Source organism: Abramis brama (assembly GCF_963993115.1).
Source record: "Abramis brama genome assembly, chromosome: 7".
In the NCBI taxonomy this organism is placed as follows: Eukaryota; Metazoa; Chordata; class Actinopteri; order Cypriniformes; family Leuciscidae; genus Abramis; species Abramis brama.
Genome location: NC_139969.1, coordinates 45243637 through 45315725, shown reverse-complemented (window position 1 = coordinate 45315725; position 72089 = coordinate 45243637). Strand labels below are relative to the sequence as shown.

The following is a 72089-nucleotide window of genomic DNA, read 5'->3' as shown; positions in this document are numbered from 1 at the left end:
TAATTTAGAAGTTTTTCATTTTAAATAGTTATTGCTATTTGGGCCAGTTGGTGTCGCCAAAACACATACTCTTCTAAAAGAGTGCGTACGCACGGTCAAGAGCATCCTTACGGTGCGCACTTATCTACGCCTAGTTTATTTTTTATAAATCCCGATATGTGCGTGGAAAAATGCGTACGCATATTTCTATGCCCATTTTGTGCGTACGCAACGTTTATACATCAGGCCCCAGGTGTAAATGCCCTCCGAAACGCATTCGAGACGGATTTGAATCCGATCGCTCAAACCACTTCAGGAGGTGTTCTGAGACGCATTCCAGACGAAACTGGATAAGTGTAAATGCATCTGGTTGTTGAAACCACATATGTAAATTTTACTCCTCCCAAAAATGCTAAAATATAAACGTGTGAGAGCGTGCTATAGGCTATATGTCATGTTATAGCCAGATATGACGACGCTACTGGAACACGCATCACCGCAGATGAGAAGCTGAGCATCTATTCATTAAGCCAACATACAAACTAACGCAAATCAAAGTGAAAGTAAGTCGCAGACGCTTAACACGCTTAATCATTAAAAGTAAAGAAACGAAATGATCTTCCAGGGCTGTTACTGCTCTCTCTTATTGCGGTCTTTGATTTTGAAATTTTAGCTGATGATCAATAAAATGCAGCTCATATCTGTTGCTTTCGTGACGTGCACTCCATTAAATCTGCATATAGCGCGGGAATTGAAGATCGGATTTAAATCCGTTTCGCGAAAACACATTTATGTGACCAGGTGTAAATGGAATCATTTTGATAAATCAGATAGCTATCCGATCTGAGAAAACGCATGAAGTGGCCAGGTGTAAACAGCCCCTTTTAAACAAGTTAACAGATTTGCATGGAGTGTATATTTCAAATTGTTTAAATGTATTTAAATTATCAGCTTATGCTGACGATGTTGTTATTTTAATTAATTGTCAGAAAGATGTGGATTTGTTGATCAAAATATTAAAAGATTTTAAAATGTGTTCTTCTGCGAAGGTAAACTGGTCTAAAAGCGAAGCCATACTGGTTTGGAGCTGGTTAAGTGGAGAACCAAACCTCCCAGATGGTTTAACCTGGATTAAGGAAGGTTTTAAATACCTTAGAGTGTTTTTAGGAAGTGAAATTATGGTACAAAAAAACTTTGAAGGAGTTGACATTGACTTAATTTATTGAGTGCAGATGTTTAAACTGAACTGCAGGCGGTCTGTGAATGAGACGCAGGCTTTTGCATTGAAACACAGCAGGCAAACGCTGCACTACTGTCTCGAGAGTGTTCGTCCCGGCTGTGTGTCGAACTCTGATGTGTGTCAGTTCTACAACAGCAGCGAACAGACTTCATTAACCCTCCAACATCAGGCCTCAAGAACATGTACAATACACAGTCAGCCAGTGGGTTCAGAAACACAAGATAAGTAGACAAAAACCAAAATATATGAAACGATGTAAAACTGTCGTAACCGTAAAAAATATCTATAATAAGAATCAGGATTATGCTCGGGAGAATGAGAAAAGTGTAAGTTAGAAGCACCAGGAACAAACTGCCCAAAATTTTCTTGCGCTTTAGAGAAGTAAGTGATATTGCGTGTGAAAGACCGCGACAAGTGCCAACAAAACACAGAATGATTATCGGGTAGGGGATTAAACAGCCGATCGATAGGGACAGAGGGGTAAATATGCCTGTAAAGATCAGAGGAACAAACCAGATGATCACAGAAACGCCACAGCAGACTTTTAGTGAATGATGAAATCTGTACCAGATAGGATGAGAAACCAGAAGATATCGTTCAAAAGCAACACATGCCATAAAATACAGACCCACAATCAAACTGTACTCATATGCAAAAAACGCCACCCATGACCCTGTGAATGTCATCATTAATCTACTAATGATCTGAATGAGATCTGAAAGAATCAAAAGAATAACAAACACTGGAGTGGAGCGATGAGATTTGATAAGAGCACACAACGCAAACAGAGTTAAGATCATGATTAGAATCTCAATGGCTGAAATTATACTGATAATTAATGGGTCTGTAGACTCAAGAAATTCCCTCCTCTGACGGATCCTTTCATCTTCATAATCTACTCCACTTGATCCGTTGCTGCTGGCGTTGATATAATAATAATCTTCACTTGATCCGTTGCTGCTGGCGTTGATATAATAATCTTCACTTGATCTGTTGCTGCTGGCGTTTTGTTCTGCCATTGTTTCATGAAATCTTGACAGGCAACACTAAATAACAAACCAGTCATTAGTTTAAAAACATGCATTCATTTACTATTTACTACTATATTAAAAACATTAGGGGAAATATATGACATAACTTGTTTTCTGTGTGATTGTTGAAATAAAGTTTCCTCAGTTTGCTTTACATGTTCTTTAGAGGAGATGTGTGTAATGTTAGAAAGCTTGAAATACGTGAAATGTAAGATTAAAGTTTGGAAATCCTCCATTTGAACAATATCACAGAAGCAAGAATGCTGTTGTTCTGAATATTCAGTCCAGCACAGCTGCAAGTGTACAATGGTTTATTAAACTAGGAATAAATCTTGAAGAACTTACGTTACTGACAGGTGGATGTGAGAGAGAGGACCCAAAAGCGATATGCAGCAATATACAGTCTTTAATGTAATCAGGAAGCTGTCCACAGGTAAATTAGTAAAGAACAGAAATCTTCAGATAATAAGAAATGTTGAACAGAAACTGCCAGCAGACTGGACTTGTATTAATGAAACGTAAATCCTCCTCTTGGACAGTGTAACGCAGGGAGCGGCCGGAGGTCCCGGGAAGAGAACTGCTGGCTTCGGTTCTCACGGGAGATCAGAGGATAGAGGAAGGCTGGATACTGGTGCTGGTCTGGATCTCTGCAACAGGTTTAGCTGGATAGAGTTCAGAGTGCGAGCAACAGCATTCACAGAGAAATACCTGCAGCTGATTAACATCCAGCAAGATCACAGACAAGACAGGACAGGAACGAGAGGTAAGTGTGTGCGTAAAGAGTGGTGAGTGGGTGTGTGCGTGGGTGATCAAAAGGGGGAGACAGAGAAACGAGGAAGATGCCAGAATCATGACATGTTACTGACAGGATTGTGTGTTTCGTCTGCAGGTCAAAGCAGAAGTTTGTGGAGCAACACACAGACTGACAGATGTTTCACAAGTTTCCACTGCCGTGTTTAAAGAGCTCTTCATTCACTGCACACACTGTAAAACACACATCTTAAAGCTTGTGGATCTAATGTAGGAAATGCCTGAGATTACAGACAAACTATTTGATAAATTCAATTCAATTAAAATTTATTGGGCGTTAGAGTCGTCTCTTCACGGGCTTCGAGTCGTCTCTTCACGGGCTTCGAGTCGTCTCTTCACGGGCTTCGAGTCGTCTCTTCACTGGCGTCGAGTCGTCTCTTCACTGGCGTCGAGTCGTCTCTTCACGGGCTTCGAGTCGTCTCTTCACGGGCTTCGAGTCGTCTCTTCACGGGCGTCGAGTCGTCTCTTCACTGGCGTCGAGTCGTCTCTTCACGGGCGTCGAGTCGTCTCTTCACTGGCGTCGAGTCGTCTCTTCACGGGCTTCGAGTCGTCTCTTCACGGGCTTCGAGTCGTCTCTTCACGGGCGTCGAGTCGTCTCTTCACTGGCGTCGAGTCGTCTCTTCACGGGCTTCGAGTCGTCTCTTCACGGGCTTCGAGTCGTCTCTTCACGGGCTTCGAGTCGTCTCTTCACGGGCTTCGAGTCGTCTCTTCACGGGCTTCGAGTCGTCTCTTCACGGGCTTCGAGTCGTCTCTTCACGGGCGTCGAGTCGTCTCTTCACTGGCGTCGAGTCGTCTCTTCACGGGCTTCGAGTCGTCTCTTCACGGGCTTCGAGTCGTCTCTTCACTGGCGTCGAGTCGTCTCCACGGGCTTCGAGTCGTCTCTTCACGGGCTTCGAGTCGTCTCTTCACGGGCGTCGAGTCGTCTCTTCACTGGCGTCGAGTCGTCTCTTCACGGGCGTCGAGTCGTCTCTTCACGGGCGTCGAGTCGTCTCTTCACGGGCTTCGAGTCGTCTCTTCACGGGCGTCGAGTCGTCTCTTCACTGGCGTCGAGTCGTCTCTTCACGGGCGTCGAGTCGTCTCTTCACGGGCGTCGAGTCGTCTCTTCACGGGCGTCGAGTCGTCTCTTCACGGGCGTCGAGTCGTCTCTTCACGGGCTTCGAGTCGTCTCTTCACGGGCGTCGAGTCGTCTCTTCACGGGCGTCGAGTCGTCTCTTCACGGGCTTCGAGTCGTCTCTACACCTCGAGTCGTCTCTTCACTGGCGTCGAGTCGTCTCTACACCTCGAGTCGTCTCTTCACTGGCGTCGAGTCGTCTCTTCACGGGCGTCGAGTCGTCTCTTCACGGGCGTCGAGTCGTCTCTTCACGGGCTTCGAGTCGTCTCTACACCTCGAGTCGTCTCTTCACGGGCGTCGAGTCGTCTCTACACCTCGAGTCGTCTCTTCACTGGCGTCGAGTCGTCTCTTCACGGGCGTCGAGTCGTCTCTTCACCTCGAGTCGTCTCTTCACTGGCGTCGAGTCGTCTCTTCACGGGCTTCGAGTCGTCTCTTCACGGGCTTCGAGTCGTCTCTTCACGGGCTTCGAGTCGTCTCTTCACGGGCGTCGAGTCGTCTCTTCACGGGCTTCGAGTCGTCTCTTCACGGGCGTCGAGTCGTCTCTTCACGGGCGTCGAGTCGTCTCTTCACTGGCGTCGAGTCGTCTCTTCACGGGCTTCGAGTCGTCTCTTCACGGGCTTCGAGTCGTCTCTTCACGGGCTTCGAGTCGTCTCTTCACTGGCGTCGAGTCGTCTCTTCACGGGCTTCGAGTCGTCTCTTCACGGGCGTCGAGTCGTCTCTTCACGGGCTTCGAGTCGTCTCTTCACTGGCGTCGAGTCGTCTCTTCACGGGCTTCGAGTCGTCTCTTCACGGGCTTCGAGTCGTCTCTTCACGGGCTTCGAGTCGTCTCTTCACGGGCTTCGAGTCGTCTCTTCACGGGCGTCGAGTCGTCTCTTCACTGGCGTCGAGTCGTCTCTTCACTGGCGTCGAGTCGTCTCTTCACGGGCTTCGAGTCGTCTCTTCACTGGCGTCGAGTCGTCTCTTCACTGGCGTCGAGTCGTCTCTTCACGGGCTTCGAGTCGTCTCTTCACGGGCTTCGAGTCGTCTCTTCACTGGCGTCGAGTCGTCTCCACGGGCTTCGAGTCGTCTCTTCACGGGCTTCGAGTCGTCTCTTCACGGGCGTCGAGTCGTCTCTTCACTGGCGTCGAGTCGTCTCTTCACGGGCGTCGAGTCGTCTCTTCACGGGCGTCGAGTCGTCTCTTCACGGGCGTCTCGTCTCTTCACGGGCGTCTTCACGGGCGTCGAGTCGTCTCTTCACGGGCGTCGAGTCGTCTCTTCACGGGCTTCGAGTCGTCTCTTCACGGGCGTCGAGTCGTCTCTTCACGGGCGTCGAGTCGTCTCTTCACGGGCTTCGAGTCGTCTCTTCACGGGCGTCGAGTCGTCTCTTCACGGGCTTCGAGTCGTCTCTTCACGGGCGTCGAGTCGTCTCTTCACGGGCGTCGAGTCGTCTCTTCACGGGCGTCGAGTCGTCTCTTCACGGGCGTCGAGTCGTCTCTTCACGGGCGTCGAGTCGTCTCTTCACGGGCGTCGAGTCGTCTCTTCACGGGCTTCGAGTCGTCTCTTCACGGGCGTCGAGTCGTCTCTTCACGGGCTTCGAGTCGTCTCTTCACGGGCGTCGAGTCGTCTCTTCACTGGCGTCGAGTCGTCTCTTCACTGGCGTCGAGTCGTCTCTTCACGGGCTTCGAGTCGTCTCTTCACTGGCGTCGAGTCGTCTCTTCACTGGCGTCGAGTCGTCTCTTCACGGGCTTCGAGTCGTCTCTTCACGGGCTTCGAGTCGTCTCTTCACTGGCGTCGAGTCGTCTCCACGGGCTTCGAGTCGTCTCTTCACGGGCTTCGAGTCGTCTCTTCACGGGCGTCGAGTCGTCTCTTCACTGGCGTCGAGTCGTCTCTTCACGGGCGTCGAGTCGTCTCTTCACGGGCGTCGAGTCGTCTCTTCACGGGCTTCGAGTCGTCTCTTCACGGGCGTCGAGTCGTCTCTTCACGGGCGTCGAGTCGTCTCTTCACGGGCTTCGAGTCGTCTCTTCACGGGCGTCGAGTCGTCTCTTCACGGGCGTCGAGTCGTCTCTTCACGGGCGTCGAGTCGTCTCTTCACGGGCGTCGAGTCGTCTCTTCACGGGCTTCGAGTCGTCTCTTCACGGGCGTCGAGTCGTCTCTTCACGGGCGTCGAGTCGTCTCTTCACGGGCTTCGAGTCGTCTCTTCACGGGCGTCGAGTCGTCTCTTCACGGGCGTCGAGTCGTCTCTTCACGGGCTTCGAGTCGTCTCTACACCTCGAGTCGTCTCTTCACTGGCGTCGAGTCGTCTCTACACCTCGAGTCGTCTCTTCACGGGCGTCGAGTCGTCTCTTCACGGGCGTCGAGTCGTCTCTTCACGGGCGTCGAGTCGTCTCTTCACGGGCTTCGAGTCGTCTCTACACCTCGAGTCGTCTCTTCACGGGCGTCGAGTCGTCTCTACACCTCGAGTCGTCTCTTCACTGGCGTCGAGTCGTCTCTTCACGGGCGTCGAGTCGTCTCTTCACCTCGAGTCGTCTCTTCACTGGCGTCGAGTCGTCTCTTCACGGGCTTCGAGTCGTCTCTTCACGGGCTTCGAGTCGTCTCTTCACGGGCTTCGAGTCGTCTCTTCACGGGCGTCGAGTCGTCTCTTCACGGGCTTCGAGTCGTCTCTTCACGGGCTTCGAGTCGTCTCTTCACGGGCGTCGAGTCGTCTCTTCACGGGCGTCGAGTCGTCTCTTCACTGGCGTCGAGTCGTCTCTTCACGGGCTTCGAGTCGTCTCTTCACGGGCTTCGAGTCGTCTCTTCACGGGCTTCGAGTCGTCTCTTCACTGGCGTCGAGTCGTCTCTTCACGGGCTTCGAGTCGTCTCTTCACGGGCGTCGAGTCGTCTCTTCACGGGCTTCGAGTCGTCTCTTCACGGGCTTCGAGTCGTCTCTTCACGGGCGTCGAGTCGTCTCTTCACGGGCTTCGAGTCGTCTCTTCACGGGCGTCGAGTCGTCTCTTCACGGGCGTCGAGTCGTCTCTTCACGGGCTTCGAGTCGTCTCTTCACGGGCGTCGAGTCGTCTCTTCACTGGCGTCGAGTCGTCTCTTCACGGGCTTCGAGTCGTCTCTTCACGGGCTTCGAGTCGTCTCTTCACGGGCTTCGAGTCGTCTCTTCACTGGCGTCGAGTCGTCTCCACGGGCTTCGAGTCGTCTCTTCACGGGCTTCGAGTCGTCTCTTCACGGGCGTCGAGTCGTCTCTTCACTGGCGTCGAGTCGTCTCTTCACGGGCGTCGAGTCGTCTCTTCACGGGCGTCGAGTCGTCTCTTCACGGGCTTCGAGTCGTCTCTTCACGGGCTTCGAGTCGTCTCTTCACGGGCGTCGAGTCGTCTCTTCACGGGCGTCGAGTCGTCTCTTCACGGGCTTCGAGTCGTCTCTTCACGGGCGTCGAGTCGTCTCTTCACGGGCGTCGAGTCGTCTCTTCACGGGCTTCGAGTCGTCTCTTCACGGGCGTCGAGTCGTCTCTACACCTCGAGTCGTCTCTTCACTGGCGTCGAGTCGTCTCTTCACGGGCGTCGAGTCGTCTCTTCACCTCGAGTCGTCTCTTCACTGGCGTCGAGTCGTCTCTTCACAGGCTTCGAGTCGTCTCTTCACGGGCTTCGAGTCGTCTCTTCACGGGCTTCGAGTCGTCTCTTCACTGGCGTCGAGTCGTCTCTTCACGGGCGTCGAGTCGTCTCTTCACGGGCTTCGAGTCGTCTCTTCACGGGCTTCGAGTCGTCTCTTCACGGGCTTCGAGTCGTCTCTTCACGGGCTTCGAGTCGTCTCTTCACGGGCTTCGAGTCGTCTCTTCACGGGCGTCGAGTCGTCTCTTCACGGGCTTCGAGTCGTCTCTTCACGGGCTTCGAGTCGTCTCTTCACGGGCTTCGAGTCGTCTCTTCACGGGCTTCGAGTCGTCTCTTCACGGGCTTCGAGTCGTCTCTTCACGGGCGTCGAGTCGTCTCTTCACTGGCGTCGAGTCGTCTCTTCACGGGCTTCGAGTCTTTTTCGACTTTTTTTTATCCGATTATTTTATACCTTCAGGATGAAATGGTTCTCTCTCTCACACTCACATTCTCACATGATATAGAGGACTGAATGAATATTTTCAATGCTTTTATTGGCATTTATGTTGTTTCTATTGTTGTGAGGGTGTATACCTTCTCGATGTAATGGCGCTCTCTCTCTCTCTCTCTCATTAAATTTTTTTATTTTTATTAAAAAAGTCAGAATCCATGTCTTATTCTAAATTAGGATGTTATGGTATCAATCTGAATGGGAAAACCATCGAATTGTACTCAATGGCCTTTGTGCCCTGTCATATGGCCTTGGTGCCCCTAAAAAAAAAGAAAAGGTGGAGGCCAAATGGCCTTGCCCCTAAAATTACATAATTCCCACCCTGCTTCACGGGTGTTGGGGCATCTGAAGGTTCCATGGGAGGCTGGATACAAACTGGAGCTGACGAACTCTATTTACTAGCATCCCGAGATAACAACAGAAAAGCAGATGGGAAATAATTAGCATAGTTGCTGTTCATAATATTAATGCATTCAATCTGATTCAACTGTAGTATAAAACAGACCTGCAAACTCCTCAGACTAAAAAAGGTGACAGTGGGGGGGGGGCATGCAGACTAACTTTTTTTTTTGCTACATGCCATGGGATTAATCAGTGCATACTGATGAATAGTGGTCTTAATGCATACCCTAGTTCTGCACTGATGTAAAAAGACTGACAGTGACACAATAATACCTCATGTTAGCAAAATGTTTTAATCTTTTAACTCAAAAAAAAAAAAAAAACTATTAAAAAAACATGTATGTTCTTTAATGTTTGATTATAATTTTACTGTCTTCACATAGGGATGGGAATTGATAAGATTTTATCAATAATAATGCCACTGACGATTCTGATTATCGATCCGATTCTTTAACGATTCTCTTATCGATTCTTGATAACACTGTGTGGAAAAATGTAGTCATATGCTTTTAAAAAAAAAACAAGTGGTTTTATTTATTTTAAAGTTTAAAGGAGAACTCCGGTCAATTTTAACATTGAGCTCATTTTTTTTTAAATTTGGAGTGCTGTCAATACAGAGAACAACGACAAAAATCGGTGTTGCCTACACCGTGTTATCCTCTTTTTAAAATTTGCACCCTATTGACTTCAGTGGGGCATATTTTAAACCTGCTTTTAGCCTCTTAACATCCTTGATGTGTCATTACAAGTGCACAGGTCATGTGAGTGATTCCTTTAGAGTTAACACGGGTGAATCTGACTGCAGTAGATGTGAAAGATATGAATAAAAATGAAGTTAATTCAGCCAGCGCACATACCTGTATTTACATCCTGTTTTCGGTCGAAGTCCAAAGTAGTCGATTGTCGAGTTCACGCGCATATGTTTAGTTACCTATGATCACGCGCGTGAACTCGACAATCGACTACTTTGGACTTCAACCGAAAACAGGATGTAAATACAGGTATGAGCGCTGGCTGAATTAACTTCATTTTTTAGATGTGAAAGATATGAATAAAAATGAAGTTAATTCAGCCAGCGGAATAGCTAATAGCTAATTCCCTATTATGCAGGAAAATTCATGCGTGAGTTTCCATTAGACTCGGACGGTAGCCAGGCGTCTCATCCAATGGCGAGCCGAGCTCAGTTGACACTGTGTGCTTCAAGATTCTGACGCAAGTGCTAAGATTCCAATTGGCCCAGAGAAAAAGTGCTAAGATTCCGATTGGCCCAGAGAAATGTCAATTATAAGAATTATTCAATAATGTTTCGCAATTCTAACCTGCATGGCAGTTACTGTGAGTAACAATACCCCCCCCACTATCTTCCACTCTTTTGAAAGGTGTGCTCAGCTTGTTTCTAGCATAAAGTATCAGGGAGATATGGCTCACGATTCATGAATATAATTAAACCTTTTTAGCATGTTTGGGTGATTCCGGGGAGTTAACCCCCTGGGGTCGGCTATCGCGCCGGCGATGATGTTGTGTAATATTCAGTTACTGTAAGAGACTGCTCCAGCGGCTGGAGTTTACCGGTATTACTCATCACCTGTGTAGCCTATAGCCTACTCCATTAACTGGAACTGAATACTACATCCACATATTGTTATGTAATCACTCAGCATATTGCTCTGTAACTTAAAGGACCAGTTTGGTATTTTACACTTAAAGCCCTGTTTACAGATCGTTTCTGATGAAATAGAACGGTTAAGATTAAAATTTGGACACATGCTGCTGTCCCGAGAATTTTAGGTTTATTTCGCTTTCCCCAAAACCTCTAGAATGGGTGTATAGGTGCACTGGAACAATCCTTCATAAAACGCATTAAACTTTCGTTTACAAAGACGTGAAACTCACCGAGTGGTCAGGGGTGTTCACTGATATGCTCACACATAAATCGCTGCAAAAGATGCTTTCCAACAGGTGTTTTACCATTAAAGTACAAAATGCATATATATGCTTAATCTGTGCATTTAGTTTATTAGTTAACATTTCATTTATATGCATATTTATTTTTTTATTAATTTTTGATAAATAATGTTTGAGATATGGCACAACATGTGAAAACTCTGGTGGCGGACAACACCAAAACACAGATAATGTACCACAAAACACCAATAAAATGTGTTAAAATCATTAGTAAGAGCAGCCATAAAAAAAGTCTAGGCTTGGTTTTGCTTATACTAATTAGTGGTGCTAAAATGTATTAGATTTAATTAGTTTTTAATAGAAATAGGCCAGAATTCTGGGAAATACCCATTTATTTCTGTCAAGGTCAGGCTGAGATGTCAAATGTATTCCCATGAATGAGTGATGCGCTTTCCGTTTTTAAAGTTTTATAAAATAAGTAGCCTAAGAATAAGATAAGCATTCGCAAGAACAAAAGCACATCATTTAATGTAACGCCATGCAGCCAAAGGATGACAGAAAAAAACGGATGCTGCGTTAATAGCGTTAAATATTTACTTAACACGGAGTCTTTTCCCACTTCTACCAGTGACGCTTATTCAACTTCCCGGCGCATCTACTTCCTGCGCAGATGTTGACGGCACAGCTGGGTTGTAGGTTGCCAGGTTGAGCTCAAATGGGTTGACATTTGTTTGATGTGTTGATTGCGCGAGTAGGATGGGTTTCATACAAGATCTGGCAAATGGACAACCTTGGAATAATATATTGATGTGAATATTCATATAACGACGTTTGGACAATACAAATAACGGGAGTTTCACGGGAGAAATAACAAAACCGGAGGGGGGCGGGAGATGGGTGTGAAATACGGGAGACTCCCGGGGAAAACAGGAGTGTTGACAGGTATGCAAATGTGCGATCTAAAAAGCAAAAACCTTGCAATTAAAGTTGAAATGTTGTAATGTTCAAGTTTTTGATCTAAAAAAAGAAAGATGCACAAAGAAAATGACTCTAATATGACCATATTGATTGAAGAGTTGTTACAAACAATGTACAATCTGTAAAACACAAACCTCAAAATTAAAGTTGAAATGCTATACTGTTGAAAAGTTTTTGGCCTTGAGAAAAAGCTTTAAGTATATACCAACAATTTTTATGTTTATTATTTAATTAATTATTTTGGTACATTTTTGTGAAGTAGGGGAGAGCCGGGACAGTTGAAACACTTTTCAGATTAACGTCGTTTTCTAAGATAAGGTTACAAATCCGTTTACAATTAATTTTCTTACATTTCTTCCTCGAGTCATATTAAGTGTTTGCTAGTTGAATAGCCTGTTATTATGAAGAAACGAGGTCAACCAGAAGACCATAAATGAAATTTATTGAAGATTGAAGATTGGACAATTGATGATTATTAAAGAGATAACATGTGTTGCGTAATTGGAAATGAATTTGCATTAAAAGAAACACAAGTCTAGAAACAGTATATTGATCTGTGAACAGTAGGCTATGACCAGGTGTAACGTGCAGGACGCGCTGTCGGGACGGTTTAATTACTTGTTTCAATCGTCCCGACAGCGCCTCCTGTCAGTTAAAAAACTCTGATATTGCCCACTTAAGGGTGTGTTGCAGTACTAATACACCTGCTGTATTATCATTACAATGGCACATGAAACAATAAATACAACTTGTCAGTCAAAAAAAAGTACCGCACGAAAGAATTCACTTACTCAAAAACAGCTTTGAGGCTTTAACTCCAAAACAGCATAACGTAAAGAATAAATGTTTTCGCGGGTATGGTAGGCATTGCGTGCTGTACGTGCTGACGAAATCTGACGTACATGACGTGAGTGGTTTTCAAGGAGATCTCAGTGTTTCATCCGTCCCGCGTTTCAGTCGTCCCGGCTCTCCCCTACACCTGTTTTGACCTGACGTCCATTGAAATGGACAAAAAAAATGACAACTAAAGCCAAACATTTTTTTGATTTGGTCTCATTTATAGAAGCCTCATGAGCTGGGAAAATGTACTTTTATATTTTTCAGAAACTTTAAACATAATTCAGGTGTGAAGGGGTTAGAGTGCACTACATCTGCAGGAGTGACCGAAGCCAGTGGATTGGGACGCTGGCGTATACAGAGAGAGCTGAGCTAGAGACAACGCTTATCTTACATGTAACTTCCTTTATAAAATAATATTAATGACAATAATCACTTTATTGTGTAAATACACCTCCATGCCTGCTTTGTGGCTTCATAGATTGTATAGGCTAAATACATTTGGTTTGTAATTTTGTTCATAATAATTAAATACTGTATATAAAAAAAAACAAAAATAAACGCACATTAACTCAATGTATTTTATAATATATATAATATACTGTATAACAAAAATGTACCTCATTTAAATTATTTAATTTATTTTTTTAATTAATCTATATAATATGGTCTCTCTCTATATATTTTAATCGGCAGAGTTTTATGTTATTATATTTTATTTAGTATCCCCAATAAAAAAAAATCCCGATTAGCACGTTGGTCTTGTTTTGAACTGTATAGACCCCTTCAGTGTTTGTACACATTCGAATGCTAGGCTAGGTGCGCGCGCAGCATGGGGTCAGGAGAATGCTGCGGCTAATAGACCGGCATATTGTGTCAAGTCATGCACTGTCTTTGCCCCCACAGGAACGGGAACAGTACCATAACACAGTCTGTGGGCATGTCCAGACGGTTTTATGTAGGCGATGACTTCTGTGTGTTGAAAGCGGAGGTTTTACCGAGCCAGCGCCGAGGGGGAAACACCTGTATGTGCCAAGCCTGGGTTGTGATCAGCAAGCGGGAAGGCTACACCCATCCTGCAAACTGCACCTGCATGGCAGGGTCACACTACGCATTCATCACTGTAGACGGATTTCCTTGACTTGATGTTTTTATTTCCCTAGAAAACTGTCACGATTACTAATCACTTATACCCTGCATCCGTCACCTTTCCTCTAGGGTAGCTACTGCTAAACTAAACGTGTGTCTGTCATTCACCAGTTAGCGCGGAGGTGTGTGGAAATCGCATCAGTGCGTGATGAGGTCAACAACAACAACAAAAAACTCGGACATAAAAAAAATCATAGTAGGCATGTTAGTAGTATTTAGTATTTAGTTTGTAGCTATGTCTTACCTGCAGACCCATTTGCTGAGAGCAAGTGTTCATTTCAAGACCCACTCATGAAGGATTATGGTTTGACATGTGAATTATATGTGATAGATGCACATCAATTTAAGACATGGACAATTCCATGTCATTATCCAGTAGCTCCCCTTCAGCTTCCTCCTCCTCTCGAACAGAAAACAAACAGACACACAGAAGTTCAGTGAACAATGATGACAACTTTGGAGGGTGTAGCTTGTGGGACCACAGGGCTGGTGTATTAGACTGCATTAGCTTTAGCTTTACGTTTAAGAGATTACTCATGCCACTGCAGTGATCAGTGGTGCAGTCTGGCTCCATCTCAGCCATGGCAGAAGCAGGGCGTGCATCTCTCTTCCTTTTCCTCTGATACCTCAAGGAAAACTAGAGGAACAATCAGTGCTGTGTGAAACCACTGAATCATTGTCTAGTTAAACTAGGCCTGCACAATATTGCTGTAATTAAATTACATTTAATTATTGATAATTTACATGAACAAGGAATTAAAATGCTGCAATTGTAATCTTTTTAATTAGATATTATAGTATCTCCTTGAGGCATGCATATGCACTGACAAACATCAGACCAATATGAGTATTGATTGAATTTAAACAAGGTCCACCGTCCATATAAGACAGAAGGAGAGAGAACTACGTGCGACTCGAGAGAGGGCGAGTGAGAGGAGGTCAAAGACATTTGGATAAGGATTAGACTAGGTGGTCTAGACTACTCAAGAGAAACAGACAAGCCTTATAGATAGATACTGTAGTGGCCGTTTATCAACAAACAAAAGGAAATTAAACTTAAATCAAACTTTCAAACGACAGCTTCTAGCACCCTGGGCAGGTGATGTACGCAGGCAAGAAATACAGTCAAGTTCCAGGCTGGATTCAGGGTTTGTGGCTGGTTTATTTGTTCCATCTGAGCAAACAATACAGCATCTCTCGCGCTGGTAAAACCATATGCCCATCACCCAGGTGCCACAGGCCACCTCCTACTTCCTACCTATATTTACCTTTACCTGTGCTCACTACTGCCCCCAGGTGTCTAAATCAAACATTGCAGTTATTAAACTAACCAAAAATAAAGACTAAACATATAAATAAAAACAATAAACTAAACAAACAAACAAAAGAATATTACCAAAATATATAAATAGTTATATATTAACACTAGAAGTGCCAGAATTCCATAACTACTAGAACTGCCGAAAGCGGTCATTTTGACCGCTATATTCCAAACTCTATATCTTTAATGATAAATACCCAATTGAGAGATTAATGCATTTATTGTATTAGGATGTCTTTTAAAAACAAAACAACACCAAACTGTACATTTAAACAAGTTTAATTATACATTTATAAATAAATAATATCCGTAGATGTCCTGAACAAAATGACGGAGTATAGCCTATGTTTTCAAGTTTCCACTGTTAGATCGCGCCCGTGCCCGCCGACACACACACACACACACACACACACACATCCAGCATTGCAATCTTGACATTGCTGCCTGTTCATTATAGCCATAATAAAATATAATAAAATAGTTAACCTAACATGTAAAAACTCCACTGCTCTGTTTCTCAGTAGCCTAGTACAATTCGTACCATTTTGCGCGTGTGAAGAGGATGATTTTTTCCGTCGGTACTGGAACGTGAGTGAAGTACAAAGCCTATAATAAAGAATAGTTTACCATCCCAATACATCGCAAATGTTGAAACATTTTGATTCTAATTAGAGAGTTACGTGAGCCTAACGCAGCTTACTTTCACTTTCGCTTATAAAGTATTTCATTTTGGCTTGTTTATAGTTATTTTTTCATTCTTGTTCTGTTCTGAATATCATTACATTTAAATGATTTGTTGTTGAATATGTTTAGTGTATTTTTTTTACCACATTTTATTGTTGTGTATATTGGTATATGTATAATAATACCACGAAATTCAGTGCGGTCAATATGACCGTTTATGGCCGAAATAGGTAAATATGAATTCAGAATGTGCTGAAAATTATCCAGGGAGATGACCGTGAGTATAAGGGATGTGACAGTGACTAGGAAGAAGACATTGATGACCCTGATTACACCCTTAGCAAGAAAGACATGGAGGAAGATGAATCAAGTGGGTCTGATTCAAACATTAGCATCAAGCGATTTAGATTTAGAAGCTGCACAACCAAACATAAACTCTGGGAAGCAAAATACAACCAGCCAGGGTTAAAAAAAAATCTTGGCGAAAGAAACATTTTGAAATCCCTGAGTGCACATTCAAAGGGCCGAGTATCACACCTCTAGACAATCTTCCAACACCCCTGGAGTATTTCAGAAAGTTCATAACAGCAGAAATGCTTGAGCTCCTAGACTAGAGGAACAAACTAATTTGTACAGTGTGCAAAAATCTGGAACTCAGAAGAATGTTAACACCACTGTTAAAGAAATGGAAATACTGACTGGTATCCATCTGCACATGGGACTGCAGCAAATGCCAGGAAATCGTGCATACTGGGAAAATGACACAAGGTGTCCCATGGTGGCTGACAACATGTCAAGCAACCGTTTTCAGACCCTGCTAGCAAGTCTACACTTCACTGACAACAATGATTCGTCAAATCAGCAAGCAGGGGATAAGTGTTGGAAGATCCTTCCATGGCTTGATATGTTTCGCAAACAATGCCTGGCTATCACCCCGGCTATCTTCCCAGAAAACTAATAATTTTGATATATGTTGTGGAAAAGAAAATAAACAGAAAAGAACTGTTATTAAGCAAAAAAAATGATTTTTTTTTTTTTTTTTCAACTGAGAAATAAACTCCCAATGTGACATATATGTAACATTACAGATCTTTCACAAGGAGGGGTTGTATTTTAAAAACAACTGCAGAAACGTGTTATAAGTGGTCCATTTGGTCTGTTTTATATGCCCCATAATTTTCCTATAAGGAGAAATTGGTCCAGGTTCTCATGGGTTAACAAAGCTCTGATCTGTCTGGGACACTCTTCCCCCAGGCTGATGAAATAAGACCTGAGAGCAGTCCAGGATTGCATAAGCTGGGAAATGGCTGGATTGAGGGACAGCCGCCTTGTTGTAACATGTCGCAGGATCTCGCAGAACTCCACATCACAGAAACTGCAAAACTCTTTCAGTGATTCCCTTCGTTTGGCAGATGTGGAGAAGTGGCCATAGACTTTCAGCACAACATTTTCCACATCTCCAGTGAGCTGGTCAAGAGCATGCTTCACTGTGTTGTGCACAATATGGGCATGGCAGTTCCCTTGCCGCAGATCTTTTTGCTTTTTCTTCAGGTTGGTGAAGACAGAGTTGTGGATTCCATCATTTACATTAGTATTGTCTGCACTATATGCTGTAACTTGATCTAACGATAAGCCAAATTTATCAAGTGAATGTTCTATGTAATCCATAATACCAGCAGCTGACTCATCTGCATTCTCTCCAAAATCCAGCATTTTGTTGCAGATCCCAGTTTCTGGCCTGCAATACTGTACAGCAAGGGGACACATCTTCCTGTTCCCTTTATTTGAAGCATCCGTCTGTATGGAGAACGGTAGGGGTTTACCTGATGTTAAGACGTCAACAACATCAGCCACTGCCTTTGGAGCAAGGACATCTTTGGCCAATGCTTCTGCCTTAGTTCTCCCGATGGACATTTTCTGTATGATTTTTGAGTCATGCAGAATCTTGTGGTTGAGCTTGTGTCCACAGTCAGCACTGTTATAGCTGAGGTCATGTTTAACCGTGTGGTACACCTGCGTAACTCAGCTGCTGTAACCTAGAGAGAGGATGAGAAATTGCTAATGAACTTGAGTAATTGTATAAGGTGGCGTGAACACAGATTTTGGATAAAATATTTGTCATTGTTTGCAGACAGTAACACCATCCAATAAATAACCGATCTACAAACATTTCTAAATTCATGTAAAACACTTTTTTTTAATTTTATTATTGGTAGGTTAATCTATTTTATATAGTCTATTGTTAATTCTACAGTAGCCTATTGAAGGATGCAATCGTTTAAATTAGTTAAGTTGTTTATTTACTTCACATAGGCACTATATTTCTATTATTAAATATATCTCTCTTATTGAAATAATGCTTATGTGTCTGACTGTACACCTTCACCGTAATAAACAAATCGGTAACACTTTACAATAAGGTTCATTAGTTAACTACATTAATTAACATTAACTAATAATGAACTGCACTTATACAGCATTTGTTCGTCTTTGTTAATGTTAATTTCCACATTTACTAATACTTTATTAAAATCTTGTTAATATTATGCACTGTGAACTAACATGAACAAACAATGAACAGCTTTATTTTTATTAACTAACATTAACAAAGATTAATAAATACTGTAACAAATGTATTACTCATTGTTAGTTCATGTTAGTTAATAATGCATTAACTAATGTTTAATAAATGAACCTTATTGTAAAGTGTTACCAACCAATCATACCATAACATGATTCATTTACATTTTTAATAGGGCTGGGAAAAGATTAATCGCGATTAATCGCATCCAAAATAAAAGTTTGTGTCTACGTGATATGTGTGTGTGTACCGTGTATAATTATTTTGTATGTATATATAAATACACACACATATGCATGTATATATTTACGAAATATTTGCATGTATATACTGTATATATTTATATATAATTTGTATTATATATAAATTTAAATATTTTATATATAAATAACAAATATTTCTTAAATATATACATGCAAGTGTGTATTTATATATGTATACAAAATAATTATACTATTTTTTTGTCGCGAACGGAGCGTTTCACTTACCCGGTGTAGCCTTCCTGTTAGTGTCACACACTGTTCATTAATGTGCCACTATATCTCAATCTACCCCTGTAGGTCAGAAGAGCGAGAATCCATTAAACCCCGACTATGTGCCAAGTTTGTTTGCTTATCTCACACCTGAGCAACGCAAAAGAAAAATAAATAGTTACAGCAAATTTGAGCAAGTGCAAGCTGTCAAAAGAAAGAGAAGGACGCATGATGTTGGACCGGTGGCACCCTGTGACAACAGCAGCCATATGCAGATTGATGACTGTGGGTACTCCTCCGCTCAGGAGGGTAGAGGTCAGACAGCTGATCACAGCTACTGTAATCCTGCAGTCTATGCTGAGAGCAGTGCACCATGAGACTGTGAGGAGACTGACAGAGGAGTGTACTGCACTGAGGTCAGAGGTGTATCAGCTCAGGGAAGAGGTTAGCAAGTTATCCTTCAGCCAGGAAACCTTCATGGACAATGATGACATGGTGCAGGACTTACTGGCCTTCCATCCTTTGCCAAGCTGATGGCTGTCTTCACTTTTGTGTCAGAGTTCCTTAAGGTGGGACCTGGACTGAATCCCTTTCAAAGCTTTTTAATGACTCTAATGAGAATGAGACTGAATTTACCACTGCACTTCTTTTCATATATATTTCATGTGTCAAAGCCTACTGCGGGCCGAATTTTTAACAGTACGTTAAATGTCTTGCATGATAGGATGTCTGGATTCATATTGTGGCCCAGTAAGGAACAGATTCAAATTAGTTTACCCATGTGTTTCAAAAATAGTAGTTACAGAAATTGTACATCCATAATAGACTGCTTTGAAATTTTCATCGAGAGACCTAAAAACTTGAGAGCCCGAGCACAAACATACTCACCATATAAGCACCACAATACTGCCAAGTACTTGATATCAATAACTCCACAGGGAGTCATAACTGTCACGGAGTCACCAGTAACACCTGCCACACCATCAGAGTCCAATCACCCGACTCCGCCCATCCGCTCGTTATCACCAGATTACTGAAGTCACCACACCTGCACCCACTCTTCACCAACACTTCATAAGTCCACACTTCCCTTCACTCTCTGTCTGGTCTCGTCAGAGAAACACTGACTCAACTCTCTGTACAATACTTTGACTCATCTGAATACCTGAACGTCGTATCTTCCTGCTTCTTCTACCACCATTGGTCATCTGTGTCCGGTCAGTTCTTCCTGTGTCCACCCTTCGTCTGTACAGCAAGTATCCTCCAGTATTCCTCGTTACATTCAACTCAGTTCAACTGTTCCTCTGCAAGCTTGTGTGACATCTCTCATCTGCAAGATTCTAATAAACATCCACTTATCTGCATTCCCTGTTGTCTCTCTCTTCTGTCCGTGACAATATCGTTTGTGTCTCGTGGCTGGGGAGGGCGAGCAAGTGACAGGCACATTACAGAGAACTGTGGCTACCTGGAACATCTGTTACCTGGTGATTTGGTCCTAGCAGATCGAGGGTTCACAGTAGGAGATGCTGTCAAAAACACCTGCCTTTACTAGAGGGAAAAAGCAACTGCATCCAAGTGAACTTGAGTATTCAAGGGGGCTAGCAGCTGTTCGAATTCATGTTGAACGAGTGATTGGTCTTGTGAGGAATAAGTACACAATTTTACAAAGCACAATACCCATTTCTCTCTGCCTGACTGCAACTCCAGGAGAGCGGACATCTCTGGAGAAGAAGGTCAGAGTGTGCTGTGCTCTGTGCAACATCTGCCAATCTGTTGTGCCCTCGCAATAGCATGGGTGTCAGTAACATTGTTTTCCTTAGTGTCACAATGCTAAACAATTGTGTATAAATGTAATATATATTTGGATCTTTGTTTTTTATACAAGGCTGTTACTTAGTTACTTAAGAGTTTCATGTAAAATTGTTTTGTGTTTGTCTTGTTTACTTGTTTCTAAAACAAGTAGACTATCACAAATGTGTATATATTGATATTGGCTGAAATTACTTTTGAAATAAATTGTTATTCATTCAGTTACAACACTTTAGTGATGTTTATTGTACATGGTCACATTGCAGTAACAATACATGTGCAATTTATACATTTTCCATCACATTCTATTAGGCAGTGTTGTAATGTAACAAAATACAAATACTCATATATACACACACACACACACACACACACACACACACACACACACACACATATATATATATATATATACACACATAAATATATACATATATATACACATTACATATATATTATACATACATATATATACATACACACACACACACTTCTAATATTTAAGACTGGTAATACTAAACTTGTTTTCTGCACTCCACACATTTCCATGTCTTAGGCACCCTGGTCAGCTTAAGGCAGGTCTTGTGAAAGTGCTTTCGCCTACAATTTCCAGATGTGCAAATGATGACATCTGTGCTTGCAGGTTGACCACAGTAGCATCCCTCTTCAGGCTGTTTTGTGGCTGTGGTGTATATGGGAGTAAGGCGTGGTGCTGTATACCATTTCCCCAGCAGCTCAGGGAGCGCTCCAGTCTTGATGAAATTCACCACTTTGCCATAAGCATCGTGGAAGAAGACAGGATCATATAGAATTCGCTGGGTGAAAACTTCCTGTGGTGTCCACACCATGAAGTCACAGTAACTCACCTCTGCAATGTGCATTTGTGCCTGCACTTGATACATGTACTTGTGGAAATGTCTCAGTGCCATGTGTCGTAGATTTTTCTTAAATCTAACTAAGTCCTATCTCATCTGACCTAAATCTACCGGGGCCGTCTCCAATCGACGATCTCCCTGGGCCGTCTCCAATCGACGATCCCTAACGTCTCCAATCAACACTTGATAAATACCTATTTATCTAAACTATCTCACCTGCTGCGCAGCAGAAAATGACAGACAGACTTCAGCAAATGTCCTCTGAGTTCTTTATTTACGGCCGGGAGAGTACTCGAGCAATTCTCAGAGAATCTCTCTCAAGAAAAAGAATACATGGTTTTTATAGGACAAAAATACAGACACATCAAAATAAACTCAGCATGACTAAAATCACTAACATATCGTCACCTTCTATCAATATGATTGGTTCAATTTATAAAGCAAGCCCCTCCCTTCTTTACCCTCTGTTACTGGCATATGCAAAATCATCAAAAAAAACATTGTACAGGGTTAACAGTCAGTTGATTACTCAATATATATATCATGACATAATGCAGGCTAAAAACAAAAGGTTAGTAAGACCTGTTCCTAAAAGAAGAAGTAAAATTTAGTTTGTTATTTTTTTAGACCTAGAGGAGGAAGTTAGGTAAGTGTTTGTCATAATGTTAGACTCAAAGGAGAAGTCAGGTTAAAAGTTTAACAAGTTGAATTAAGGTTAGAAGTTTAACACAGGTTAGATTCAGAAAAATTAGTTTACTATCTTATTTATTAAAAATCCACCACAGATTCCCCTCTCTGGTCGTAATTTCCACAACGACCAAATATCTGGATTGTTTAATGTAAAAGAACATTATGGTATTGGTTCTCTGATTGGCCGCTCGGCTACAGCTGCATTTGGCTGATCAGGTGCAACAAGAATATTACGGTACTGACTCTCTGGTCGCTCGATTGGACGCAACCTGTAGGCCACAGGCAACCACAATCTGACCGGGTGCAACCGCTCATAGTAGGATTCTTCTTCTTCTTCCTCACTATTTTCTCTCCCAATGCCTCCCCAGACAATGCTCCTGATAAATTTCCTCAGACAAGCTCGGATACATTTGATCAAACATCCAATCATAATTACTGCAATAAACAAGGTAGCAATTACTGGTAACAAAAGCTTAAGTATGGGTCCGAAGATATTACCAAAAGCATTGCGGAAGGCATCAGCAACCCAATCTAATCCCCATTCCATTGCTTTATTCTTTGCCTGTTCATCCTGCCACAAATCATTCCGCACCTTTGTCATATCGTCTAGCACCTTTGAGATGGTACCCCCATCCGCATCATAAGCTGGAATGAAAGTATAACATTCTTTTCCAATTTTAACACAGACACCTCTCTCGTCCGCAAGAATTGTATCCAATACCATTCTGTTTTCCAGAGTCATTTGTCTGAGGGCCCCCACTTCATTTTTTAATAATTCTAAAGCCAATTGGGTGTCATTTGCAAATCGATATAATTCATAATGGATTCTATTAATCCAATTCATTGAGTCAGTTACAGCATTATGGATCAGGAAAGCCTTCCAGAACTGAGATGTTCTGGCAATTACACGGCTTTCTTCAGGGATGTCAGAAATGTCATGTCTCCACCAAGTGTCATCTTCTTTTTTCTTCAAAGCCCTTGTTCCTCTTTTTTTCGTTCCCACATAGCCAACTCTAATTCTCGCTCTGAGCCGAACTAAAGCACAGAGACCATGCCATGAAACAGGCAGACTGGGATATGCTGTATGACCGCACAACCAGTAGTAGTCCAATAGGACGTAAGCCCCCCCTGCAAGGTGGTCACTCTTACCTGTGGGATCATAACAGCTAACATTGTGGATTGTTTCACATCCCTCAAGCATCCCCATAAATTTATTTCCCTTTCGTGACCTGTAACACTCTTTAAATTTCTGCTCTGGCAAAGGCCAGACCTTCTTCTTCCCCTCAGTAGAGAGAGAAAGAACCGGTGCCGGGATAGTTACATTATCACACTCAGGGGGAAATCTTTTACGGAAAATTTTCCGGGAACATTCTGACCCCGGCCCAGCAACGTGAGACAGAATACACTTCAGTTGGTGACCCTCTACTGGCTCTGGCAACAGAGGATACGGATACGCGGCAGAAAAGGAGGCATGAGCACAAACATAACAATCTTTGTTAGGTGCAAGTTTTTTAGCTGTGTAATTAGCATACTTCCAGAACAAATTTAACCCATAGTGATTTTTGTCGGTGTCAGATGAGTAGTCATGATGAACAGGCACTTCTCTTTCCTTTCTATCCTGAACACCTCCTGGAGGAAATTCAAACAGAAACAGCAATATGATCAAAATCAACACACTTATGAATACACCAACACATATTCTATACTTAAACATTCTGTCAAACCACATTCGCTCCAGGTGCGCTGGTCGTCCCGTTGGCCCCACAGATGTCTGAATCGTTCCATTTTCACCTCGATGACTCTTTGCGAGCCGTAGCAAGGTCTTCCCTCGTCGGTAGAGGAGGTACGTCACCAGTACGCCCTTTTTTTCCCCTACTTTCCACTGGATGGGGGTTGGTGGGGCTTACAATGTGATACGTGAACCCAGGTGTCACGCTCGGCAACCTTGATTGCTGTATTTGTTGTTAGAATGATTTCATATGGACCCAGCCACCTTGGGTTGTTCCACGCTTTACGTCTGTGGTCCTTGATCCAGACCCACTGTCCTGGCTCGTAAGAGTGCTGCGGCTCTGTACCTGGAACCGGTAAGGCAGCCTTGACCTGTGAATGAATTGTTTTAATGGTTCTTGTTAGGGACAGTATATACTTTCTCATTTGCTCATCCACCCCCGCCAAACCCTCCTGGGGAGGAGGTTCAATTCCTACTCTCATGGGCCGACCTGTAAGAATTTCATGTGGGCTGAGGGTTGTTCTTGCCCCTTTTCGGGCTCTCATGGCCATTAAAACTATGGGCAGGGCTTGAACCCACGTCATTCCAGTTTCGGCCATTACTTTACACAATTTGTTTTTTATCGTTTGATTAGCTTTCTCTACAGTTCCAGCACTTTGTGGTCTATAGGAGCAATGTCGTCTCAAATTTATTCGTAGTCCCCTTGCCAATTCAGTTATTACTTTATTTACAAAATGAGTTCCATTGTCACTAGACAATTTCTCAGGTACTCCCCATCTGGGAATTACCTCTCTTACTAGAGCTTTTGCTACAGCCGCAGCATTAGCTTTTCTACTAGGGAAACACTCAACCCACTTTGAAAACATATCAACAATCACAAGACAATATTTAAACCCTTGACATGGTGTCAACTCGATGAAATCCATTTGTAGATGCTGGAAAGGAAGATTGGGTGTGGGATGGGCAGAGTAAATAGCTTTTTTACTCTGTCTTCCCACATTATTCGCAGCGCAGATATGGCAATTTCGGCAGAATCTTTCTGCCACTGATGTAAATCCTGGAGCCACCCAGGATGTACTTATCAGATCATTCATAGCCAATTTTGAGGCATGGTCTAACCCATGAGCCCAATTTGCAAAATTAGGATACAGTTGTTTAGGTAGAAATGGTTTGTTTGTTTTGGTATCTTTCCAGACACCTTTGTCGTCTTTTACACCCCTCTCTGACCAGGTTTTTAATTCCCGGTTAGTACCCAATCTCTGAATTTCATTTAATGTCGGTGGTAATTGTGTGCTATCGGTAGAAAGGGATGCAAAACCTATAAAGTCAGTCAGTCTACATCCAGTCAGCGCTGTGTTTTTTGCTACTGAGTCAGCAAAATTATTTCCTTTTGATACTTCATCACCGGTTCTCATATGTGCTGCACATTTGCAAATAGCAATTTCTTTAGGCATTAACAAATTCTCAAGCAATTTATCAATCAATTTTGAATGTGCCACCGGTTTCCCGTTCGCAGTGAGGAAACCTCGATTTTTCCAAACTGCCCCATGGTCATGACATACACCAAATGCATAACGTGAGTCGGTATATATATTGACTGAGTGACCCCTGGCCAATTCACATGCGCGTGCGAGTGCTGCAAGTTCTGCTGCCTGAGCCGAATGATTCTGTGGCAAGCATTCAGTCTCAACTATCTCAAATTTTGTGCAAATAGCATATGCAGTTGAAAGCAATCCTGTATGTGGATTTCGGAGACACGATCCGTCCACATAATAAACCAATTCAGGATTTGATAATGGTGTGTCTAATAAATCAAGCCGTGGTTTAGTCATTATTTCTACTACCTGCGTGCAATCATGGGGTTCCCCATCTTCTTCAGTTGGCAGCAGCGTAGATGGATTCAATACAGTGCACCTTTTCAATGTAACATTTGACATTGTGAGCAGGACATTTTGCCAATGCAGTGAACGTGCAGCAGTGAGATGAGCTGTCCTTGACTGCATTAACAAAGCATGTACCGCATGGGGAACATACACTGTTAATTGATGGAAAGCCACCAAATCTGAACATGCCAACACTGCTTCGACTGCAGAGGCTACGGACCGTAGGCACTGTGGCATTCCCTGTGCAACAGTGTCTAATCTTTTCGAATAGTATGCAATTGGACGTCGACGGTCACCGTGAGGTTGTGTTAGGATGGCGGACATGAACCCCTTTTTTTCAGATACGAATAATTCAAACACTTTTGTATAATCAGCCAACCCTAGGCTAGGCGCGGTGGTAAGTGATAACTTTAGTCTCTCAAATGCAATTTTACGTTCATCTGTCCAGGTAACTGGATCAGTCATTTTTTGAACCTCATGTGCTGCCATGAGGAGAGGGTTCGAGATCTCAGCATAATCTTGGATCCATGGCCTACAGTATCCCGTTACCCCTAAGAATGACGTCATTTGTGATTTTGTAATTGGTTTCGGAATTTTCCTGATCGCCTCAATTCGATCTAGGCCTAAAGCTCGGCCATTTGCTGAGATAAGGTGGCCAAGATATCTCACTTCCTCTTTTACTAACTGCAACTTATTTTTAGACACTTTATGTCCATTTTGTGACAAGAAATTCAACAATGCATATGTGTCACATTCACAGGAGGCTTTGTCTGGAGAACAGATCAATAGATCATCAACATACTGAATTAATGTACTCCCCTTTGGTGGGACGAAACTTTCCAAATTTCTAGAAAGTTCTTCTGTAAAAACGGTCGGAGATTCTGTGTAGCCCTGCGGCATCACAGTCCAGGTCCAGCGTCTATTTTTGAATATGAACGCCAGCCAATATTGACTATCTGGATGTACTGGGATTGAAAAGAATGCGTTTGCCAAATCGATCACAGTAAAATGGGTAGCATTGTTTGGTATTTCAGATAAAATTGTCGATGGATTAGGTACTATTGGTGAACGCGGTTGAACAGCCGCATTCACCAATCGCAAATCCTGAACAAAGCGCCATTCACCCGATGCCTTCCTTACAGGGAGTATGGGTGAATTTATTGGTGAATTTTGACAAGGTACAATAGCACCTTTTTCAACAAGCGCAGCGTGTACCTTTGAAATTCCCTCTACAGCTTCTTTGCTGAGAGGATATTGAGGCCTAAATGGCCTATGTTGAGTCATTGGTGTGATAACGAGAGGCATTGCATTCTTTATCCGACCAATATCAAATTTATCTTTAGCCCAAAGGGTTTCTGGAATTCCTGATAATAAATCAAAATTGTTATCAATTGTATCAGGAATAAATTTTCTCTCCTCACTGCACAATCTGTGAACTGTCACTGTCTGCATTGTTGGATACGCTCTTACCCCGGCATTATTTTGATAATACCCATCATCTTGCCAAGTCCAGCCCCCTTTCTCCACTTGCTCTGTGAGCCACACTCCTACTTCCGCCCAAGAACTTTTTCCCTTCTTCCCCACTGAGACATGAGGCTGGACTTGCAACTGTTGGAATAAAGCAGATTGAGAGTGCGTTAGCTTTACAGTAAATGCAGAGAAATGCTGTGATATTAGCAGGTATTCAAGAGTTAATTTCTCACCCAGCTGCTCATTAAACCATTTCTCCTCATACTCACTATTTCTCTCGGGGCCCACAAACCACGAGGTACAGTGGAAATGAGATGGCTTTTCATGGTCTGCTGGTAAAAACTCATACTCTGAATATGGGTCAAATGCAGGAGTTATAGCCCAGTTATAATACCAATTTTGTGACAATTGAGCAAAAATTCCATTCTTTGGAGTCACCGTTATCCCTTCCAATGAAATATCAATTGTCATTTCTAATTTAGACATTAAATCTCTACCTAATAAATTTAAAGGGCATGTTTCAGAAATCAAAAATTGGTGTGTACATGTTTTATTCCCATCTACCACTGTTAATGGCATTGACAATTTATCAATTTGTGCTAAACCTGATATACCATACGTTGTACGAGTTTGATCAGAAAGTGGCAATTTGTCAAACCTGGATGCGGTCTTTGTCGTGAGAGTTGAAAAAATGGCTCCAGTATCAATTAAAAATGAAACTGAAAGTCCTTGTACAGATATTGTCATCATTGGGTTCGAATTTGGGTCTTTAGTCAGTTGTATCAGTTGAGATGCTGTTTGAGTGTCTCCCTCCTTATCCTATGCAGTCCTGTACGGCGCAGGTGGGGGCGGGTGAAATGAGGAAGCACTCTGCTCTCTGTAGTTCTGCTTTCTTGGCGGATAGCTCTGCTGTTGCTGTTGCTGTGGGTAGTAACTTGAGTACTGCTGTTGTGGGTGACGTTGTTGTTGTGGAAAGTTGTTTGGACATTCTTTAGCCCAGTGTCCTCTTTGGCCACAGTTTCTACACATGTCCGCAGACTTAGCTCGGCCACGCCCTCTCTCTTGCCATTGATTCCACCTTCCATTTCCTGGCAGTTGATTGTTGTTTCTTGGCCTTTGGTTGTTGGACTGAGTTTGGTAAAACATATACTGGGCAGTCTGCAATTTATTCTCCTTTTCTGTGTTCTTCTTTTCATCATTCTGTTCAGCATGCTTCGCGTGTTGCATCACCACTTCCAAATCCTGTGCTTCCCACGCAATGCAGGTCAGTCGCACAGCTCCCTGAATGTTTGGAAGGAGGCCGTTGACAAAGTGATGTTTCAGAACTCCAGTGTTGTCAGTTCCTCCTTCATCCAGGCGCTGCAGGGCGGGGTTGAACACAGCCCCTGGAGCAACTCCACGAATTTCAGCCCATTTTAGCCCCAGTTTTCCACTGAAAATGGCAGCCCAGTCTCGACCTGTTGGTTTATAAGTCACATCAACATTTGTTACTGCGACTATAAAACGTTCTACTCCCTTTTCTGGATTTGGAAGGGCAGCTGTCACATTCCGTAGTTCCTCCAGATCCCATGGTCGTTCCAGCCACACAGGGCCGTCCGCACCTGGAAACTGAAGCATAGGCATATTACAAGCTACTTTGGGTTTTCCCTCAATCACGGAGATTGCCCGAGTTTTCATTGGGTGTGTGTGACGAGTCTCCGTTATTCCTGCTCTGGTCAATTGGTGCGTCTAGCTGGGAGACTCATCAGGATAACGATGTACACCTGTGCAGGGCCATCAGGAGAATGATGTTCACCTGTATATAAGCTTAGGCTTTGAGAATGTTGGGTGTGCTTCGGAGAGCTCCAGTGCTGAGAGACGTTGTGAGACTTGTTTTCTCTTGTTTGTTTTGTGTTTGGTTTGGATATGTTTTCTTTTGTATTTACTTTGAGCTTGGTCCTGTCTGACCCTTTAACATCGTTTGTCAGACAGGAATTGTTACTTACTTTGTAGTTGATTTCCCGTTTTACCTATTTTCTTACTTATGTTAATAAAAACTTGTTGCAACCTTACCAACCTTTATTAAGTCCTCCACTTATTTGTCACGGCTTTGAGCCGGTCGTGACAAATATGGGGGCTCGTCCAGCCAATTGTTATTTGATAAAGATTTGTTTGTAGTTTGTTAGTGTGATAAATATGGACGCTTTGTTTGAGTGATAAATATGTGTCCAATTTGTTTGGTAGCTGACAATTTGGTTTGGTAAGAGAAATTTGCACGTTCGTCCGCGGTTTTGTTTAGTGATATATTTGGAGATTCATTATTTGTTTAAATAGTTCATTTTTGTTAAATTGATGATTAATTCATTAGAAATATTTTTTCGCCCCAATAATATTCGTTAAGTAAAAATCTGTGGAGGATTTTTAGTGGTTGGTTGGGTTGTTTTGGCTGTTTTTTGTTTTGTTTTGTTTTTACGGGAGTTTTGGTAAGTATGGTCTACTGTTTGTATATTTGAGGAGATGGTAGTTTTGGAATAGGCTTTTCCCTGTGTAGGTTTAGCGGGATATCCTTAACAGGATGTTCCGGTCTTTTTTATTTTAGTTTATTATTTTTGTACGGTGAAAGCAGTTAGAGCATTTGTCTCGGGAACACGTCCGTGTTTGTAGTAGTGTCTTGTAAATTGGTTGCTATTGCAAGCACTGGTTTACAGTGTATAAAAACCCGCTGCAAGTAACTGTATGAAGAATAGGGATGAGTTTAGGTAATTTCAATATTAGTTAGAGGGAATTGCTTGTTCCAACTTCTGTCTCTAAAATATTTTTGAAAATTTGATTTAGTAACCATACATTTGTCAAAATGACCTCCAACGTTCAGGAATTTGTTAATGCACCGTCCGAAAGCCTGTTAAATGATTTAACCAAGGATCAATTGATAGAACTTGCAGATTACTACGAAATTAGTCTGATGAGTCAAGATAAACGTTTAAAGGATCAGGTTAAAACCTTGGTAAAGACAGAGTTAATTGAACGTGGTATTCTAGAGTCTAAGTCTTCAGAAGACCAGTTAACTTTTGTCAGCGCAACATCAACACAGTCTCATTTAACATTTGAACAACAAAAGCAATTGTTGATAATTCAAACGGAAATGAAAGAAAAGCTGTTAGAAGCGCAAAATCGCATTGAGTTTTCTAAAATCCAATTGCAACAGCAACAACTTGAACTTGAGCGTTATCGTTTGGATTTAATACGAGATGGTAAACTGCCTTTAACTGGAGAGTCGGAACGTGGTTCAAGTTCATGCAAGTTTGATGCGGTGAGAAATATGAAGTTAATTCCTAAATTTGATGAAAACGAGGTTGAGCGTTTCTTTTTATTGTTTGAACGTGTTGCGGATGCGCGACGTTGGCCAGATGAAGAGCGAACGCTCATGCTGCAGTCTGTATTTACAGGCAGAGCCCAAGAAGCGTATTCTTCCCTTAGTTTAGAGGATGCTTCTGATTATCAGGCTGTAAAAGCAGCAGTGTTAAGGGCTTATGAATTGGTTCCAGAGGCCTATAGACAAAGGTTTAGGTCCTGGAAGAAAAGTGAAAAGCAGACGTATGTTGACTTTGTGCACGATATTTCAGTGTATTTTAATCGGTGGTGTGTAGCTTCTGATGTAAAAACACTTGACGATTTAAAAGAGTTAATGGTGCTTGAACAATTCAAGAGTTCCATTTCAGATCGTATTGCAACGTACATTAGCGAGCGCAAACCTGACACTGCGTATGAGGCGGCCGTCATGGCCGATGAATTTTCATTCTCTCATAAAACTGTTTTTGGTTACAGGTCCGGTGAAGAGAATTTTAAAAAAGATCCGTGGCAAAGTTCGAACAAATTGTCCAGGTTTATGCATGATTCATCCAATGCACAGTGGCATAGATCTATTGAAGAAAAAGACAAAGCGGATATGTGTAATTATTGTCATGAATTTGGTCACTGGAAGAACGAATGCCTGTTATTGAAAGCAAAAGCTGACAATTCTAAAGTGAAATCTACACCTTTGTCTCCTGTAAAGTCTGTGGCTTTGGCTGTGACCGTTTCAACAGTGAATAATGTGCAAGAAAATTGCTCGCCATGTGTTTCAGCGTTTATGCCTTTCGTTACAAAAGGTTCTGTTAGAATGGTAGATTCCACACAAACTGTACCAGTAAATATTCTACGTGATACCGGATCAGCAGAAACCTTTGTGTTAGAGTCTGCGTTGCCTTTTTCATCTGATTCTTATACTGGGAGTAATGTGTTGATTAAGGGCATTGGCCTAAATGTTATGTCTGTTCCACTTCATAAAATTGTTTTGCAATCTGTGTTGATCCAGGGAGAAGTGGAAGTGGCTGTTTGTTCTTGCTTGCCTGTGGAAGGAGTACAGGTAATTCTGGGGAATGACTTGGCTGGTGATCGTGTCTGGCGGAATGATTCACCAAATCTAGTGGTTACACCATGCCCGATGATCTTGAAATCAGATAGTGATAAGAGTTTGACTTGTCCGTCAAGTGTATTACCTTCTTGTGTGATAACACGATCTATGAGTAAATCACAAGTTGTGGTAAAACCTGGATCTGAAAAGGTGGTGAGTGAATCTCTAGAAATCCCTTCAATTTTGTCAGTGTCACGTGATGAATTGATTGAAAAACAAAAAACTGACTGGGAAAAATCTGATCCACTGAAAAATGTTTTGTCATATGTTAGTGATTTTGAGGCGAACCAATTGGTGAAGGCATCTCTGCACAAATCTCAAGGTCGAATGAAACTACTTTCTGATCGTCCAACAGAGTCGCGTTCGTTTCAACCTGATGACCAGGTACTAGTGGTGTTGCCTGTTGTTGGGTCACCGTTTCAGGCTAAGTTTGTTGGACCATATACTGTTGCTCGGCAGATTTCTGATCTGAATTATTTGATTGATAAACCAGATCGAAAAAAAAAATGAGATTGTCACGTAAACTTGTTAAAGCCTTGTTATTAAAGATTTCGATGACCTTATGATAAATGAAGACAAAGTTGGTATGCCTGATTATTTTATTAAATCTGTTATGTTTGCAGATTTATCCGTCAATAATGACACTGTTGAATTGGTTTTGTCTCCGGTGGGTGGGGAGGAAGGTGAAATCTGTCCAGGAGATTGTGTTCTTCAGGCTCGTCTTAAATTCGGAAGGATTGATTTCTTTACACTTTCGGCTTGGTCATCTAACGAATGTACAGCGTACTGATTTGATTAACTTGATTGCTGAGTATTGTTACATTGTTTTCTGAGACTCCTTCTACAGGTCTAATAGTGCACAACATTGATGTGGAAGATGCAACTCCAATCCATCAGCAGTATTATCGAGCATCGGCAAATAAGAAAAAACAATTGGATGAGATGGTGTTTGTTTCTTCAGAGTTAATCTTTGGAAATACGCCATATTAAAGGCGTAGAGAAACTGCTGATGCTTTGTCCCGTGTTCACGTGGTTTAAATATTTTGAAGTTTATATTTTTTCTGACTTTGTCTCTCTCTGTTTCTTTCTTAATTTTGCTTCCTAGACGTTGGGTTGCTGAAAGACGGAGAGTTGACGGGATTAGGGAGAATTTCAGGCTGAACCAACTATTGCTATTTGGACAAAGTGAATTATGGGAGTTGTTGTTTGCTAAAGACCATTTGCTCTTCTTTTTAGGGGGTGTGTGTGACGAGTCTCCGTTATTCCTGCTCTGGTCAATTGGTGCGTCTAGCTGGGAGACTCATCAGGATAACGATGTACACCTGTGCAGGGCCATCAGGAGAATGATGTTCACCTGTATATAAGCTTAGGCTTTGAGAATGTTGAGGGTGCTTCGGAGAGCTCCAGTGCTGAGAGATGTTGTGAGACTTGTTTTCTCTTGTTTGTTTTGTGTTTGGTTTGGATATGTTTTCTTTTGTATTTACTTTGAGCTTGGTCCTGTCTGACCCTTTAACATCGTTTGTCAGACAGGAATTGTTATTTACTTTGTAGTTGATTTCCCGTTTGACCTATTTTCTTACTTATGTTAATAAAAACTTGTTGCAACCTTACCAACCTTTATTAAGTCCTCCACTTATTTGTCACGGCTTTGAGCCGGTCGTGACAGTGTGGGAGAGGTGGTTTTTCAGCTGCTTTTCTTTTAACACTTTTAAACACTTTTTTGAGTGGTGTTTTTAGCTCAGGTGTCATCGCTTCATCTAACAGTTTTCTAACCTCTCTGTGGATGCCACATTCACCCTCGTCCGAACTCTCACATTCCGTTTCCACTTCCTCTTTTTCTTGGAGCAGGTCTGCAGAGCCTCCAGCTCTTGGCACCTGGTCAATTTCCCCTTCTTCAGCTTTAGCAGCATCCGCAGTGTAAGGAGGAGGCTTTTTGATGGGCGGCTGCTGCATGTAGTCCAATTCCTGCTTTCTCTTTTTTGTCTGCAAAGCAATCAAAGAATCTGCAGCTTTCTCACCTTCTTTTTGGCTTTCGTAACGTCTCTCTGCCTCCCGTTCCCATCTTCGGAAAAGTGTCCAGTCAATCCTCTTTCGTTTCTTTGGGGGCAAATTTTCAAGGAGACGCCGCGTCTCTCCTAAAATTGACACACTCAAAGTTCCACAATCAGCAAACTGTCCCTTTGTGAATTTAGACCACAGTTTAATTTGAGCAATTTGCTCCTCTCCCAAATTCCACTTCCTGATCAACTCTTTAAACGGACCCTGAATTTCAGTTTTATCTGTTTTTTTTTTCTTTACCACAGCAGTTCCCCATTTTTTAGTCAAAAGCAGTTCTTCAATTGCAGAAAAATTGGCAGAAGAAATTTAATAGAAAACAGCAGTATACAAACAAGGAAAAAGCAAGTTCTTCGTTGCGTATAAGAGAACAATCTTATAATTTCAGTTCACTGGGTATATATCAGATGTATATCTCCAAGCCCAAATCTGTGGATATCTTGGTAGAATGGTAGCAATAGGAATTAATCCCAATTCCCCTGTGGCCCTATCTATATAAGGTCTAAAGCTTGGCTTGGTAATCAAATATAGAGATGTTTGCCCTACTGTTAACTCTGGTTCTGGGTGAGATTGATGCCACGCCCTAGTGCACCCAATTGCTAACACTGCAGAATCTTCTTCAATTATTTGTTCTATCTGGCCACTTAATCCCAATCCTATACGTCGCCGTACATACGTATATCTTGTTAAATAGAAATTATATCGTTGTGGTGAATTTAGTCGACTTTCGTCTTCTCCATAGGATAATGGGATACACCTTTTAAATCTGGCCCCTGCCAGTGTTTGATTTTACTTTTTTCCTCTTTTTCTCTTTGTATTTACATACTAAAATTTCACTTTTAAAATCCTTCTTATAGATTTTCACAGATATGAAGAATTTAAATTTTAACTATTTAAACAAGAAACACATTCCAAAATCCCTCTTATAGATTTCAGATAAAAACAGAAAATTCAATATTTCAATTTCACACATCAAAAGGAGAAAAACTGAAGTCTGTGGGTCCTTACCTCAACCTAAGTTCTTTTTTTTTCTCTGCCCGTCCGGGATGGTCCCTCCGTCGGTGTAGGATCTGCTGCAAGTTGGCAGAACGAATTCAAATGATATGAAAAATAAAAGTTCCTCTATTATCAGAACAAAGAAAGTCCCTCGCCGACGGAGGGAGGTCCTTGGGCTCCTGGCAGCTCGCCAAAATTGTCGTAGATTTTTCTTAAATCTAACTAAGTCCTATCTCATCTGACCTAAATCTACCGGGGCCGTCTCCAATCGACGATCTCCCTGGGCCGTCTCCAATCGACGATCCCTAACGTCTCCAATCAACACTTGATAAATACCTATTTATCTAAACTATCTCACCTGCTGCGCAGCAGAAAATGACAGACAGACTTCAGCAAATGTCCTCTGAGTTCTTTATTTACGGCCGGGAGAGTACTCGAGCAATTCTCAGAGAATCTCTCTCAAGAAAAAGAATACATCAGGTTTTTATAGGACAAAAATACAGACACATCAAAATAAACTCAGCATGACTAAAATCACTAACATATCGTCACCTTCTATCAATATGATTGGTTCAATTTATAAAGCAAGCCCCTCCCTTCTTTACCCTCTGTTACTGGCATATGCAAAATCATCAAAAAAAACATTGTACAGGGTTAACAGTCAGTTGATTACTCAATATATATATCATGACATAATGCAGGCTAAAAACAAAAGGTTAGTAAGACCTGTTCCTAAAAGAAGAAGTAAAATTTAGTTTGTTATTTTTTTAGACCTAGAGGAGGAAGTTAGGTAAGTGTTTGTCATAATGTTAGACTCAAAGGAGAAGTCAGGTTAAAAGTTTAACAAGTTGAATTAAGGTTAGAAGTTTAACACAGGTTAGATTCAGAAAAATTAGTTTACTATCTTATTTATTAAAAATCCACCACACATGACCCCATCCTCTCCTATGCCAAGACAGAATGAGGAATCCTTGCAGCTTTCAGTGAGGGAGCAGTTCCTGGTTTTGAAGGGGCATTTTATCTCTAAAACGCCATCTCCATGGCAAGTGCAGGCTACCACACCATCAGGTGATGCTCCAATCCAGGGGAGTTCTGGGTTGATGATGAACCCTGATGCCCACACCTGGAAGTCTTCATGGTGGTCTTGCATCATAGCAACATAGCTTTCCCTTGCTCTGTCCTCATTTTGTTGACCCCATCTGACAAAGACTGGAATGTAAGCATGCAGGTTAATACAGTATGGTGCAAAATGTGAGAGCTTGTAGAATACGATGTGAGAACTTGCAGAACAAAAAATCTGTACTTGTAACTTGAAAATTTGCACTTGTAGAAATGTTTACACACCTGTCACAGGAAAAAAAATATTCACAAATGTGTGGATTGATATGTACATAAACATGACAGCTACAAACATGTAATGCAAAAGCCGAGGCGCACAGATTTGCCACTTCGTGATGCAAGCTCTCTTGACAGTGTTTTTTTTTCTTTGTGTGAATTCAAATTCAGATCACGTGTGTGAATATTTTTTACAAGTGCAAATTTTAACATACAAGTTCAGATTTTTGTTCTGCAAGTTCTCACATTGTATTCTACAAGCTCTCACATTAAAATGTGAACATGTCTATCATTTACCAGGGGTTGCATTATGACAATTTTTTTTAAAAAAACATTGATTTACTGCCTTATAAACAGCGGCTTCACAAACTTGCAAGCACTATTGTATACAAGCTGTAAGCCTTAGAACAAACTAGACCAACTAATCCTGCTTTATGCATGGTTGTCTTGCACAGTAGGTCTAAGAATAGCTCTCCTATGAAACTGTTCTGTTATCGATGTACCTTGTTGCCTCAGTGGAGAACCGAGAAGCACGGGGACAGCAAACCCTTTTGATCAAGGACGCAGGTGTGCCTGCTCTGGCTGCCTCTCTGAAAACTGACGCTGTGACTCTTCCTGCCCTCTGATCAAACCATACTCTAGATTTACTTTGCTCCCTGGTCTCCTCCTCAACTATCAAACACTGGGGAAAAGTTAGTGACACATGACTATTTAGAGATTAACTACCACTGAAGTGTATAGATTGACTAAAACTGATTACATTCAAGAAAATCATCCATAGGAATACTTTCAAAATGGAAAGGCTTATCATTTATTTCACCTGAACTGATACACTGAAATATTAAGAGTTGTACCAAAACAGCCTGATCATTATGGATATTACACTCCAATACAATTGAAGTAGGTCAAACTAAAAGGAGAATGTTTATAATGTTTACCTGTTGCTTCGTTAGATGTAGATCATCAAAGACCTTGGTACTCTCAATCAGCAGCAGGGGAAAGTCCATCTCCAGCCAGGTGCTTGAGTACAATGTGGAAAGAGGAGCTGCCAAGTCCAGTTGCATCACCTTTGGGATGTACCTGTGAGAGAGAAACAGAAACAAGACATTTTAAGTGACAATATATAGTGTCCAGAGTCAGACTATTTAAAGTGACAAAAGATCAAATGTACAGTTAAATATTCTAGTCCTGTAGTAATTACTCATTATAATTAGCCCATGTTTTTGTTTTCCCCTGTCATAACTGAGATGAGTTGTAAAGTATTATGTGCAAGCCACAAAAGAGCTTTGCAGTGTCTCTGTGGAGCAGAGCATCTTACCTGTGGGAGTGGCCCTCAGTGACAGAGAGGATGGCACTCTTCTTTGGTCTGGACTCCTGCAACTCACTATTATGAAGCGCCTCAAAGAATGCTTGGCAGTCTTTATCTGATGGTCTGATATCAGGACAACCAGGACCTTGATCTTCACGGCTTGAACATGGCTCTTGTTTATGAGAGAAACTGATGTTGCAGATCTCTTCATATGGGACCCCTCTGACAGAGTTCATACTTGTCTGAGCCCAAGCACAAGGCTTCTCGGTGCAAGCCTGCCCGTTTCTAACATCAGCAGCAGCCAACACAGAGTACAGAAGAGCTCTCCTAGGCCTGCCTTACAGGTGCAGTGAGCCATAAGCACTGTCCCGTCCTCTCGGACTGTGATCCAGGGATGTGTTGGGGTCACAGAAAGGTTTTGTGAATGCTTAACCTTAAGTATGAAACACAAATTGAGAATTATAAATTTAGCAATATAGCCAGATTACCAATGATGTTTAAGTTCAACATATAACATTATCTAAGACTCCTAGCTATTTTCTACATTATGTTTTCGATTGGCAATTGTTAATTATTATCCTAGCATTGACCTAGCTTTGCCACCTAGCTAGCACCACGTAGCAAGTTAGTAGAGTAGCTAGTAGGGGTGTAACAATATATCGTGTCACAATATATTGCAATACAAAAATGCAACTATAGCCGCTTTCCGACCAAGTAGTTACAGGAACTTAGTTCTAGGAACTGTCCACTTCTAAACAGTTCTAAGAACTACTCTCCCCCAAACTCGGTTTTGCTGTTTGCGTTCGCACTGGCCAAGTGGCCATAGACCAACGCTACTTTTGCGTCATCGAAGGGCAACGCCCCTTTTTGGGGGAAGACAAACGGATTCCCCTGAGAACAGAACTCGCTCGCTCTAGACCTGCAAAGTTTCTTGATAGCAAAAATGGCACAAACATACACTCTCTTTGCCGGCCGAGGACCGTGAGCGGTATTTAAAGAAGCTACTGGATAGGGAGTTACAGAGGTGTCCCTTTGAAATGGTCGAAAACTGGATTAATGACCCCACGCAGTGGCCAAATATGGACTATTCAGACATCTACCACTATCTCGTGGAATCACCAAGTAAGTAACGTTAGCCCTTTTTTTTGTCATTAACACACTCACAGTATGACAAACTAGACGATGAGGCCATGTCAAGAGGAGTCGGTGGTTTACTTGGATCATATTTCACTTGATTTAAGCTATTAACAGTTTTGTTGTCGACTAGCTATAGGCTACTAGTAAGAAACCCTCAAACACTGTAATCAGAACAATCATGTCAGAGGCTAAAAACATAAATAGTCCGTACCTTAAGTGGGGTAGAGACAATGAAAAACATGCCCCATACATAGGTCCCATACATATTTTGCTGTACACTGTAAACCTTTTTACAACTTTCAAAGTCCTAGCACTTTCTAGACACAAGCAGAAACCAGCCAAGTCCACTTTAGTCCTAGCCTGCCACTATTTCAACAGTAAAATCAGTTAACAGCCAAGGTAGCGTGCCTAGTGAGAGCTAACGTTAATCACGTAGCTGCTAGCAGCTTCGTCTTTCTAACTAGTAAGTTATAGCTAGTCGACAACAAAACTATGTAAATAGCTTAAATCAAGTGAAATATGATCCAAGTAAACCAGCGACTCCTCTTGACATGGCCTCATCGTCTAGTTTGTACTATTTTTTACAGTCCATGAGTTTGTCATACTGTGAGTGTGTTAATGACAAAAAAAATAGGCTACTTACTTGGTGATTCCACGAGATAGTGGTAGATGTCTGAATAGTCCAAAGAGAGTGTATGTTTGTGCGATTTTTGCTATCAAGAAACTTTGCAGGTCTAGAGCGAGCGAGTTCTGTTCTCAGGGGAATCCCTTTGTTTTCCCCCAAAAAGGGGCGTTACCCTTCGATGACGCAAAAGTAGCGTTGGTCTATAGATGGGTTTCCGTTTCTCGAATTACCCATTATCCTCTGCGGCGCGCCGCCATGTTGTGTGTCAAAGCTGTCAGTAAGCCACTGGGAAACACGGCTCATTCACTGTGCTGCATTAATAGAAAGCCAGTTAATATAAAGTATTTTTGACTCTTTTGTGTGAGATAACGATGACAAATTCCTCCAAACCTGGCGACAAGGTTAAGGTTATTTACAGGGACACATTAGACGATGTTTGCGAGGCAAGATATGATGTGAAATTGAGTGGTCGCATTTGTGCGAGTGCATGGTCATACACTACACTTAAATTCACGCATGAATTCTCCTGCATTGAACTTGTTTAGCGCCCGCCAAAGTGAATTTTTGTCCCGCCAAAGTCTTATTTGATCGGTGAGTAATGTAGATGAACTGGGTGCATGTTTAACTGAAAGAACGAGCAGATAGAGAGAGAGCCGGTCGCGCGCGCGCACTCTCTCTCTCTCTTCGGAGCCAGGCGAACATGTAAACAAGACTTCACCGTCTCCAAACTAAGCGCTGTCTTGCTCTCTCTCCCTCGTGGAAATGTTAGTCTGGAGCCCTGCATTGACGGTTCACATCGCTGTAGCCAGGCGGCTGATATCTGCACAGCCCTTATTATATGGTACATTTAGACTCAGTGTCAAGACAACACCATCTGGGTAAAAAAACAACAACAACACAACGCTCCGAACTAATTTAGTGTAACTTAGGAGAGAGATGGAGAGCAGAGGCACGGAGCGATGTGCTCCAGGTGTAGCCTCTGCCTCTGGCTCGACCAGCTGATGTGGCCACAGAGAAAGTGATGAAGGTGGACAATCGTCAGAGTGTGCTTCTGCCCAGCCAACACCTCTCAAGGGCTGTGTCGATAGTAGCCGCCTGGGTACAGCGATTTGACAGCCGATGAGAGCTAGCGCATTTAGCTAGCCCATCTTGGAAATGATTAGATAAAGTGTCACATCTCCAGAGCACAAAACCTCTAAATGTTCACAAGAGCAGCACTGAATATTAACTCCAGCCAAACGGAGAATAATCGTATGATTTTTATGTTCAGAATAATGCCGATTCAGGATATTATCATGCTCCATAACACAAACGCTTGACCCACTTGACACACAAGATGGCGCCGTAAGGAGTTGCGGGAGAAATGTGACGTCATCGGAAATCTATCTATAGGAACTGGTAGGAGGGGTAAGGGAGTGGCGCAAGCACGGTGACTTTTATTTTGATGGCGCGACGGACCTTTATTTTTGCGGCGCTGAGAACGCCAGAGCAAACAATGCTCGCATTCTCTGTGTTTATTAGTTAGCGATCTGTCTAACAGTACTGTTTAATATGTTATTAGATAGAACTGTTATAGAAAGTAGACAGTATATGAAAAAAAGGTTATTAGCCTATGCCGTGTGGTTGATGTCCAGTGTTGCTAGCTGGGCAGATAAACAATCATGTTTGGCTTGGTCCCCTCAAAGTTGCGTTGGATTTTCTCTTCAGCATAAAGGTTTAGAGACTCATCTATCACTGTTTTCCATGTTTGTATAGTTTATGGAGTAAATATATAGGCTATAATCTGTGTGTTTACATTCTAGCTGTTTTAAAAATGGCGGGTGCTGGTGCTCCGCGTGCGTTCGGTCAATCAGCGAACACTAACGTCACGGATAGTTCCTATAGTGCTGGTTTAGACCCTACTCTGAAGTTGGACCCAAATTAGTTCCTCCAAATGGAGTTCCTAGAACTAAAATCGTTCCTAGTTCCTGCGGTGCGAACACGCCGACATCCGGGTACTTTAGCCAATAGTTCTAGGAACTGTGAAAAGGTTCCTCCGGTCGGAAAGCGGCTAACATGTATCGTGGATAGTTCACCCAAAATAAAAATTACCCTGTGAGAAAATGTAAGTTTTCAGAGTCAGTACTACATTAAACTACAATATATTATGTTGAATATAATGTATAATAATTGGGGAATATTAGTGGGTCCTGATAATGCTTATGTTATAAGTCTTATGTTACCAGTAAAAAGTGGCCTAAGTTACATTATTTTAAATATATCTAGCCAGTGACTGAGATCTAGCATATTCATCTACAATAATCCTGTATTTTCAGCTTCAGAATCATGAATATAGTTATTCTGGTGTAACCATTGTCCAAGCCTATTCATTTACACCCACAATGTAATATCAAATTTAGCATTTAATCAACAGTACATTTTTCCTTAACCTTTTATTATATGTCTTGGAGTGTCGCAATAATATCGTATCGTGAGTTTAGTATCCTGATATGTATCGAATCGTGAAATTAGGGTATTGTTACACCACTAGCTAGTTAAGTTAAGTAAACAAATATCTTACCTTTCCTGTAAATAAGAAAAGTTTCTTCATCTCCAGATGATAAACTCGAGGATCATTCACCCATCCTGATTTAAAATACATGTACGCTTCAGTGCTCTTGTATGCCTTGAGGGACTCCCCGCTGTATGGAGAAGGATTGTGGACGAGGTAGATGTGTCGCCAAAAGACATGTTTGGCAAGTTAACAACAGATTTCAGCGGGGTCAGAAGTTGATTCGGAAGTAAATACGGATCAAAACCCAAAATATCAATTTTCTTGTAATAGCGTTGCTTTTCTTTATCAGAGAGATGAGCGATTTTCGTCTGAGTAACGTTAGCACAGCCCGTTTCTGCCATTTCCCCTGGAATCATAGACGTTGGTGGCGCGGGCGCTACGGTCCTAAAGATGGCGGCCACAACAAAAAGGTGACGTCATTGATACCCATGTTCACTGGAAGCTGAAAAATAAATTGTACCATGCTATTGTAGTCAGATTTATAGCTTTTTGTTAGAAAGGTATAAGAAAATTGTCTAACTTACGTGTTCCTCCTCCTCCTCCTCCTCTTCCTTATCCCGGGCTGCACTGTCACCTCATCGTCCTTCTAGGCAGCTAAAACAGAGGAGAACTTTATTAATGTTGCTAATCTACAGCTTTTAATGCTTTTGAAAGTCATTTATGCTCACCAAGGCTGCATTTATTTGATCGAAAATACAGTAAAAACTGTAATATTGTGAACTTTTATTACAATTTAAATAACTGTTTTCTATGTGAATATATATGTTAAAATGTAATTTATTCCTTGTGATCAAAGCTACATTTTCAGCATAATTGTGTGAATATATAGTGAAGATCAGTCTTCAATGTCACATAATCCTTCAGAAATCATTCTAATATGATGATTTGATGCTCAAAAAACATTTATATTACATTCTAACATTTCTAATACTATCCAGTCAAGTAAGTGACGTCATCGATTAACAGCAAATACATTTATCAGTTGGTTAAATTAATTAGCCAACTTCCAATCACCCATTCAACTGCCAGCAAATCCTTTACAAAACTAACAAAAAATCTCACCTACACATAAAGATGTGATTAAAAGCCCAAACCTTTATAAACAAGAGCTTAGGTTAGCCTGACAGTTAATGTTAGCGCTAACAGGTAACGTTACCTCTTCAGAACACAGTTGAGATGCTAACGGAGTTTTTCGAAGACACTAAACTATTTCTATTAAGTAACGTAAAATTTTCAATAGATGTGTGTCAATAACACGTAAGAAAAATAGTATATACTAGGTGCAAAACTGATTTGTGCACTTGCAACTCTGTAGTGGGGAGAGTGGGGAGAGAGATGGGGGGATGGGGGGGCACCTGTTTGCGGCAATGGAGTCGTTTTATTGGTTGGTGCCTAGCCAATGAAATTGGACTTCTTTTCTACGCGATGATGTCACGACCCCCGCGAGGCCGGTCGCGCGCGCCACTTTGGGGTAGTCAGTCATCACGATGGCGGGAAATAACGATCCGAAGGTAAGGGTTTAATAATTAGTAAAATAAAGAATAGATTAGTTAATAATATATTAATGTGTTTTTCTGTTACATAAATGTACTGTGGGACATTAAGTGTCCTTAAATGTATGTTCTCTTTTTATAATGCATAGCGATAAATGTAAATGATTCTGCATTCTGATTTTCTTAATCATCGCATTGCTTTTAAACATCTGGTTGTGAGTAGGCCTACTTATACAGTGTGCAGTGAGTACAAAATACATTGGATGACGGGATGCATGATAAAGCATTTTGTAATCTAATCCTTAACCTGTGCAAATTGACATGTGGTGGGGGGAGTGGGGAGAGAGATGGGGAGAGAGATGGGGGGATGGGGGGGATGGGGGGGAGTGGGGAGAGAGATGGGGGAGTGGGGAGAGAGATGGGGGAGTGGGGAGAGAGATGGGGAGAGAGATGGGGGGATGGGGGGGATGGGGGGGAGTGGGGAGAGAGATGGGGGGATGGGGGGGATGGGGGGGAGTGGGGAGAGAGATGGGGGGATGGGGGGGATGGGGGGGAGTGGGGAGAGAGATGGGGGAGTGGGGAGAGAGATGGGGAGAGAGATGGGGGGATGGGGGGGATGGGGGGGAGTGGGGAGAGAGATGGGGGGATGGGGGGGATGGGGGGGAGTGGGGAGAGAGATGGGGGGATGGGGGGGATGGGGGGGAGTGGGGAGAGAGATGGGGGAGTGGGGAGAGAGATGGGGAGAGAGATGGGGGGATGGGGGGGATGGGGGGGAGTGGGGAGAGAGATGTGGGGAGAGAGATGGGGGGATGGGGGGGGTTGATTGTTTGTTCTTCTCATAGCATGGTGACATCATATACTGCAACTTACATGTTAATTCTAAGACTCTATTTCAGTTTGATATATCAAAACCTTTTTAATTATCAATCAATAATTGTCAAGCATTCAAGAAGCCCTAGTACAAAGGCAACACAATATTCATTATGGATCAAACAATGGCGATTATAATAAATTTTAGAGTATCATTATGAGGAATAAACTCACTGCTATTTTTGTTAGAAATGCTCCTTATCAACCCACATACTATTATTCAATCTTAGCTTTTCTTAAAATATTTTATGTTGTTAACAATTTACTAAGAATGTATAATATTTTTTGTTTTATTTGAATGCAAGTGGCTTATTCTTTTTTTACAGGATCAGAATAGAGAAATTGAAAGCGCTGTGAGAAATCTGCTTAGCTGTATCCAAAGACAAAGGAACCCACAAACAAGTGGACATGTTGACCGTTCTCCTACCATAGTGGGGGCTCAAACTGGTACGAGTGGTTCCTTTGGGGCTGGCCAGTCTATTAGTAGGCCAAAGACAGGTCAAACAGAAATGCAAAGGTAAGGAATTGTGTGCTCAAATCCTATTTTTATCAGTTATTTGTTCATTTTTATTTGTATTTACATTTATTTATTTTTTACATGATGTCATAAGCTTAAGATTTGGCCCCAGTGCTCTAGGTAGTAACAAGTTACATGTAATCTGGATTACATAATCAGATCCCAAAAATTAAGTAATTGTAATTAGAATGTTACATTTTAAAGTCCCATTAAAAGTTTTAATTTGTTCATTACAACTTTTCATTAAAAGTTTTAATATGCCTATGTGGTGTTTTAATATGTTTTAAGACAAACTGTTCATTCATTCATCAGTTTTTTTGGAAAGAAATTAAAGAAAGTAATTGCCTACTTTTATTTAGCAAGGATGCATTAAATTAATCAAAAGTGACAGTAAAGAAAGTTTCAGATAAACCTCTTTTTACATTTCTATTCATCAAAGAATCCTGGAAAAAAACGTTTTTAAACATTAATAATAATCAGAAATGTTTCTTGAGCAGCAAATCACAACAGCATATTATTCATCAGGTAGATTGCATGTTCTTGCGTGGCTGAATGTTGGACACATGAACAATAATTACAGGGCCCTATTTTAACGATCTAAGCGCATGGTCTAAAGCACATGGCACAAGTGCACTTAGTGTGAGTCCAAATCCACTTTTGCTAGTTTACTGACGGGAAAAATGGTCGGCGCTCCTGGTGCATGGTCTAAAAGGGTTGTCTCTATTGTCTTACTGTAGTGAGTAATGGGTGTGTGTGTGTGTGTGTGTGTGTGTGTGTGTGCGTGCGTGCGTGTGTTTAAAGCGCTCAAGCTACAGGACAAGCCGGATTCCACCATGTCTTTATGTGCACAATATTAATCTTTTACGTTGTAATCCTTTTATTTGTAATATTTGCCTAGTCTGTGTGCTGCTGCGCGTCCCTGTGTGTGTAGCAGAGTATGAGCGTTGCGCCACTGACTTTAGACCAAGTTTCAGTTGGTCAATGGCTTCAGACCAGCAGCCCATGGGTGCAGAAATAGGCGCAAATGCATTTGCTATTTAAACAGCGCGGCGCAGTACATGGACATGAAAACGCTGGGCTAAAAGCATATAACGTCGTGCTTGGCGCTGTGTTGCACTGGGTGTATGACAGAGCCCATAGACTTATAATGTTCCTTCTCTTTCTATTGAAGAACTCTGAATCTGGCAAAGAAAAGGAGGTGGATAAAGACGTGAGCCATGAGTCAGATGTCATTTGTCTGGTAAGTGGTTATCTAGGTTGAAAGTTATACATTTATCAAAGTTCAAGACAAAACTTAAGTTGAGTGAAATCATGTATAAACACAACGTATCGACGTATCACAGTGGTTATAAATATGTATCAAATGACCTTTTTACATTGCATTCAAGGTACACATTTTACATTTTGTCAGTTCTTGCTTTCCCTGGGAATCGAACCCATGACCTTGGCGTTGCGAGCACCAACACTCTACTGTTTGAGCTACAGGAAAGCCTAAAAAATTCTTTGCAAACTTCTTAGCAGAACACTTAAATTTGTTTAAAAGTGACTTCACTGTCACTTCTAGTCTTTGTTTCTGGTTCTCTTGAAAAAAACAGCATATGCCTGATTTTGCCACAACATAAGCCACAAGCAAAGAGTTGCAAAGAATGACATGGATGTATTTCAGGGGTGTCCAATCTTGCTCCTGGAGGGCCACTGTCCTGCAGAGTTCAGCACCAACCCCAGTTAAACACACCTGAACCAGCTAATCAAGGTCTCACTGGGCACACTGGAAACTTCCAGGCAGGTGTTGAGGCAAGCTGGACCTGAGCTCTGCTGGACAGCGGCCCACCAGGAAGGATCTGATGTAGGCCTATTAGATGTAATATTGAGCCTCTCTCATTCCTCAGGATTACTGCCCCATATGTGGAGAAAGATTTACTGCAGAAGTGATGGCTTACCATGCAAGTACATGTGGAGAAAGGTATAGTATACATATCAGAGGTGTGAACATTAGTGAGTTTTTTTTTACTCTACAAAGTACAAAAGTCACTGTTAGGTCTGAATGATGTGTGAATGAAATTTCTGGTTTGAAGGATTTGAAGCACAAATGAGCACTTGGGAACATTTCAGACTGTCAACACTTCGGTTCATGTTAGGCCAGAGGTCACGCTAGAATTTCGCACTGTCCGTCATTTTTATTTTATTTTATTTTTTATTGATTATTGATTTTTTATTAGATTTTAATTTTCACATTTTAATGATAATAAGAGATTTAATAGCTTATGTTTTCCGTTCTAATTTTAATTAGTATTCACGTTCTTACAGGAAAAGCATGTAGGCTATGCATTTATTTATATTATGAACAGTACTTGAACAGTTGTTGCGGATTGTGAGTGAACTCGATCATCCCTTCCTCTTTACTACATTACAGGACAAAATAAACATAAATGGACATCAGAAAATATGTTGAATACAGTATAACTTACTGAAATCCGTATCACTCAATCAGTGTTGCAAACAATGTCATGTAACATTGTACCGTAGAAAAGCCATTTGTTGACCATAAATTTGAGTCAGCAAGAAAAATAACTCTAGAGAGGAGCATTTTGCTAAATATATGTACCATATGACATAATCATATTTTTTTCATTGTTCTTTAATATTTAGTGCATGTATGAATGAATCTGTTAAGTTTTTATGACAGCCATCATTTAAGACAAAACAAATTAGATTAGAAACTTAATTATGTAAGTATTATAACTTTGTTTTTAACTGGGTGCTCCCCTGTGTGTAATTAAACGCACTGGTTTGAACAGGCTTGTGTCAGTTTTCATTTTATTCTGGAGACTGAACAAAACTGGCTGTTACTCAATCTTCTACAGCATGCAGTAAGCTTTAAATGGACATTTTCATTTAGCAGCAGTTAAAAGTTATGCAATGAATCTTGGTATTAATGAACCGTCAGATTATATTAATCAAATCTTCCTGTCTGCCACATTCAGGTGCTCACACGAACCTCCCGACAGATAAAACCGCTCAGACAAGGCCTGAAGGACTCAGTGGTATGGAGTTACTGGAGGCCCGTCCTGATGTGGCATCTGTAGTTTTTCCAAGACAGTCGATGGCTGACTGCAGTACTCCGGTGCTTTATTCAATTATACTACCACTTTAATCTTCAGTACATTCATTTCTAAATTAGTTTCAGATATGTACAGTGCACCATTGTTAAATACTAGTATTATAATTACCGTAGGTTGTCTTAAACAACATCCTCTGGCCCGTGGATGAGAAAGAGGAGGAGGATTTTGATGAACCCCGTTTTCCACCAAATGCAGAATAGCTGGGTGCCTTCGGCAGTTTGTGGAGACTGGCATGTAATTTCTGTCACACTTTTAGAATATTTGCTTGTAGAGTTGGCTGGTTCTGATACACATCCATACACAGACAGTAGTGTGTACCGTATTCTCTATTAAACCATGTCTAAGAAATAGTTACACTTATACAATACACATGTATTGCAAAATTTGGTCACACTTTAGACTAGGGTCAAATTCTCACTATTAACTACGACTTTTGCCTCACACTCCTAATTACTGCTTATTAATAGTTAGTAAGGTAGTTGTTAAGTTTAGGATTAGGAAAGTAGAATATGTTCAGGCAGAATAAGGCATTAATGTGCTTTATAAGTACTAATAAGCAGCCAATATCCTAGTAAAATTCATGCTATTAAGCAACTAGTTAATAGTGAGAATTGGACCCTAAGTGTAACCCAAAGTAACAGTGTTCGTTTTGGTAACTATCTGTCCCCTGGTCTCCATATGTCTGCCCCATTTTAGCTGATCAGATTCAACTAAAGCAGCTGGTCAAATTCTGGGTTAAAAATATGCTGAATAAAAAGTTTATTTTGCCTGTTATAGTTCAGAAAGATTAAAACATCAATACATTTGCAGCGTTTTTATACGCCCACGTATAAATATAATTAATTATTATTCATAACGGATTATGATCAATAATTAATATTTTAATTATTTTTAATTATTTTCAGAATTTACTGTAGCAGAATCAATAGTATGATCATTTTATCAGTGTCTCACATAGTAGCTGGTAGTTTGACTTGACATGAGCAGGTTGTCGGTCTAGGAAGCTTCGTACCTCTGGACTGCATGTGGATCTGAGGAGGTAGAACCTGTCTCTGTCAGTCACATGAGGTCTCACCTCTAGGTGGAAGTTGATATCTCGGATGTGGGACTGGATGTTGGCGCCCTCCGTGGAGTTCGGGTTGAACGGAGTGATATTCTTAACCAGCTTGTTGAGGTCTTTAAAGGTCATCGCCGGTGCAGCTCTGGAGTCTGCCTGGATGAGCTCTCTTTGTTGGTTGGCAGTGAACAGTTCTGTGGTGAAGGCTGGTGATGTTTTGGGTTGAGGCCATTCACCTGTTCTGTGGTATGGCAGTTCTTGGATGGAGGACTCTGTCCTGCTCGGCAGTGGTGATGCTGAGGGAGGTCTCTCCCTTCTTGGCTCTGGTTTCTGTTGGAAAACATGCTGGAGTTCATCTCTGACCGCGTAGAGCTCGTCGTTGACGTCATCTCGCTGTTGGGTCAGATGGTCAATGTCAGCTTTCCAGGTGGTCTTTCAGAGCATTAATTTCAGAGTTCTTGTCTTTAATGTCAGCTTTAGCTTTCTCTAGCTGATGTTCAGCAGACTGGAGTTGGTTTACTAGGTGTTTCTGGACAGTCTTTAATTCTCGTTTGTCACGTTCAGTGACTGCAAGGGCTTCTGGGAGCTTGTCAACTTGGTTCTTTGTTTCTTGCTCCACTTTGTCAGGCACTTGAGCTTTCGCTTTGAGCTGGTCTGTGCAGCGTTGAGTGTGCATCAGCTCTGTCAGGAACTCAGTGGTCTGACGCTTGAAGTCGTCCTGGACTTTCACTTCCAGCTTGTCCATGCGGCTCTGGGCACGTGTCAGCTCCTCCTGAAGGTGGGTGATGTGCTTGTCGCTTAGTGTCAGCTGGGCTGTGAAGGCATTGCTTAGGGAACAGATAATCTTGGTTAGTTCCACGTGGTTGTGGTTCTGTTTCTGGCTTGAATCATGTGTCAGGAATCTTCTCAGAATTATGATTATTATTAAAAATAATAACAGTTCAAATGTCTTTGGTGTGAGGCAGTCTGTGATGCCTCTGAGCCAGGCGTCCACGTCAGTGGGGTTCGTCGTCCACGGCATGTTGGCACGCTGGGGTGAAGAGACTGACACAGATCTGTGTGGGGTGTAAGCCTATGTGGTTGAACAGCTGAGTGTCGTTTCAGTGACTGTACAACAATAGTGAAGTGTTGTAATGTCTAAGTGTTGGTCTCAGTGTAGACAGGCAGGTTAGTGATGTGGAAACTTTGTCACTAAGCGAGGGAAAGAGAGAAAAAGGTTAAAACAAATCCAATTTTATTTTCAATGGGAGAAATATTTTTTTTATAAATATTTTCTATCAATAAAAAGCTGGTTTCAACTTGTGATGTGAGGACTAGGTCACATTTACTGAGTAAGGGAAAAAGAGAGAGGTTAAAAAAACAATTTCAATAAAAAAAAACAAGAAAGAAAATTCTTAACTAGGAGAAATATTATTTTTCTCGTAAATGCTTCCTATCACAGAGAATCTATTTTCAGAAAGGTAAACAATATTATTGTTTATGTTTACAAGGAAAAATAATACAATAATAATGCTGATACCTCTTTTCTGAGTTTGACAGGATTGACACACCGTCAGTTGGACCGCTTACAGCTGGGATGCTATGAAGGCGACGGTTGCTCAACACTTGTCTCTGTTAATTGATCTTGGATAAGATGTCAAATTGTAAATTGCGTTTTCAAATGCAGGGAGAGTGTGGAGAACAAGAGAGGGTTTGATTAAAAATCAAATACCTAATGATTGTTTTCTTTGGAAAGATTATCTTTCTCTTTCTTTTTAGAATTGATTGATGGTTCTTCCAAGTTTGTTCCCTACAAATGTGAAGAATGAGATGGGATCAAGCAGAACAGAACAGGAAAGATGTGTAAAGGAGGAAGAGGAAGGAGAGTGGGCCCACAAATGGCTCTGAAGCCTTTGTGTCGAACTACGAGTGTAGAATTGATAGTTGACGAACAACTAAACTCAAAAATAAAATTTTGTAAGAGGATTATCTCTGATTTATTTGGATCTCGTAGTGAGATAACAATCTCTCCTATAGAGGATCAGGTGTGTCCTCCCAGGCTAGAATAAAATGAAAGAAAGTAGTAACGATAATTGACAAAAATAAGAAAAGGGAACTTAAATACAGAGGTAAATAAGTAAAATAGAATGGTTAAGGTTATAACCACAACTTGAAAAGGAGGATATACCGCAATAATAAATGAGCAAGTATGAGTCTAACAATATTTGTAAATAAAAATGTTGGTTGAATAAGTTTACTTAACTTTCAAAGTTTAAGACTTATTCACCTGAAGTGATTAAATCTAAAAGAGAAATTTAGAAATGAGGAAAATTATGAAATTAGAATTATTAAAAATAAATCTAGAAATCATTAGAAATTACCTGTTTAGAAAAATAGAACTTCAATCTTAATTTAATCTTTCCTTTTTTTTAAATCAAATTAGAATTTGACAATTAATAATCATAAACCAGTATTTTCTTTTCAAGTAAAATGCAGGTAAACGAAATTAATAATTGTGAACCGAAATTTCCTTTTCACAGAAAAATATGGGTAAAGTATAATATGAGGCAGGTAAAATAGGAAAGAAGAAAAGACCAACAGGTGTAAAAATCAAGGTGTTTAAATGGTTAAATCACTTTAACGTTGTTCAAACAGACACTGTATTTAACCACTGATGTTAATACTAATGATAACCGTAAATAATGCTTAAGGCTTTAGCATACAAGTTAGGCCTCAATGTAAACAACTACCTAGCTTAGCTTTAGCTTAGCTAGGGGTTAGCTAGCCTAGCGAGAGGCATCCAGCGGCGAAACGGAAATGACAGAGAAAATGGAAATGACGTAGGCTGTCTATCCACTGGTGTCCAGCCAGTGGTGTCTAGCCGGAGGTGAGTCTGCGGGGCTGCAGCTGGATGCTATCAGAGCCCGTCTACGGAGAGCCTTGGCACTTCCTATTAGCCCCATTGTATCGATCTTGGTTGCAGTTCCATTAGAATTCCACTGGAGGTGATCGCGGGCGAGTGCAGACTGAATGGGAGTCTATGGGGCTAGACGGCTAAATGTGTCTCTTTCACCCGATTGCCGTTGAGAAATCTCAGATTTGATTGTAGGTTTTGCAAGTTCAACATGGGTTACAGGTCGAAAGTTGAATGAACGAGTACTTATGTCCTTTCGATTTCTTACAGGTTGAGTTGTTGTTGCCCATAACACGCTAGCATTCTGCTAATGAACGCTGATTGGTCGGTGAAGGACTGATTACGACCAGAGATACCGCTTGATGGCATCGTGGCATCCGAAGCGGGACCAGAAACAAACAAAACAAAAACTCTTCTAGCACGTGTGTTTACCTGTGTCAGCTGTGTTGTGTGTTTACCTGTGTCAGCTGTGTTGTGTGTTTACCTGTGTCGGCTGTGTTGTGTGTTTACCTGTGTCGGCTGTGTTGTGTGTTTACCTGTGTCGGCTGTGTTGTGTGTTTCCCTGTGTCGGCTGTGTTGTGTGTTTACCTGTGTCAGCTGTGTTGTGTGTTTACCTGTGTCAGCTGTGTTGTGTGTTTACCTGTGTCGGCTGTGTTGTGTGTTTACCTGTGTCGGCTGTGTTGTGTGTTTACCTGTGTCGGCTGTGTTGTGTGTTTGCCTGTGTCGGCTGTGTTGTGTGTTTGCCTGTGTCGGCTGTGTCGTGTGTTTGCCTGTGTCGGCTGTGTCGTGTGTTTGCCTGTGTCGGCTGTGTCGTGTGTTTGCCTGTGTCGGCTGTGTCGTGTGTTTGCCTGTGTCGGCTGTGTTGTGTTTGCCTGTGTCGGCTGTGTTGTGTTCGCCTGTGTCGGCTGTGTTGTGTGTTCGCCTGTGTCGGCTGTGTTGTGTGTTCGCCTGTGTCAGCCGTGTTGTGTGTTCGCCTGTGTCGGCTGTGTTGTTCCCTCCCTCTCTCCTCCCTCTCTCCCTCTCTCCTCCCTCTCTCCCTCCCAAGCTTCTTTTACATGCATGCCACAAAATTAGCATTAGTCAAATGCTGGTAAAACTGTACACAAGCTTGAGACTAGCTTGTTAGTTTCATCAGTATGCTAAAACATTGTACGCAGTACCTTAATGGAATGCAAGATTGGCACAACAGTCTTGATTGGGTCATTCAGCGGTGACAAGATCTGACCTAAAAAGCAACACATTTTTTGAACAAATTGTCTAGAAAAATATCCAGTTGATGAGATGGCGGTATTAACATTAAGTGGCATCTATGGTTTTAATATGTTAAGTCCATATGCTACTGCAGATGATACAAGATGGTGATAATACAGTAGTCAACATTTGAAGTGGATAAAGACCTTTCATTAAAGTTATATATAACTTTTGAACAATACCCGTTCTTGTCTTAGGACAACTTTGATTAACTTTTTTGATCCACTTCAAATATAACTTTTAAATCAAGGAGGTATCTAACAATCAAAGGTGGCAAAAGTAGACACATTCTTAAGAATAGATAGAAGATACCCATTAAGTATGTAAAATTACCCATTCTTTCACATCCTGGATAATTGTAGTCCAATAGTGGCCAGCAATAACCCGGTTTTGAGTGCCTCTGACACCACTGTGATTGCCAGTCCCAGGGTTATTGTGGCACTCCGTGAGAACAGACCTCTTCTTTTCCTCTGACAGGACAACTAGCCGCATATACTGCATACTGGGGCCGATGTAGAAGAGTCTGTCGTCTGTTTTAAAAGGAAAAGAGAAAACGTCTGAAAGAGTTGAAGTTCAAAGTAAATAGAAAAATATCATATTACTATCTGATATATGACAGGTTTAACTACATTAAAGTCACGTATTAATACCCAGATATGGGAGCTGAACAAGTACAGTTAAAATAACTTGATATTTTAAACAAATTTGTCCATTTAGCACATGAGGTTGTACCAGTCAGTCAGTTCTCTTCTTTTTTTCATTATACAATTTTCCGGTTCTTATACCCCCGGTTTCACACAGACAAGGCCCAGAGAGTAAAATGCATATTTGAGCTGTTTTAACTGAAAGCAACACCGTGACGGATACATCTTAAAATATGTCAGTGCCATTTTTTGTCTCAAGATACACACCAGTAATGTTTATTTTTCTAAGGCATGTTTATAAAAGCTAGGTGTGACGATACCCTCATTTCACGATTCGATACATATCACGATACTGAACTCACGATACGATATTATTGCGATACTCCCAAGAAATATTATAAAAGGTTAACACAAAATGCACCGTTGATTAAAATGCTAACTTTGATATTAGATTGTGGGTTTAAATGAATAGGCTTGGACTTGGTGCTTGTAACCCAAGGACAATGGTGCCACCAGAATAACAATATTCATGATTCTTGAGCTGAAAATACTGAATTATTTTAGACGAATATTTTTAACATTCTGGTAACATAAGACGTTTGGCATTATCAGGACCCACAAATATCCCCCATTGCATTATTCTATAATCAACATTATATAGTTGTTTAATGTAGTACTTGCACAAAAACTCTGAAAACATTTTTTTTTTTTCCTCACACAGTAATTTTTATTTTGGGTGAACTATCCACGATACGTATTGTTGCATTTTTGTATTACGATATATTGTGGCACGATATATTGTTACACAACACAATTGAACTAAGGCCAAATCCTGGATTAGTCTAAGGGCCCGTCCACACGGATCCGGCGTTTTTGGAGACTGAAACCGCTATTTTTTGAAACCGGGTCCCAAAGTGGATAAATCTGAAAACGACACCCTTGCGGTTTCGTGTGTACAGCCAATCCGTATATTTTGTGAAACGATGATGTCATCACATCACGTGCCGTCTGTGTCACGCGTAACAGCAACAACAATAATGGCGGACTTACATGATTGTGTTCGTGCTGCAGAAGCTACTAAGCCTACTAGCTTTATTACAGCAGAATCTATTGCTTCTCTGCAACTGTGGTGAGCAACAAGCGATAATCTTCGTCTTCTTCTTCTTCTTCTTGGTTCGAATACAGCGCGCAAGGTTATGCGCATGCTCAAAGTCTTCTTCTCCGTGTATAGTGTATCTCTGTGGCAGAATTACAGCGCCCCATACTGGTCTGGCATATATACTACACCGTTTTCAGTCGGTTTCAGTGGTTTCGTGTGTACGCAGATATTTCTTGAGACGACGCCGTGTTTACGGAATTTTTTTTTAGAATGAGGAAAAAAATGATCGGATAGGTAACGCACCGGCTTCGTGTGGACAAGGCCTAAGCCTTGTCGTAGTTACCTTTGATGATAAAATTCGCAGACGCCCGTTTCACTTTCCGACGCTCTTCGTGATTGTCAGGCATTTCTCCTTTTAAGAGAAATTCTTGAACTTTCACATAAAATGCAAAAGAATCCATGTTTTTTTCGCACATGCAGGACAGTACAGTACAAATCGTGACAGTAAAGTACGGATTGAGTAGTGACAGTGACGTTGTCGTAAAAACATTGACGATGACAGGAAGTGGCAGAAAAACTTCGTTCTCGCACATGCGCAGGACAGATCGTGTGACCGGTACGGATCGAGTAGCGACACTAGCCACCAAAGGGTTTGTTTACACTGTGGCCCCGATCATGCGAGGGGTCAGAGTTCCCCCGGAAGCGTTGGTTAAGACTTCCGTGTCACGATTGTAACTATGGCGACAAAACAAACTCTAGTGGGCAAACATGTGAATTGCAGTTTGTAAACAGTAATGCATGTTACGTGAAATGTCGGCACATTTCAAACAATGTTCAAAGAATATGCACGTACAGTCGATCATATTACGTGAAATGTCGGCGCATTTCAAAAATACAAATAAAGGACACCACTCGTAGCTGTTTTTACGACGTGGGGCTTCAGTTGTTTAAGAGTGATTAACTTTAAAGGGCAGCTTTGCGCTGTAATAGATGGAACAATAGCGATCTCGGCGGATCATCTCTGTGTTATCTGAGCACACGAAAACAACAGGGTTCTTCACTGTTGGTTAAGTTTCACCGTCAAGCTTTACTTGAACACAACTTTAAATAACTCCTATTCAATTACACTCAGACATACGCAGTGTTTACACGAGAAGTAATTGAACAGACACAGATAAGCTTATAGTTTATCACGGGGATTGTAGTGGGACACGCACTGACAACCTGAGAAAAACTAAATGAGGAGAATATTCGTCCTCCTAGTGGAACTCGCACTGCACTCAGATAAATAAGGACTAACGTTAGACGAGGAACACACTCATCTGTCCTTTACATGGTTATTTCAATTACTGCAGTTTTAATTTCATTCAGCTCTCTGACTGATACAAACACGCATAACGTTATAGCTATTTGAAAGACTCTGGAACACGCAGACGTCTTAAGCTATAATTATTTCAGAAATTGGGGAACACGCCCAATTCTTACCTTATTGTTGTGTGAGATTTTATATCTTAACTTACTGCAGTTCAAGTTAAAATTAAAATAAAATAAATTAGGGAGGCAGATTAGACTAGAGTAACAGCTCTTGGTGAATTCACGCAGCAGACATTCATTCCAACAGGGCGCGCTCCGTACGTCACACACAGACTCTCAGAGGTTCGGATCCCTCATCCGCATAATATGAAGAGATAATTACTTCGTATATGCCTACAATTTAGGTTAAACTTCCTGCATTCTCTCCACCAATAAAATGTAGCATTTATACGCCCACGTATAAATATAATTAATTATTATTCATAACGGATTATGATCCATAATTAATATTTTAATTATTTTCAGAATTTACTGTAGCAGAATCAATAGTATGATCATTTTATCAGTTCATCCAATGAACAGAAAGCATAAACAATTATTAACTCTAGGAAATATAATATATTCCTGGCCAAGAAAGAATAATCCCCAGCTAACAATAAATTAAGAAATAATCACGGGTAAAAGCATCGGTAACTTAGATCAGAAGTTTAAGACATTACATTTCGTAAGCACATAACACAAGTAATACTTCTCTTTAAAATACAAACATGACTTTATTGATTATTCTAACACATAAAACTAATATCTAACACAAACACACGCGCACGCATACACACACATTCATACAGGTTGCTGAAGAAAGAGAGTGAGAAAGAAAGAGTTTGAAAAAAATGAGTTTAAGAGTGAGATGATGAAATCTCAAGATTCTATGCACTTAGAAGACATAACCTGAACGAACCATCAAGCATTAATTCAACCCTTCTGTCGTTTTAGGCAGGTTATTACATTTATATCAATGCACCAGTTCAGTTTTAGTCTGGAGGTACTTGCGTCTTTGCTTTTGGGGATTCCCTTGGGTTTCCCGTTCGTTGGCTGTGGTCTCCTCGTGCCTGGATAGATGTGGCGTCAGTCACATGGTGTACTGGCGGATGAATGAAAAGTCTTTGAAGTTGAAAGCGTGCGTTGCAGCCGTGAATCGTGGACCGAAACTTTGCAGCAAAACTTAACTTAAAACCGAGACTCACAACGGAAAATAAAGGAAAACTTAGAGAAGAAAAGAAAATTGAGACGAGAGTTGTAAGATGGCTTGAATAAAGCTGTTGAAGATCTTCTGATCTTAATTTGGGTTATTTGTCTCTGCGGTTACATGGTTGCTAATCTGGTTTTAGATCTTCATCTCCCGCTGCATTTTTGTTCTGCCCTTGTTGAGAGCGAGAACAGAGAGAGAGCCCAGAGATCGAGAGAGAGCACAGAGAGAGCGAGAACAGAGAGAGAGCCCAGAGATCGAGAGAGAGCACAGAGAGAGAGAGCCCAGAGATCGAGAGAGAGCACAGAGAGAGAGAGCCCAGAGATCGAGAGAGAGCACAGAGAGAGCGAGAACAGAGAGAGAGCCCAGAGATCGAGAGAGAGCACAGAGAGAGAGAGCCCAGAGATCGAGAGAGAGCACAGAGAGAGAGAGCCCAGAGATCGAGAGAGAGCACAGAGAGAGAGAGAACAGAGAGAGAGCCCAGAGATCGAGAGAGAGCACAGAGAGAGCGCAGCACAGAGAGAGAGCCCAGAGAACAGAGAGAGAGCCCAGAGATCGAGAGAGAGCACAGAGAGAGCGAGAACAGAGAGAGAGCCCAGAGATCGAGAGAGAGCACAGAGAGAGCGAGAACAGAGAGAGAGCCCAGAGATCGAGAGAGAGCACAGAGAGAGCGAGAACAGAGAGAGAGCACAGAGAGAGAGCACAGAGATCGAGAGAGAGCACAGAGAGAGCGAGAACAGAGAGAGAGCCCAGAGAGCGAGAGAGAGCACAGAGAGAGCGAGAACAGAGAGAGAGCCCAGAGATCGAGAGAGAGCACAGAGAGAGCGAGAACAGAGAGAGCCCAGAGATCGAGAGAGAGCACAGAGAGAGCGAGAACAGAGAGAGCGCAGCACAGAGAGAGCGAGAACAGAGAGAGAGCACAGAGAGAGCGAGAACAGAGAGAGAGCCCAGAGATCGAGAGAGAGCACAGAGAGAGCGAGAACAGAGAGAGAGCCCAGAGATCGAGAGAGAGCACAGAGAGAGCGAGAACAGAGAGAGAGCACAGAGAGAGAGCCCAGAGATCGAGAGAGAGCACAGAGAGAGCGAGAACAGAGAGAGCGCAGCACAGAGAGAGCGAGAACAGAGAGAGAGCACAGAGAGAGCGAGAACAGAGAGAGAGCACCGAGAGAGCGCAGCACAGAGAGAGAGCACCGAGAGCGAGAGAGAGAACAGAGAGAGCGAGAACAGAGAGAGCGCAGCACAGAGAGAGCGAGAACAGAGAGAGAGCACAGAGAGAGCGCAGCACAGAGAGAGAGCACAGAGAGAGAGCACCGAGAGCGAGAGAGAGAACAGAGAGAGCGAGAACAGAGAGAGAGAGCACCGAGAGCGAGAGAGAGCACAGAGAGAGCGCAGCACAGAGAGAGAGCACAGAGAGAGCGCAGCACAGAGATCGAGAGAGAGAACAGAGAGAGAGCCCAGAGATCGAGAGAGAGCACAGAGAGAGCGCAGCACAGAGAGAGAGCACCGAGAGAGCGCAGCACAGAGAGAGAGCACAGAGAGAGAGCACAGAGAGAGCGAGAACAGAGAGAGAGCCCAGAGATCGAGAGAGAGCACAGAGAGAGCGAGAACAGAGAGAGAGCACCGAGAGAGCGCAGCACAGAGAGAGAGCACAGAGAGAGAGCACCGAGAGCGAGAGAGAGCACAGAGAGAGCGAGAACAGAGAGAGAGCCCAGAGATCGAGAGAGAGCACAGAGAGAGCGAGAACAGAGAGAGAGCACCGAGAGCGAGAGAGAGCACAGAGAGAGCGAGAACAGAGAGAGAGCCCAGAGATCGAGAGAGAGCACAGAGAGAGCGCAGCACAGAGAGAGAGCACCGAGAGCGAGAGCACAGAGAGAGCGAGAACAGAGAGAGAGCCCAGAGATCGAGAGAGAGCACAGAGAGAGCGCAGCACAGAGAGAGAGCACCGAGAGCGAGAGAGCACAGAGAGAGCGCAGCACAGAGAGAGAGCACCGAGAGCGAGAGAGAGCACAGAGAGAGCGCAGCACAGAGAGAGAGCCCAGAGATCGAGAGAGAGCACAGAGATCGAGAGAGAGCACAGAGAGAGAGCCCAGAGAGAGCGAGAACAGAGAGAGAGCCCAGAGATCGAGAGAGAGCACAGAGAGAGAGCCCAGAGATCGAGAGAGAGAACAGAGAGAGAGCACAGAGAGAGAGCCCAGAGATCGAGAGAGAGAACAGAGAGAGAGAGCACCGAGAGAGAGAGCACCGAGAGAGCACAGAGAGAGCGCAGCACAGAGAGAGAGCACAGAGAGAGCGCAGCACAGAGAGAGCGCAGCACAGAGAGAGAGCCCAGAGATCGAGAGAGAGAACAGAGAGAGAGCCCAGAGATCGAGAGAGAGCACAGAGAGAGCGCAGCACAGAGAGAGAGCACCGAGAGAGCGCAGCACAGAGAGAGAGCACAGAGAGAGAGCACAGAGAGAGCGAGAACAGAGAGAGAGCCCAGAGATCGAGAGAGAGCACAGAGAGAGCGAGAACAGAGAGAGAGCACCGAGAGAGCGCAGCACAGAGAGAGAGCACAGAGAGAGCGAGAACAGAGAGAGAGCCCAGAGATCGAGAGAGAGCACAGAGAGAGCGAGAACAGAGAGAGAGCACCGAGAGCGAGAGAGAGCACAGAGAGAGCGAGAACAGAGAGAGAGCCCAGAGATCGAGAGAGAGCACAGAGAGAGCGCAGCACAGAGAGAGAGCACCGAGAGCGAGAGCACAGAGAGAGCGAGAACAGAGAGAGAGCCCAGAGATCGAGAGAGAGCACAGAGAGAGCGCAGCACAGAGAGAGAGCACAGAGAGAGCGCAGCACAGAGAGAGAGCACCGAGAGCGAGAGAGAGCACAGAGAGAGCGCAGCACAGAGAGAGAGCCCAGAGATCGAGAGAGAGCACAGAGATCGAGAGAGAGCACAGAGATCGAGAGAGAGCACAGAGAGAGAGCCCAGAGAGAGCGAGAACAGAGAGAGAGCCCAGAGATCGAGAGAGAACACAGAGAGAGAGCCCAGAGATCGAGAGAGAGAACAGAGAGAGAGCCCAGAGATCGAGAGAGAGCACAGAGAGAGAGCCCAGAGATCGAGAGAGAGAACAGAGAGAGCGAGAACAGAGAGAGAGAGCACCGAGAGCGAGAGAGAGCACAGAGAGAGCGCAGCACAGAGAGAGAGCACAGAGAGAGCGCAGCACAGAGAGAGCGCAGCACAGAGAGAGAGCCCAGAGATCGAGAGAGAGAACAGAGAGAGAGCCCAGAGATCGAGAGAGAGCACAGAGAGAGAGCCCAGAGAGAGCACAGAGATCGAGAGAGAGCACAGAGAGAGCGCAGCACAGAGAGAGAGCCCAGAGATCGAGAGAGAGCACAGAGAGAGCGCAGCACAGAGAGAGAGCACCGAGAGCGAGAGAGAGCACAGAGAGCGCAGCACAGAGAGAGAGCCCAGAGATCGAGAGAGAGCACAGAGATCGAGAGAGAGCACAGAGAGAGAGCCCAGAGAGAGCGAGAACAGAGAGAGAGCCCAGAGATCGAGAGAGAGCACAGAGAGAGAGCCCAGAGATCGAGAGAGAGAACAGAGAGAGAGCCCAGAGATCGAGAGAGAGCACAGAGAGAGAGCCCAGAGATCGAGAGAGAGCACAGAGAGAGCGAGAACAGAGAGAGAGAGCACCGAGAGCGAGAGAGAGCACAGAGAGAGAGCGCAGAGAGAGAGCACAGAGAGAGCGCAGCACAGAGAGAGCGCAGCACAGAGAGAGAGCCCAGAGATCGAGAGAGAGAACAGAGAGAGAGCCCAGAGATCGAGAGAGAGCACAGAGAGAGAGCCCAGAGAGAGCACAGAGATCGAGAGAGAGCACAGAGAGAGCGCAGCACAGAGAGAGAGCACCGAGAGCGAGAGAGAGCACAGAGAGAGAGCCCAGAGATCGAGAGAGAGCACAGAGAGAGCGCAGCACAGAGAGAGAGCACCGAGAGCGAGAGAGCACAGAGAGAGCGCAGCACAGAGAGAGAGCCCAGAGATCGAGAGAGAGCACAGAGAGAGCGAGAACAGAGAGAGAGAGCACCAAGAGCGAGAGAGAGCGCAGCACAGAGAGAGAGCACAGAGAGAGCGCAGCACAGAGAGAGCGCAGCACAGAGAGAGAGCACAGAGAGAGAGCCCAGAGATCGAGAGAGAGCACAGAGAGAGAGCCCAGAGATCGAGAGAGAGAACAGAGAGAGAGCCCAGAGATCGAGAGAGAGCACAGAGAGAGAGCCCAGAGAGAGCACAGAGATCGAGAGAGAGCACAGAGATCGAGAGAGAGCACAGAGAGAGAGCCCAGAGAGAGAGCCCAGAGAGAGCCCAGAGATCGAGAGAGAGCACAGAGAGAGAGCCCAGAGAGAGCCCAGAGAGAGAGCCCAGAGAGAGAGCCCAGAGATCGAGAGAGAGCACAGAGAGAGCGCAGCACAGAGAGAGAGCACAGAGAGAGCGCAGCACAGAGAGAGAGCCCAGAGATCGAGAGAGAGCACAGAGAGAGAGCCCAGAGATCGAGAGAGAGAACAGAGAGAGAGCCCAGAGATCGAGAGAGAGCACAGAGAGAGAGCCCAGAGAGAGCACAGAGATCGAGAGAGAGCACAGAGAGAGCGCAGCACAGAGAGAGAGCACCGAGAGCGAGAGAGAGCACAGAGAGAGCGAGAACAGAGAGAGAGCCCAGAGATCGAGAGAGAGCACAGAGAGAGCGCAGCACAGAGAGAGAGCACCGAGAGCGAGAGAGCACAGAGAGAGCGCAGCACAGAGAGAGAGCCCAGAGATCGAGAGAGAGCACAGAGAGAGCGAGAACAGAGAGAGAGAGCACAGAGAGAGAGCCCAGAGAGAGCCCAGAGATCGAGAGAGAGCACAGAGAGAGAGCCCAGAGAGAGAGCACAGAGAGAGAGCCCAGAGATCGAGAGAGAGCACAGAGAGAGAGCCCAGAGAGAGAGCCCAGAGAGAGCCCAGAGATCGAGAGAGAGCACAGAGAGAGCACAGAGATCGAGAGAGAGCACAGAGAGAGAGCCCAGAGAGAGAGCCCAGAGAGAGCCCAGAGATCGAGAGAGAGCACAGAGAGAGAGCCCAGAGATCGAGAGAGAGCACAGAGAGAGAGCCCAGAGAGAGAGCCCAGAGAGAGCCCAGAGATCGAGAGAGAGCACAGAGAGAGCCCAGAGATCGAGAGAGAGCACAGAGAGAGAGCCCAGAGAGAGAGCCCAGAGATCGAGAGAGAGCACAGAGAGAGAGCCCAGAGAGAGAGCCCAGAGAGAGCCCAGAGATCGAGAGAGAGCACAGAGATCGAGAGAGAGCACAGAGAGAGAGCCCAGAGAGAGAGCCCAGAGAGAGCCCAGAGATCGAGAGAGAGCACAGAGAGAGAGCCCAGAGATCGAGAGAGAGCACAGAGAGAGAGCCCAGAGAGAGAGCCCAGAGAGAGCCCAGAGATCGAGAGAGAGCACAGAGAGAGAGCCCAGAGATCGAGAGAGAGCACAGAGAGAGAGCCCAGAGAGAGAGCCCAGAGAGAGCCCAGAGATCGAGAGAGAGCACAGAGAAAGCACAGAGATCGAGAGAGAGCACAGAGAGAGAGCCCAGAGAGAGAGCCCAGAGATCGAGAGAGAGCACAGAGAGAGAGCCCAGAGATCGAGAGAGAGCACAGAGAGAGAGCCCAGAGAGAGAGCCCAGAGAGAGCCCAGAGATCGAGAGAGAGCACAGAGAGAGCCCAGAGATCGAGAGAGAGCACAGAGAGAGAGCCCAGAGAGAGAGCCCAGAGAGAGCCCAGAGATCGAGAGAGAGCACAGAGAGAGCACAGAGATCGAGAGAGAGCACAGAGAGAGAGCCCAGAGAGAGAGCACAGAGAGAGCACAGAGATCGAGAGAGAGCACAGAGAGAGAGCCCAGAGAGAGAGCCCAGAGAGAGAGCCCAGAGAGAGAGCACAGAGAGAGAGCACAGAGAGAGAGCCCAGAGATCGAGAGAGAGCCCAGAGAGAGAGCCCAGAGATCGAGAGAGAGCACAGAGAGAGCACAGAGAGAGAGCGAACTTTGTTTCGGGTCTAAGATTTTAAACTCAAAGTTTGTCCCCCCTCCTGAAGAGATCGGACCAATTAGACACTGGCTTTGTTTGTCTCATCGTAAATCAGGCATTGATCTCCTTACTCTCCAAGCTCTAGCAGAGAGTACAGAGGCCACAGTTTAGACCTCATTACTATTATAAGAATACGAAACATTTTACACAGATTTAATTCCAACCATCTTGCTAGTTGTGTTCGTAAGATAGCATTGATATGAAACAGTACACACTTTCATTCACACACCTAATGATTATAACAATTACATGAATTATATGGGATCAAAGTATACTAAAACACACACAGGTGACACAACACACGTAAAAAAAATGACATAGAATTCTGTAATTGCGTGATGTCTGTCATAAGTCCATTGAAAATTGTTCTTGAATGATTTTATGTATAGTTATTGGTAAGAATCAGTTCTCTTGGTGTGTAAAGTGTATGGGCTTGGAAATACCCTGAGGTCATGGGTCATGGGTATTTCCTGCTGAACAGAGGTTTTGTTCAGCTCTCATGGGACCAAGATGGGGTCTGTTAGTCGCAGGGGTCAGGGGTCAGCAGTACCATCTCTGAACTGATCCATCTTGCAAAACTATCAAACGTTGACCAGTTCTTCCTTCAGTTAACCAATAAAGGTCTTTGGTTACAGACTCTCTGGAGCCTGGGTGAGTTATGGCTCTGGTTTGTGATTTGAGTCTGGGATTGTGAAGACTCTTTGTGGGATTATGTATGAACAAAATCACCTAAAAGCTTCAATTCTGTTTGGTTCATTCCCGTAGTTGTTACACATTCTTTGTTCTTTGTCTCCCCCCACACACTTATAAATCGCTGATCCTTTCAGTGTCTTAGATATAACCAATGCGATGCATGTATTGCAGTGCTGCTATGTAAACATGTGCCCCAAAATGTGCTGATGGCTGCATTGGGTCCACAGTAGCCTTTAGTCCATCTAGTTCCTGTGGGCTCAGTGGACATGCAGTTTCAGGGACGTGGATGCCAGAATTTGTGTGACTGGGGATAAGACCACTGCTTCCCCAATCTATTTGTGGAATCTCTAGAATCTGTAAGAAATGATAAATTGGTTCAAAATGATAAATTTGTTTATATGAATGAATAGGAAAAAACTAAAATAGCAAGACATGACTGCCTACCTCATCACACTCTTCAGAGTGGTACTGCTGCCCCAGGGACCACAGCTGGTTTGGAGTGAGATTGCCCTCAGTGGAAAGAGGATGGTTGTCCCATCCATCTCAGAAGATGTCGAGGTGGGCTTGGAGGCGTGGGATGATGGCATAGTGACAGCAAAAGATGTGCAGACTGCTGGACAGATCAAGATGTCCATCCTCTTCCAGCTGATGCAGGACATGGTAGGAATGGGAGGTAACGGCAGTGAACACATCGCGCCACAATCGCTCAATTCTGTTTTGGGCACAGGAGTAGAAACAAAAATATTTGCCCATAAACAGAATTCCCACAGCAAACAAGAATTTGTCTTGACATTTACGAGAGGGAGTCTGCAACTTAAAGGTTACATTATTTTGAAATAATTTGACAATACATAGAAAACATAATAAAAAAAATTGCCAAGGCTAACCCTGCTTGTAAAATTTTAAATGAGAAACATTCCTTTACCCGGGGTTAAGTGCAGTGTTAGAATGTAACATGTTAGAATGGTGATAACCCAGGTTTAAGTGCAGTGTGAAAAGCCCTAATGAGAGAGAGTGTTTGTTGGCAGAGGCGGACAAAGTACACAGCTACATTACTTGAGTAAAAGTACAGATACCCCTTGCTAAATTTTACTCAAGTACAAGTAAAAGTACTACAGTCAGATGTCTACTTAAGTAAAAGTACTAAAGTACTTGTTTTTAAAAGTACTTGAGTATCAAGAGTACAAGAGTACATTTTCTAAATATTGCATTACTACTGCCACAGTGCTTACATTGGTAAACACAGCAAACACTTGAAGCGAAAACTATCATTAACTTGTTCAGAAAATTAAAATAGTCTGGCGAGGTGGGGGAAGACTCATGAATATTCATTAGGGAAGTCATCCCTGATTGGTCTGATGACCTACCCCTAACCCCACCCCTAAACCTACCCGTCACTGGGGGTCTTATGACCTCCCTAACCCCGCCCCTAAACCTACCCGTCACTGGGGTTAAGACCAATCAGGGATGACTTCCCTAATGAATATTCATGAGTCTTCCCCTACTATCTTGGGGAAAAAAATATCGCTCCCGGGATGGACCTGCTGCGTCTTCATCCATTGTTTCGTCCATGGTTTCGTCTCTTATCTAAATCTGACCATGGAGTTGACTTTGGCGGAAAGCTGAAGATGATTGCTGATAGGCTGTCCCAATCAGTGGCACCTGCACAATCCAATCACATTTGAGAGGGAAACAACAAATTGAGGGTTTCCGAGATGTTTCTTTTTTCCTTTTTTTTTCTTTTTTTTTTTTTTAGAAGTAGTAACGGGTACTCACAGTTATGGATAGAAATGTAGTGGAGTAAAGAGTACAATATTTGCCTCTCAAATGTACTTGAGTAAAGTCATGAGTACTCCCCAAAAATGATACTCGAGTAAAGTACAGATCCCTCAAAATTGTACTTAAGTACTGTACTCAAGTAAATGTACTCAGTTACTGTCCGGCTCTGTTTGTTGGTGGCTTGAAATGTCAGTCATTTTTGCTGTAAGTAAGGTATCTCTACTTTTACTTAAAGGATTAGTTCACCTCAAAATGAAAATTTCCTAATAATTTACTAGGGGTGTGACGAGATCTCGTGTTACGAGATCTCGCGAGATTAAAACGCGACGAGATTTCTCGTCGAGGTGAAACTTTGTCTCGTGAGTTGTTGTGATGTCAGCGTGATGGAGCGTGAGGGTGAAATTAGTATTGAAGATGCCCCTGCTGCCACTTTTAAATAATTTGTGTGCCGGGCCAATCACACACACACTCACTGTCCCTCACTCACTCGCGCGCGCGCGCACACACACACACACACACACACACACGCTCACTCGCGCGCGCACACACGCACACTCACTGTTGCTCGCACTCTCACTCACTCACTCTCGCTCACACTCACCCCGTCGTGGAGGACCGTTAAAATTAAACATGCTAGTCTTTCTGTCATGATGTCCTGAAGCATCGCAGACGCGTAGGTTGTCGCCCACTATGACACACTATACGAAATGAAACGATCGAATCTTGCGTCCCGACGCCCGTTGTCCTTTACGAATCTCCACGAAACGGATCGTGCCAAAATCGCGCTAGAATAGTGTAATCGGAACCAGGCAGGTAATAAACATTTGACCTATCGCGCAAAGAACCTATTAAAGCACTAATACATGGGAACAGTATAGCTAACATTCACATATCACAAGTCATATCGACATCGCAATATTAAACAATGTTATCGCACATCGCAGCTTTTCCTCATATCGTGCAGCCCTAGTTACTGCCCAAAGGTCTCAACTGCTGCCAGAAATCGTCGACATGCTTATATTCTTGAAAAAGAACATGACCATAATCTTAGTCTGTTCTGTGTAGTTAATTTATCTCTTTTTTATGTTTGAAGAAAAATTTTGTTTCTGTTTGAACTTGTAGTTTTGAGAGAGCAGTACTTTGATTATGGATACACACTTACTGTTTGCATTTAAAGTGTTATTTCAGTTATTTATATTTATTTTATTTATACTGTTTTATTTTTTTTTTATGTTCAATTTGTGGAAAGGAGTTAGATTTCTCATGTGAAATCGTACAGGGGAGAAGCCAGACGGTAGAGTTTATAGCAAAACATTTTGCAGTGTTTGCATGTCCTTTACTGCATAGAATTCATTAAAATAGAAGTAAAATAACATTCATTACAAGTTGATTTCAAAATGCACATAAATTGTTTTGCATTTTGTGATTTTCAGTTGAATAAAAGACTATTTTCCTTTCATATATTCCATCATTGAGGATTTCTTAAAAAATTTGTAAAAATCTCGTCTTGTCTCGTTCTCGTGAACCCAATCTCGTGTCTCGTCTCGTCTCGTGGAGTAAGCGTCTCGTCACACCCCTATAATTTACTCACCCCAATGCCATCCAAGATATCCATTTTAATAGACCCCAGTGTTTTGCAGTCCAAATCAATGCAGTTTCAAAGGGCTTTGAAGAGCTTCAACGGGCTCTGCACGTTCCCAGCTGAAGTAGAGGGTCTTATCAAGCGAAACCATCAGTCATTTTCTAAAAAAAAAAAAAAAAAAAGTATATACTTTTAACTACAATTGTTCGGATTGAGCTGAACTCATTTGAAGCTCTTCAAAGCCCTTTGAAACTGCATTGATTTGGACTGCAAAACGTTGGGGTCTATTGAAATCCATTAGTCAAAGAAACATCCAGAAATGTTTTCCATAAAAAACTTGATTTCTCTTCCACTGAGGAAAGAAAGACATGGATATCTTGGATGGCATTGGGGTGAGTAAATTATTAGGAAATGTTCATTTTGAGGTGAACTAATCCTTTAAGTATAGTTAGTATAATTACACCTCTGGTTACTTTGAGCATAAAAATATCCTGTGATGGGGATATTTTTGTAGTTATGTTAACATCACAGAATAATCATCTTGTATTCAAATTTACCTCTGATTGTGAACACTTTTACCCGCAATACTTCTTCCTGTTCCCTGGACCGAGAACATAAGGCCACATCCACATTCTCTCCTCCATGATCGCCACGGACCCTGCCAAAATATAGTGGTTACAATTAAGTTGGTTAACAGCAGTGTAGCATACATGATTTCCCATATTTATTTCAATTATATTTGCATCAGTGCAACACTTCAAGACACTACTTCCATAAAAAGTCGGACAGCAATTGCCAGTGGCCAATTTTTACCTCAGTGGAAATCCAAACTTCTGAACTGCCTCACGAAAGAAAGACAGTGTTGTTGAAGCCAGATTGTTATTAGACACGCCAAGATACATTATCTACATTAATACACAATCAAATAATTTTAATATAATTTTTCAATAAAGCTTTTCAGTAATGTCTATGTATGAATTTCACTAACATCCGAGAAGAGAAACAAACAGGAATAAAACTAGACTCCTGACAACATTAATCAGTGTTTTAGTTTCACTGATTGCATATACAGTATAATCCCTATTTTAACATTTATAAATCAGCATAACTATCATTCAATAATTCTTCTAGGTTAATTAAGAAGAGACTTTATTCTTACCTTCCTTGAGAAGCCATCGATGCCTCCAAATATCACGATGTTGTACCTTGAAAATGTTCATTTCTGTTATGTTCATGTATACAGAGCACACAGTATAAATTTAATAAATAAAAATGTACCTAACTTGCCGTATAAGCTTGTGGTTTGTATCGATGTGCATTAGAGATTTTGGGCTGGGGACAGAGTATGTCCTCCTAACCACACATCCTAACTGTGATATCCTGGACACAGCTTGCAGTGTCAACTCGATGCATCGAAGAACGAACTCTGTCCCATTGCACTCGAATACCCTGTGCCCTCAGGAGACCCATCATCATTCTGTATCCTGCATCTGGATTGCTTGTGTGGATCTAGTTCTACGTCTGTTAAGTTGCTATAGGTTGCCTTCACAGACAATCCCCAATCCGCCATGCGCCTATGAACTGTGAACTTGGACACCCCTTGCAACCTTGCAATGCATGTCACAGGTAATCCTAAAGCAAGAAGCTGGCATACAGAGTCCTCAGAAATCAGAATCCGGGGACGACCATTTCTTCCTTTCTCTTGGGAAACCATGATGTGTGTATTGTTGCTTGTCATGTTGTCAGTCGCCATCTGGTGTATCTGATGAAGTGCATTATACACTTCATGTGGAATCTGGATCTGATTTGAGATGGCACTAAGAATGACCAGCTCCTGAGAACATGTAAATTCTACGAAGTCAAGGTCAAGGGGAACACGTTCCAGGTCATAAAGCCTTTGAAGCAAATGATTCAGCAGCAATTCCTGAAACATAATATTAATATTATATTTATTAAAATAATAATAATATTAAAAGTTATAACAATTTTAAAATGATCATAGCTGTACATTTTGATCGTGTACATCTGACAATGCATGTTTATGTATTCAGTAATACACTTGTAACACGAGTATTAATGCTCAGACAAAATATGCTACACAATCCTCATAATGTTAACGTCAACATATTGAGAGAAAATCGAGAAAACATGACACATTTTTGCTATTAATTGACACATTAATTGACAAACTTTAAACCCTTGATATCAAACTATGCAGCCCTTTATCCAGTTTTCCACTGTCATATTAATTTCAATAGTGTTACCATGTCTTTATTAAAAAATAATTATTTCTTCGTCAATAGTAAAGTAGTATATCAGTGTAGGAAAGGTGTAGGGGTGTGTGTGGGGGGGGGGGGGGGTATTTTTATCAAACATTAAAAAGAAAAACTTACCCTCGGATCGTTATTTCCCGCCATCGTGATGACCGACTACCCCAAAGTGGCGCGCGCGACCGCGGGGGTCGTGACATCATCGCATAGAAAAGAAGTCCAATTTCATTGGCTAGGCACCAACCAATAAAACGACTCCATTGCCGCAATGTGAATAGCATTTTACACATTTGTGACTATATTGTCTGCAGCTTCAAATTCAGAATACAGTTTTGTGACTATTGTCTGCGAGTGCAAATCTCAGCGTTCAAGTTCAGATTTTTATTTTACAGGTTTTCACATCGGAGCTGTGAGTGTAAATGTTCATGTACAAGTACGAATATTTATTGTACAAGTTCTCAAATTCACATTTACGTGCTCTCGAGTTTTGCTACTGATTTACCTTCATAGTCAACCCGCCCTCCTCTGACTCTGATTGGCCGTGACCCTGAAACAAACCCATCAATCCAACGATGGCAGCAGCGAGTATTACCCAATCAGGGGCAGAATAGGAGAGTCTTCACAGAATGCCGGTGGGATGATTTGCATGAGAGATGCTGCATTGAAAACAACTCCAAAAATACGGGACGCGCTATTTTATTCTCAAATACGGGACGATTCCGTATTTTAAGGGACGGGTGGCAACCCTAGCCGAGAGTGACCTTCTACATACAGTGGATTTTACCGATTTGATCAAAGACTTCTTAAGAGTACTATGATAATATCTTTAAAATGAGAGTCATAACACATGAAGTCATAACCTGATTACCTTTCTCTCTCTTTCTCTACCTTGCCTGTTGATCAGCCTCTGGATTCTGTTGTTGATGTCATGCTTTCTTAAGACATGATAGTGTACTATTTCTATTTTATTTACTGTACATTTCTAATTTGTGCACTACAACTACAACACTCACCACCTCACTTACGTACTACACACACACACACACACACACACACACACACACAATTTATCTTGCACTTTGTTCAATGAGTTATTTTGCTATATTCTTGCAATTGAAGGCACTTCCTATATTATAATTGCTATCTTATATTAGCCTACCACTACATTTTAACTATATATATATATATATATACAGCCCCCCTGGACAGAGGGAAGATGCCTGCCTTCCGGAACTCAGCCTTAATGTTCAGTGCGGTGACGGCAGTGGGGTAGACTGCTTTTAGCAGGGAAGAAAACTGCTTTTTCCCCACCACCAGATCCCCTCGCACTAGACCCATCCGGGACGCCATGGTGGAAAAACCAGCCTTAAGTGGATTAAAGACCGCGATGTCTAGGGGCTGTAGGATGTGTGTGGTGTGGGCAGGGAGGCAGAGGATCTCAATTTTATTTTCCCTACTGTATAGGATGACGTCTCTTGAGACATGCGTCTTGTGTTGGTCCAATATTAATATGATTGGCCTTTCCTCCGGAGCATACTGCACAAAATGCCTGAGCCATTTAAGAAACAGCTCAGAGTCCATGTACCCCTTCTCTTGGATGCCATAGAGAGCGTTGGGGGGCCCATCCAGCCTGTATGCATTGCTTGGGAGACAGCCGGGGTAGATGATGAAGGGAGGGATGCTGTCCCCGGCTGCACTCACGCAGCAGTGCACTGTGATGTGCTCCCTGGTGGTCTGCTGCTGCTGCTGGTACACATGCTTCCTCCCGGTCTGGCACAGCACCTTCTCCCTGGACCTTGGCTTGTCCCCAAAGCCAGTTTCGTCACAGTTGAAGACAAGATGGGGTTTGTCCTCTAAACTGTGACGAACATATAAGGCCTCATATAATTTAAAGAATCCTTCGATGGCCTCTGGAGTAGCTCCATGGACTCTTGCCCTGTCCAGGGAGTCGGCTGTGCGGGAGGTGAGTTCTGGATGGCGGGCCTTAAATCTGGACCACCAGACGTCACTCGGCCCCTTCTCCAGATTGACAGTGGTACTGTCCCCTCTGCCACTCTCTTTAATAATGCCAATAGCCAGCACTTTCACCACAGCTCTTGTGACTGCAAACAGCGCAGTGTTCCCCATCTTCCTCAATGGGAGGTGGTGTTTGTCTTTTCTGCCTTTTGGCCTCCTGCACTCATTTTTTTTCCTCCCTCTTCTTTGTCATATCTTCCTTGCGCTTTCTCTTCTTTTCTTCCTTCTCTTTCTCCTCTGCTGTGGTCTGCCATCCAGAAAATAAATGAGATGAGAGCATCTTCTTCTGCAGGTGTCAGGACCGAATTAGGATGAGGGTTCAGACTGTATTTATTTTATTTTTTTGTAGTCCTGCAGGGTTGTGTGTGGGATGGCATATTTTTTGGAGGTCTGCCTCAAACTAGCTCCTGCTATCACTTCCTGAACTGCTTTTTCTAGCACTACCTTAGTATACTGCTTTTTTCTGCCTGACATTCTGACTTTTCTTATTTTCCTTTGAAATAAACATACAACTGTGAATAAAAAATATTTCTAAACAATCATTTGATGTATGACATTTTATTAAATAACATTAACATGTGAAGATCCTATCATTGTTTTAACAGTATCATAAACATAACATTCGTTTTTATGGAAAGTTGGCTATGAAATAATTAAGTTTTCAATTCAGTTATAGTAATATAAGAGTTAACAGTAACATATAGAACCTT

At 42.7% G+C, this 72089-nt stretch overlaps 1 protein-coding gene across 1 annotated transcript; it reads right to left on the bottom strand.

The window, feature by feature from the left end:
• Positions 1–21516: 21516 nt before the first annotated feature.
• On the bottom strand, positions 21517–37382 carry LOC311087557 (uncharacterized protein; the record flags this gene model as incomplete). The annotated part of the gene is made up of 7 exons (XM_084120881.1): positions 21517–27369; positions 27678–28627; positions 33470–33586; positions 35560–35701; positions 36341–36519; positions 36776–36917; positions 37156–37382. 6 exons carry the CDS (start codon positions 37380–37382, stop codon positions 27839–27841), a joined length of 1596 nt encoding a protein of 531 aa, XP_083977007.1. The 3' UTR covers positions 21517–27369; positions 27678–27838.
• Between the last annotated feature and the right edge of the window lie 34707 nt (positions 37383–72089).